General features: G+C 38.6%; 1 protein-coding gene across 3 annotated transcripts; it reads left to right on the top strand.

Annotated features, from left to right (window-relative positions):
• Nucleotides 1-13,072: 13,072 nt before the first annotated feature.
• On the top strand, nucleotides 13,073-67,832 carry BMS1 (BMS1 ribosome biogenesis factor). 3 transcript variants are annotated; one of them, XM_024561135.4, is made up of 24 exons: nucleotides 13,073-13,225; nucleotides 14,697-14,906; nucleotides 15,607-15,797; nucleotides 17,594-17,673; nucleotides 31,468-31,656; nucleotides 32,301-32,443; nucleotides 33,152-33,273; nucleotides 33,576-33,769; nucleotides 34,797-34,936; nucleotides 36,823-37,580; nucleotides 37,791-37,892; nucleotides 38,470-38,493; nucleotides 38,596-38,753; nucleotides 43,243-43,324; nucleotides 56,487-56,560; nucleotides 57,551-57,727; nucleotides 60,488-60,676; nucleotides 60,763-60,943; nucleotides 61,137-61,195; nucleotides 62,201-62,323; nucleotides 63,376-63,523; nucleotides 63,865-64,040; nucleotides 66,044-66,205; nucleotides 66,721-67,830. In XM_024561135.4, exons 2-24 carry the CDS (start codon nucleotides 14,731-14,733, stop codon nucleotides 66,949-66,951), a joined length of 3,879 nt encoding a protein of 1,292 aa, XP_024416903.2. In that variant the 5' UTR covers nucleotides 13,073-13,225; nucleotides 14,697-14,730; the 3' UTR covers nucleotides 66,952-67,830. The 3 variants fall into 3 exon arrangements, with proteins under 3 accessions (XP_024416903.2, XP_045051967.2, XP_024416904.2); XM_045196032.3 differs by lacking the exon at nucleotides 60,488-60,676 and having other exon boundaries at nucleotides 66,721-67,832; XM_024561136.4 differs by lacking the exon at nucleotides 38,470-38,493.
• Nucleotides 67,833-72,089: the final 4,257 nt, after the last annotated feature.

Raw genomic sequence — 72,089 nt, 5'->3', positions numbered from 1 at the left:
TGGGTGTTCTGCCTTCCTCTTAGAGAGCGAGTAGACCCTGCAGGCTTTGTGCACAGGGGCTAGGTGGGAGTTGTTCAGAAGCAGTGCTTCAGGTGTGGTCACCCAAAGCAGCCAGGCCGTTGATCTGGTTGCACGCAGATCCCCGGGTTTGGGTTGTGCGCCGGGCAGCCTAGCTGCTGATCCGGGTGCGCAACCACCCGAGGTTTCAGGTGTGGGTGCTCAGGGCACTGATCTGGGTTAGCGTCAACCGGGCTTCTGATGTGTGCTAGGGCTGCTTATCCCGCATTCACAGTCCACGGTCTGAGGGCGTAGGGGAGTAAGAGGCCACGGTTGCTACGGAGAGTTCTCTAAATAGCTGCTGAGTGCCTCTATTTTCTTTTTCTTTTCGAGAAATTCTTCCTATTCAAGTCCCCCTGGCCCAAAGAAGCACCTGGCCTCTCACACAGCCCAGCCTGGCTCTCTCCAAGAATCCTGCAGCAGACCCTGCACCCGGGCTGGGGCTTCAGCTGCCCTGGTCCCCACGCAGGTCCCAAGGACCTTATTGTCCTTAAGCACTCTTCTTACCGTCAGATCTTTCAATGTCCTCTATCTTTGATCTCTGATCTTCATATATGCTGGAATACCGTTGGCTGTTCGCTCTGTTCCTCAGATCAGCTAGGTGTTTCACTGGTGTTGAGGGGAAGTGGACTCTGCTCCCACCTATCTCGCCACCATCTTCCAGAGTCATACTTTCGTTTTCAAATCCATTCACTAATCAACAAATAGGTATTGAACACTTACTATATGCCAGGCATTGTTCTAGTCACTTTTGACACATCAGTGAATAAAACAGAGAAAAACTTTCCTGCTGTAAGGAAGGGGAGATAGTCAATTACATGCACATATGTTTCAAGTTAATGTTATACAATATGGCAAGGTAAGAGCACTGGGAGAGTTGGTGGTAAGGGTTGTGAGTCAAGGAAAGACTCAGATAAGAAATAGTGGAACAAAAGTTTAAAGGAGGTAAGAAAATTGGCTACATGAATATGTGGAGAAAGGAAACAATGCAAAGACAACAAAACCTGAGCATACCAACATCTTCAAGGAAGATCAAGGAGGCCAGTGACACTGAAGTCCAGTAAGCAAAGGACAGCATAATAGGAGATGAAGGAACCAAGAAGGAAGAGCCAAAATGTGTACTTTTGGGAGGTTATTGTAAGGATATTTACTATTTCCTGAAGTGAAATGGTTGTGATGGAAAGGCTTTAAGCAGAGGAATCAAATGATCTTACATGGTTTTGTTGTTTTATAAACCTTTTAAAAATTGAAATAAATATACTATCATAAATCACACAAAGTACAAGCATATAGCTTGTTAAATATTTATAAATCAGCCGTGGCTGGTGTGGCTCAGTTAGTTGGGCATTATCCTGAAAAGCAAAAGGTCCTGGGTTCCATTCCTGGCCAGGACACATGCCTGGGTTACTGGTTTGTTTGCCAGTCAGGGCATGTGCAAGAGGCAAACAATCAATGTTTCTCTCTCATATTGATGTTTCTCTCCCTCTCTATTTCCCTCCCTTCCCTCCTCTCTGGAATCAATAGAATAAAAAATTTTTAAAAATATTTACAAAGTCAATAATCCATCAAGTTGCACCAGATGAAGAAAGAGAACATCACTAACACCGCAGAAGCCGTTCATAGGGCTCCTCCCCCCAGGTTATGCATCCCCTTCTCTACAAAAGTACAATCATCTTGACTTCAATTGCCATATTATTCCTACTTCCAAACTTTTTATAAATGGAATCAAACAACATGTTCCCCTTTGTGTCTGGCTTTTTCTAAACATCATCTATGTTCTTGCTCATAGTTGTTCATTTCCATTGTTAAATATTATTGCATTTTATGAATATATTACTGTTTTATTTATGCTTTTGCTGATGGACTTTTGAAGTTTGCCCAGTTTGGACAATGCCATGAACTTCTTGTATTAATGCATGTCTTTCATTGTATATTTCTGTCAGGGGCTGGCTAATAGGGTAACTGTATACTCACTAATAATGAAAATGCTGCACCATTTTTCCAAACTGTTGATACTAATTTAAATTCCCAAGGGATAAGAAGATGGCAGTAAAGTAGGTGGGAGCCAAGCCCACTTGCTCTTGCACCCAACTTGGACACTTAGCTGATCTTCTGAAAAATAAAGTGAACAGTCAACAGAATCTTAGCTGATATGAAGTTTGGAAGCCAAAGAGTACAGAGGACATTTCAAAATGAACAGTAAGGAGGTTTTATAGGTGAAAGGGGAAAGTCCTCAGGTGCAGTGCCAGCAAACAGCTGCTGCAGCACCAGCATTTGTGGAGAGATGGGTCAGAGATAGCAGCCAAGAGGCTCCCTCCCCTCCCAGGGCAAGGAACCCCCAGACCCACCCAGGAATGACTTGTATATGACTTGTATATGTATAGGGGAGAAACAGGCTACACACAACACACAGCTAGCAGCACACCCTAGCTGTGGCAGCAGATGTGAACTGGGATAGTGCCACAGAGTGAGATATTGTCTGTACCTGGAGCTGGGGAAAGAAAGAGTGCCACAACTGACCATGACTCAGATAGACTCTTGACCTATTAGAGAGGTGGAGTTTGTGTGATGCTGGGCAGTGGCTTGGTACTGCAGTGGGAGCACCCAAAGAGACTTTTTAAAAAGGGGAGCGGAGGTGGGCAGGGGAGGGACACCACATGCACAGCTGTCCGGCCAACAAGAAGGGAAGATTGTGGGTGCGATGTGCTATCACTCAGTGCACTTGGGCCAATTATTCAAAGGGGTGAAAAGTGAGGTGGTTCCTTGGCACTAGCCCAGTGCAGCAGCACAGAGAGGAGAGTGCAGGCCACAGAGGGCTGTGAGGGCAATGTGCAGGGAACTGTGCATCTGAGATTATTGGAGGCAAGACTGGGCCCCTTTCCTTAGTGAACCTCTGGGAAGGGAAGATTGAGACCAATCCCCACCTCCTGCAAGAGTGGGGAAGATCTTCAAAATCACCTGGGCAGGTTTAACAACCTACAAGGGGCATTTCTGCAAGAGTAAGACAGCAAGACTAACACCTAAAAGGGCCCATTTTGAACTCCCCACAGGGAGACAAAGTACACTGGGTCCTAGGACACTATTTCACTGGGGCCATAAAAGCAGGAAGCTCAAAAGTGTGCAGCAAGGGGAATTCAGGGTGCCACCCGGCCTTGGCTCACACACAGAAATGCAGTCTACATCAAGCAGGAAAGAGCTGACACTCTTACAGGTTGTCCCCTCTTCCCCATGAAGTGGACAGCTATGTAATAAAAAAGATGACGTATAATTGGAAATAAACTGGGACAGACAGGAGCTGGGGGAATGCACCCACAGTTTCCCCAGAAGACTGAGCAGTGCCTCCCAGGGGAGACACAGAGGTCTCTCCCTCTCAATCTCAATAGAAGTTCTCTCTAGAGGCAGGGGAAAGAGTTACCAGTGGTCTTGCCAGAAGTTGGACAACCCATCCTGGGTCCCTTAGCTGATAAAAAACCAGAGATGCATCCAGAAAGAAGTCAGAAGGCAAACTCCAACAGCTGAGATGAATCTCACCTTGCACTTCCTCAGAACTTGCATGGTTTCTTTCTTTATTTCTTCTTTTTTTCCCTTTCATATAGCCTTGTAATATTTCTCCTTTCATTTCATGTATATTCCAACTAACTCACTACTCGATCTTTTCTTTTTTATTCTTTTTATTCTGATTAGATATAAATATATACTTATATATATTTTATTCAGATTTAAAAATATATTTTATTCAGATTATATATGTATATATAGTATATATAAATATATACTATATATATTTAATATTATTGTTATTCAAAATCCCAACTAGCACCCTTCCATGGTCTTACTCCATTTATCCATCTTCCTGACCTTTCTTATTGTTGTTGTAAACTTTATTTTCTCTGACACTATGCCATGTTCCCGTTCCTTACTCTTACTATTTCTCCATCTATCCTCACAAAAGAATTCTTCCTTCCTTAATAAGCTCACATTCTTTTTCTCCCTCTTTTAATAGTCTTATTTCCTTTCCACTTTTATACATTGTGTCTAGTTTGATGAGGATACAATGGTTATTGCTGTTCTTCTCCAATGGAACTCCTATTTGTTCAATATTTCTTTGCCCTTTGAATCCCATAGGATACTCTCCCCGTCTTACTCCATTTTGCCTTCCCACTGCCTTTCATCAGTTGAGTTAGGAATTTTATTTTACTTTTTCCCCCTTTCTTAGCTTGGGCTTTACTCTTACTAGTTTTCTCCCCTCATCCTCTGAAAATCATTTTTATTTTCTGTAGACATCTCATATTCACTTTTCTCTTTTGTAGCATATTCTTATTTTCTTTCCACTTTTAGTAATCTTCACTATGTTGTCACTGCTATTGACCCTGCTGTGTTTTTTCTGCAATTTTGTTCCTGTTGGTTCAGTACCTTTTAAAATTTTACTTTGAACCTCATAGTATACTCTTCCCTTTTCTTATTCTGTTTTTGTGATCATGCTTCCACGTTTTACTTATTTTAAATTGTGTTCTCTCCCTTTCTTTGCCTCATTTCCATTCCCTAAATTTTGATTTCTCCTCCCCTTTCCCACTCGAAATCATTTTCCATCTTTTATTCATCTCATATTTCCCTTTTCCTATCTTATAATATTCTTAATCTCTCTCCACCTTTATTAATCTTTGCTCAATTGCAGTTGATATTGCTGATGTGGTGGAGGGGGTTTCTGCTGGCATGGGTTTGGTTTTCTGGTACTATTGTTTTGTCAACCAACACCTCTACAGCAGCATACAAGGTGTGATAGGGGTTGTGACTACCAGTAAGCCAGTAGGAAGGGAGAATCCACCAATGATGAGCCAACAACAAGCACAGCCCAAACAACGAGAGGGCCCACACAAACTGAATAAAGGGTAACCCTAGAGCATTCAGATAAAGAGATCAATGAGAATTCACCACTGAGTTCCACAGAACTCCTAACATAGAAGTCCACCACACAAAGACAGGAAGGCAAAGCAGAACATCCTGATGTGCAGAAACAAACAAAAAGTGTCACTTAAAATGGGGAGAAAAAGAAAGAACCCCAAATCAAAGGTAATGGAGGAAACCCCAGAAAAAGGGATAATAAAATTCAGGCAAGAAATTTATCAGACATAGAAATTTTAAAAAATGGCTACAAGGATGCTCAAGGAACTCAGTGAGAACTACAAGGAACTGAGTGGGAACTATGACAGCATGAAAAAGGAAGTAGAAAATATAACAAAGAACTAGGAGGAGATGAAGAATACAATATCTGAAAAAAAAATACACTAGAAGGAATTAAATGCAGGTTGGATGAGGCAGAGGACCAAATCAGCCAGCTGGAAGATAAGGTAAAAGAAACACACATGCAGAGCAACAAGATGACAAAAGATTCACAAAGAATGAGGATAACATAAGGGAACTTCAGGACAATGTGAAACATAACAACATTCGCACCACAGGAATACCAGAAGGAGAAGAAAAGAAGCAAGGATAAAAAACCTGCTTGAAAAACTAATGATGGAGAACTTCCCTAACTAGGTAAAAGGAAAAGTCATGCAAGTTCAGGAAGCACACAGGGTCCCAATCAAGATGAACCCAAAGAGGACTACTCTAAGACATCATAATTAAAATGCCAAAAGTTAGTGACAAAGAGAGAGTCTTAAAGGTAGTATGGGAGAAACAGATAGCAATATACAGGGAGCTCCAATAAGGCTAGTAACTGATTTCTGAAGAGAAACACTACAAGCCAGGAGGGAATGGCAAGAAATATTCTAAGTAACAAAAAGCAAAGACCTGCAGCTAAGACTACTCAACCAAGAAAGGCTATAATTTAAAATGGAAGATGAAATAAGTAATTTCCCTGACAAAAGAAGGCTGAAACAATACACCTCCATCAAACCAGCATGCAAAACATGCTAAAGGGACTGCTTTAAGAGGTGACGGAAAAGAGTGACAGAGAGAGGAACTCAGCTATAAAGAGAAAAATGGCAATGAATAATTACCTATCAATAATAACCTTAAATGTAAATGGACTAAATTCTCCAATGAAAAGAAATAGGGTAGCTGAATGAATAAGAAAACCTGACCTACACATATGCTTTCTACAAGAGACCCACCTCAGAACAAAAGACCTACACAGACTGAAAGTGAAGGGATGTAAGAAAGTATTCCAAGCAAATGGACGGGAAAAGAAAGCCCAGGTAGCAATACTTACATAAGACAAAATAGACTCGAAAGGGAAGCTCATAAAAAGAGACAGAGAAAGTCACTTCATAATTAATACCTAATGGAGGAATCCATTTAGAAGACATAAACAGATACGAAAATCCTCAACAAAATATTGGCAAACTGCATCCAGCAATACATTAAAAAGAATATACATCATGATCAAGAGGGATTCATCTCGGGGATGCAAGGAGGGTATAATATTCACAAATCAATAAACACAATACACCACATAAACAAGAGAAAAGACAAAAATTACATGATCATATCAATAGATGCAGAAAAAACATTTGATAAAGTACAACATCTATTTACAATAAAAACACTCAGCAAAGTGGGAGCAGAGGGAGCATGCCTCAACATAATAAAGGCCGTATAAGAGAAACCTACAGCCAACATCATATTCAATGGACAAAAACTAAAAGCTTTCCCACTAAGATCAGGAAAGAGACAAGTGTGTTTGCTCTCACCACTTCTATTCAATATAGTATTGGAAGTTCTAGCAACAGTGATTAGACAAGAAAAAGAAATAAAAGGCATCCAAATTGGAAAGGAGGAAGCAAAAATGTCATTGTTTGCAGAAAACATGATACTGTACATAGAAAACCCTATAAACTCCTTGAAAAACTGCTTAACCTAATTAAGTGTCTTTGGCAAAACAGTGGATACAAAGTCAATATTCACAAATCAAAGGCATTTTGTACACAAACAATGAAATATCAGAAACAGAAATCAGGAAAACAATCCCATTTGATACAGCAACAAGAAAAATAAAGTACCTAGGAATAAACAAATGAGGTAAAAGACATGTATTCAGAAAACCACACAACACTGTAGAAAGAAATTAAGGAAGACACAAATAAAGACACATACATGGATGCATATACCATGTTCATGGACTGGAGGAATTAACATTATCAAAATACCCATAAACCAAAAGTAATTTATAGATTGAATGCAATCCGTATTAAAATACCAATGACATAATTCATAGAACAAACATTTCAAAAATTTATATGGAATCATAAGCCACCCTAAATAGCCTCAGCAATTTTGAGAAAGAAGAACAAAATAGGAGGGATCACTATACCTGACGTCAAACTATAATACAGGGCCATGATAATCAAAACATTGCAGTACTGGCAGAAGAACAGACACATAGAATAGTGGAACAGAAAGGAGAGCCCAGAAATAAACCCATGTCACTGTGGTCAATTAATATTTGACAAGGGGGCAGGAACATAAAATGGAGTAAACATAGTCTCTTCAATGAATGGTGTTGGAGATCTGGACAGCTACATGCAAAAAATGAAACTCAACCACCAAATTACACCATACACAAAAATAACTCAAGATGGATAACAGCTTTAAATATAAGTCTTGACAACATAAAAACCCTAGAGGAGAACATAGACAGGAAAATTTCAGATATTCCATGCAGCAATATTCTCACCAATACTTCCCCTAGGGCAAGAGACATAAAAGAAAGAATAAAGAAATGAAACCACATCAAATGAAAATGTTTCTTCATGGCTGGAGAAAACATCAACCAAATGAAAAGGAGACCAATTATATGGGAAAACATATGCCAATGATATCTCAGACAAGGGCTTGATCCCGAAATATATGAAGAACTCACATGACTCCACACCAGGAAGACAAATAATCCAATTAAATATTGGACAAAGGACCTAAACAGACAATTCTCCAAGGAGAACATACAGAGGGCCCAGATACACATTAAAAAATGCTCATCATCACAAGCCATCAGAGAGATGCAAATTAAAACCACAATGAGACACCATTTCACACCGGTCAGAATGGCCATCATAACCAAATCCACAAAACAACAAGTGTTGGTGAGGTGGTGGAGAAAAGGGAACCCCTGTACACTGTTGGTGGGAATGCAGACTGGTGCAGCCACTGTGGAAAATAGGAAGGAATTTCATCAAAAAACTAAAGATGGAACTCCCTTTTGATCCAGTGATCCCACAGCTGGGATTATACCCTAAGAATCCTGAAACACCAATTCAAAAGAACGTATGCACCCCAATGCTCATATTGGCATTATTTACAATAGCCAAGTGCTAGAAACAGCCTAAGTGTCCATCAGTAAATGAGTGGATCAAAAAACAGTGGTACATTTACACAATGGAATACTATGCAGCAGAAAGAAAGAAGGAGCTCCTATGCATTGAGACTGCCTGGATGGAACTGGAGAGTATTATGCTAATTGAAATAAGGCAGGCTGTGAAAGGCAAATACCATATGATGTCACCTGTAAGTGGAACCTAATGAACAAAACAAACAAAGGGGCTAAATAGAACCAGAGACACGGAACTAAGGAACAAACCACAGTGACTAGAGGGAAGGGGAGAGCGGGATAACCAGGGAAGTAAGAGAAGAGGCAAGTAAGGAACATGTATAAAGGACCCCTGAGCAGGGACCACGGGGTGGTGATTGACTGTGGGACCAAGGTTTTAGGGAATGGGTAGTGTAGGGAGAGGATATGGAAAAATTTGGGACCTCTGTAATTGAACAACAATAAAAAAAATAAAATAAATTCCCAATGGTGCGTTATTTTTTTATGAGGATTGCTCTGGCTACCACATTATGGAGTGAATGTACAAGAGGAAGGGTAGAAGCAGGAAGACAAATCAAGATGTTCTGCAGTAATCCATGTGTGATAAGATGGTGCTCAGTACAGAATGGTTAAATTGGAGATTGTACTTAGTGGTTGGATTCTGGCTATATTTTAAAGGTAAAGTCAACAGGAATTTCCTGACAGGTTGGATATAAAGAATAGAAAATGAGAGGAGATAAAGATATGCCTGAGGTGTTTGGTTGGCTTAATCAGCTTTAGGGGTAGGATGGTCATATATTAAGATAAAAACTGGGCAGTTTGTTTTAAAGGGTGGATCATGAGATTCCTCATGGTCATGCTACATTTGAGATATTTAGTAGGCATCCAAATGGATGTATCAGAGAGGAAGCTGGAGTTCGAGAGCAATGTCTGAGTCTTTGATGTAAATTTTGGAGTTGTTGGCAAATGATGTCATATTAGTCAAGGTGCAATCAGGAAATAGGAACCATACAGTAATTTGAACAGGAAAAGTTTGTATTAACAATTATTAACTACAACAGAGAATTGGAGGAACAAGGCATGGGCTACAAAAAAAGAGAACTTCAAAGAATATAATAGCAGATCTAAGGAGTAGCCACTACCCTAGGGCACAGAAAGAGGGCCCAGGAAGAGTCTCCTCTTCCCTCTACCCAGCAGGGTTCTACACCCCATTGGAGGACTATGGCCATGGCTTAATGGTGCCAGGAGTCCCTGTGGCACTGTACCACTGAAACTTACTGAAAATGTCTCTCTAGGTATTGGGAAAGGGGAGGTGTTTCAGAAGAGTCACTCCAGGACAAACCTCCATGACAAACTCTCCTGTGGCGGGGAGAATGAGTGAAGGTGTTGCTGGCCAGCAAGTATTGGAAGACTCAGTCTGGGAGAAGTCACCCACATGCAGAAAGCAGAGCAGAACCAGAAAGAAAATCTGCTTGTTCCTGTAAAGTCTCTCCATCTCCCTCTACTGACAAAACTTAACATCATGCCAGAGTGAAAGGAAAAATATTTTAAGGGCCTGACTCCATTTTTGCCTATGAGCAATCAAGAATGAATTTGTGGCAGAGATATAAAAATTGGTAACTGACACAGATGGCATACAAAAATACAAGAAGAATAACATAACCCAGGACAGGGAATAAATATAGACACAGAAGAAAAAAAGGATAAAGTCTAACTTAAATAGGTCAGGTAGGAGTGGAAGAACCAGTAAAGGCCACTGAGAGGAAAAAGTCAGGCTAGCAGGTGGTGTTCTGAGAGCAAAGTGAACCTAAGACAGTATAGGAAAGGAACCAGAGAACATATTGACAATTCTTGTGAAATTTTGTGACAAGGTAATGTAGAGAAAAGATGTAGCATCTGGTATAGGAAATGGAGTCAAGAGGAGTTTATTTGTTTTGAAGATGAAAGAAATAACTGCATGCTGTATGATGACGAGAATAGTAAAAACTGATGATATTGGGAAAAGAAGAGACTAGCTGGACTGATGCCCCGGAGATAATAGGATCCAGCACTCAAGTGCAGGATTTGTTTAGGTGGACACAGTAAGTTCATCTACAGTAATAAGCAGGGAGCAGAGGAGGGCATTAGTAAATATGGTGGCAGAAGTCAGCAGTGGTGAGAATTTCTACATCCATTTCCATAGTGAAGTAGGATGGAAGGGGGAGGTAGTGGGGTGACGTGGATCCTGGCCAGCAGGATCCGTTGTGGTAGCAGTATTCACATACACACGGACTACAGCGATCCTGTGGGGGGAAAAGGGATGGCAAGGCCACTCCCTCAAGAGGGGAGGGCCCCCGACCCTTGCCTCGACAGGCTTTTATTGTTTTTCTAGGCCCCTTACATCAAAGACGGTCCTCCTTTACTATGCAAAGGTTTGTTTTGGATGGTTATCTTTTGCAGACAAAGGAGAGGGTGTCGCTGAGTACATCAAAGGAGGACATTTGCAGTGTAAAGGGAGAAGTGATCAAAACGGCAAGGTTCCATACCTGGAAGGTCTAGCCCAGATTTTAGGAAGATAAAGATACTCAGTAAACATTTGCTTGTCTCAGGGTGAGGGAGTTTTTAGCAAGAGCAAGTCTCATAGCAGTCTAGGTACAATGCAGGCCTGATTTCCCACTGGAGAACTTATCCATGGACGTGGGTCCCGCCCGCCAACCTCACTCCCCACTGGCTTTTCCGAGTGGGGGCTGAGCCACATTTCCCACGCTTGGAACAGTTCCCCACAGTGGGGAGGACTAAAGAGAGAAGAGAGGTAAGAAATACTCATTTGGAAGAATGGCTTAGACCAAGCAAAAGTTAAAATTATTAAAGTAAGGGCATTCAGCATGATTCTGGGTTTTCCCCTAGCCAATGTTTAGTTGCACTGCTGTAGCATAGAGATGGAGAATTGGGTTTCTGCAGGGTTCTCATTTTACTAAGCAGATGTGATGAGGGAGTTGAGGGAGTTAAGAAAATATGTAGGAGACTCCTGATAATGATTGACCATGGAGTTTAAGCTAGCTTACTAGGGAGGGAGGAGAAGTCATTAAGGGAGGAAGGTAGTAAGATGTGGGTTGGAGGTACAGGTAGGGGTACAGGAGTTTTGGTTTCAAGGAGTAACCTGGAAGTTAGGAGGTGGTAGTCACAGTGGGATGTTTCAGGGTTTGCAGACCTTAGATCTAACAAGTTCTAGAGTATGATTACAAGGACAGTGACATATGTGGAGCCAAGCAGATGTTAGAAGGATTATCTGTATGCTGAAATCTCCAAGAAGTAAGATGGATAGCATTCAAGTTATAAAATTATAAGCACTTCACAGATGAGGAAAGTGTGCACCCTGTAAGGTAGCCTCTCTAGCATAGGAGAATGTATAATGACACTGAGTGGGATACCTGTGAGATACAAAGGGAGAAAAAAGGCTTACTCTAAGGGCATGAAGTAGGGGGGTGGGGGGACTCAATTACTAGAGTGCACTAGAGTTTTGTGGGGCACAAGAACTGTGCCCTGTGGGGCAGTGGTAGGATACTGAAAACCTCCAAGACAAGATGTAGATAGAAACTCTGTAGGCACAAGCTCACCCGAGAAGGGGGTTAGATGACATCCAAGGCAGTCCTTCATATGGGAATGGCCAAATTTGTGCTAGAAGAAACCTGCAAGAGGCTGCATTCTTTCATGGAAAGCCCCTTTCCCAGGAACAGAGAAAGGCGGAGGCATTTCATGTTGGGTCAGCTTGTCCCTACCCTCAGAGTCTGTTTGTCCTGGCAAAAGAGGGAATTATAGCATGAATGGAGCCAAAAAAACATCCATCTCTGTCCTCTTTAAGGCTGACCAAGCAGTCAAGCCACAGCAACTCCCAAACGAGTGATATTCCACTAGGCCAGTTTGGGGATGGGCGCGGTGACTCTCGAACGAATAGAACAAAATGTTAGTCCAGGCTTTGTCCTGCACCAAGGGACAGGTGCCAGGCTGCACTGTCATCACAGCCTCCCTGGTCACTCTGGCGTCTGTGGCACAGTATGCTGGGAATCTCAGATCAGTAGTACCACATTTTGCCGTGTAAAACGCGCTCCCGTGTATAATGCACACCCACATTTTTGGTCCAAACTTTCAGGAAAATATCTTTCATTTTAACTTTTGAATTCAATTATTTATTTATATTTTTAAAGATTTTATTTATTTTTAGAGAGAGGGGAAGGGAGGAAGAAAGGGAGAGAAACATCAATGTGTGGTTGCCTCTCACAAGCTCCCTACTGGGGACCTGGCCCACACCGCAGGCATGTGGCCTAATTGGGAAACAACCTGTGACCCTTTGCTTCACAGGTTGGCACTCAATCCACTGAGCTCCACCAACCAGGGCTAATTATTTATATTTAGATACTTATTTTTATATTATAAAGAAGTTTTAGCATTTTTAAACATTATGGTACAAGAAATCCAATGTAACAAAAAAGTATAAACACAAGAACAGATAGTAGGTAATTACCCATGTATAATGCACATCCTTATTTCATCCAAAAAATTTTGGGCAAAAAACTACTGGCCATTATACAGAGCACAATACGGTAACTGTTGTGGGGGCGGTCCCAGTGCCCCTGTTTCCGTGGGCGGTCACAATGGCTCCGGAAGTACGGAAGGACGCTGAGCGCAGACTTCCCACCAGCCCAGCCATTAGCCAATCACAAGTCTTCCTTATGGCTCTGCCTGGAAAGTCGTCCCACCACAGGTCTCTTTCTTTTGCCCTCTCCTAGTTTCCTGTCGGAGTTACAATACTCGCCTAGGGCGTCTTTCCATTTCCGTCTGTTCTCCACGTGGGCCTGAGGGAGAGAAGCAGCTGTGAACTAGGTAACTAGCCGGGCCGGGGGAAGGAGGTGGTAATGGGGTCTCTGGGGTTGGGGCGCTGGGAGGGTGGCGCGTGGAGCGCCTAAGGTCCTCCTTCAGTCTCTCGGGCAGTCTTTTCCCCACTGACTCAGACACAGCTGCAGGCTAAGTGCTCCGAAGTCGTTGGAGTGCCTCATGATTTTGTATTGAGACCCTAGACTGAAAGAGGAGATGGGAGGGAGAGTTGAGAGGTCGTTTCAAGGCGGAATAGTACTAACCGGTGACTTAGACTTGAGTCACATTTCTTAATTCCAAAATGCGCTTCCTCCCCCCTCACCTCCACCCCGCAAAAGGACCAAGTCATCAAGTACGTACAAGTTTGAAATCAGAATGTAGAGAAAAGTAATGGCCTAGAGTCACATAGCTATTTAGTTTCAAAGTGCTCCTGGAATCCAGCTCTCCTGACTCCCTAGTAGCATTTCTTGACGTTATGTGGTGTGTATCGATTTGCTAAATATTTCCGCTGTTGTATGTGGAAACCCGACAGACCTACAGTGCAACCTTCTGATGTGGACCTTAGTGCATGGCTCTGAAGACATTAGTTTGAATTTCCTCCACTGGTCAGATCATAGCCGTAGTCATCTCCTGGCACAGTGCTTAGCACATCATAGGCAGACACATACATTTTTTGAACTGAAGTTAATTCAGTACCTCAATTTGATGACGTGATCCCCCGCTCCCCTTTTTTAAAACCATGTTCTCATACTGCATGCAGCCTGATTTCCTTTAAAAACTGAATCTAGTGGTTCCCAATTTAGGGGACATGATTTATTGGGAAGTTCAGAAATCGAGGGTTTCGGCAAATCTGTGTGGTCTCTAGGCATCATCCATAACTCACCATATCTCACACAGGTAGACTACTGTTTTTTAAATGTATATAGGTGGTTATAATTTAGTAGTTATACAGAATCAAACTAAAAGTAATACTGCTATCATGTTCGAGGGTTATTAAAGTGCTTTATTTTTTTTTAAATAAAATGTCTTAAAAATGGTGTACATTTGGAGCCACTTAATTAGTCCAATTGACATTTAAGGCTGAGCTGTCCAATATAGTAACTACTGGTCACATATGACTATTTAAGTTTAGAATTGAATTAATTAAAATAAAATTTCAATTTCTCAGTTTCATGTGGTACAGCATGTGGCTAGTGGCTACTGGGTTGAAAAGTATAGTTATAGAATGTTTCCATCATTGTAGAAATGGAACAATGTTGATGTAGAAACTTAAGATGAATAGGTAGTAACCTAAGGAGAGGTAACCTAATTTATAGCATAGCAGAGCGTTGAATTTGGGCATAATATTAAGCAGTGCCTACTCATGTTGGGTGAACAAATACATTACTTTTTAAAAGAAAAAGAATGAAATTTATTGTTTTGCCCTGGGTGTTGTCTGGATTATAAAATACTTCCCCCACCCCCACCTCATTCAATGTAGGTTAGAGTTACTTGTGAATTAGTAAAAAGTCACTATGGAAACTAAGGACCAGAAGAAACACAGAAAGAAAAACAGTGGGCCCAAAGCTGGTAAGAAAAAGAAACGACATCTGCAGGATCTCCAACTTGGTGATGAAGAAGACACCCAGAAGAGAAACCCCAAAGCTTTTGCAGTCCAGTCTGCTGTACGGATGGCACGATCCTTTCACAGGTACATTTAGTTGGATTCTTATGGTTCTTTCATTTTTTTTCTTTTTAAACAGTAAGAGTTTCTTCAGATGATTTTTAGATTCATGAGTCTATTCAGCTCTGAAGGACATGGGGATGCATGCTGTATTCCTTTTACTAAAATATGGGAAATATTTCCTGTGGAAGTTGCCTTGCCACCAGCATCTGTATACTGATTGGATTTTTTTTGCCGAAGAAAAAAAGCTTAGGAGTTTTTCTTTATAGAATTTATATGTCCATAAATTTTAAAGAATTTCTATGGTAATCAGTGTGCTTGTGTTCTTTTTTTTTCATCTGGGTATGTTTTATATAATTGTAATGTGCAATATTAAATAGTTTTATTTAATGAATTCTTATTATGTGCCAAGAAGTGTACTTTAAACATGATTGAATTAGATTCTTCTAGTAGGAGAGCCAAATTTTAACTGCATAGCTTCTGTTCTTATTCATTATGATTCATTGTCTCCGTGTATGCCCTTTCTCTTTTTAAACTATTGTAATCAACTAATAAAACTATACAACATTCTACACTGTTGAAATGGTTATTTGCACTGGAGCCAGAAATTAACAAGTTAATTGTATCTATATATTGTCTGTTCTGCTCTCTTTAAAATCTTTACTTATAAGGATAATGCCTTTTATATTTTGAAAATGAATGTACTTGTTTTTTTTTTAACAAATAGGACTCAGGATTTGAAGACAAAAAAGCATCACGTTCCAGTAGTTGATCGAACTCCACTAGAGCCCCCTCCAATAGTGGTGGTGGTGATGGGGCCTCCAAAAGTTGGAAAGAGCACTTTGATTCGATGCCTCATTCGGAACTTCACTAGGCAGAAGCTGACGGAGATCAGAGGCCCTGTGACAATTGTGTCAGGTGGGAGGGTGCTACCCAAGACTGACATGGCAGGTGGTGTTGTCTGAGAAGCATGCATGTCTTTGTTGAACTTTTTTTTTAATCCTTACCTGAGGATATATTTATTGATTTGAGAGAGAGAGAGAGAGAGATGGGCAGTGGGAAGGGAAAGAGAGAGAGAGAGAGTGATATCAATGTGAGAAACATCAATCAGTTTCCTCCTGTATGTGCCCCACAAAGGGATCAAACCTACAAGCTAGGTATGTGGTATATTCCCTGACTAGAGATGGAAGCCTCAACCTTTTGGTGTATAGGACAAGGCTCCAACCAACTGACTCACACAGCCAGGGCTGTTGAACACTTTTTAACTGGTAAATGCTAAAGTAATACTGTCACTTCATACTACCTCTCTTGTAGTTTTACTAAGTTGGCTGTAGCTTCAGAGAAAGATAGATTCCTAGAGATAATAATGATGTAGATGTATACCTTATTCTGACTGCAGTGTGGATGTGCTACGTATGTTCCTCTGAAAGGCTTGGCAGTCTGGGCATGCTGGCTTGGTCATGCTGAGCACCTTCATTTAACAGATAGCAGGTACTTCCATTCTTGTGGAAGTAAGGGAGTTTTTCTATTTTTTTTCTGTGAGAATTTATCTGCTTTGGAAGATGGTACCCTACCTAAATTTGAAGGAAGATGAAAAAGATTCCCAAAATGACAGTGGGAGAATCTGAACTTTTTAAAAAAAAATTATTTATTTTTGGAGACAGGGGAAGGGAGGGAGAAAGGAGGGAGAGAAACATCAATGTGTGGTTGCCTCTTATGTGGCGCCCAATGGGGACCTGGCCTGCAACCCAGGTATGTGCCCTGACTGGGAATCGAACCGGTGAACCTTTGGTTTGCAGCCCGCGCTCAATCCATTGAGCTACACCAGCCAGGGCAGAATCTGAAATTTTATTGTAGCAATAATGTGCAGTTGACCCTTAAATTGCACAGGTCTACTTATGTGTGGATTTTTTTTTTTTTTTTATAAATGTACAGTTGGCTTTATGTATTCCTAGGTTTCACGTCTGCAAATTCAACACCATGGATCAAAAAGAGTATTTTTGATCTGTGGTTAGGAGTCTGCCTGTGGATGCCAACTGTGTACATTGTCATATGCCATTTTATGTAAGGCACTTGAGCACCTGTGGATTTTGATATCCATGGGCATTCTGGAACCAATTCCCCATGGATACCAAGGGATGACTGAAGTTTTGGGGAAGTCAAAAGTTAAATGCAGGTTTTCCACTGCTCAGAGATATTGTTCTAACCTCCTTGTTCAAGAGTCAACTGCAGTAGGACTGAGGCCTTTCTTTGTCTTTAAGACATTCTATTATGGTGATAATTTCTTTATTTTTAGTTTAGAAATAAAGATTATTCCATGAACATTCTGTTACATTAGGTTTGAGGGTTTTTTAGCTATAATGGAAACATAGGATGCTTTGATAGAGATAGAAGTGTTGGCCCACTGCAGAACAGCAGGATCAGGGACACGAAACTTACCTGTCTGCCCATTTTAGTTGGAATTTTACCTGTTTGAGCACTTTATTCATGAGAGTAGGCTTCTGGTGATGTTTTAAAATTAGAGAACATAGCAATAAAACCAAGATGGAATATATTTTATCAATTTTTGCCTATAAAAATGAACTTTTTGCCTATTCTTCCCTGTAAGTATATATGGCGTTTTACTGGATGCAGTTAAAAATGTTAATTAGAGTTAATGGATATATTTTTTCAAGATTTCTTTAAAAGGAAAATTTTCATCTTTTCACTTATAGGTAAAAAGCGTAGACTCACCATTATTGAATGTGGATGTGACATTAACATGATGATTGACCTGGCTAAAGTAGCAGATTTGGTAAGTTGGTATGGGCAGTAGAATTTTTGATGGGGACTTAGAGCAGTGTAGTCCCATATTGATTATTTATCCCATGTTGAAGGGAAGAAAGGTTTATGATTACTAGAGAAATGTATTATCAGGGATGCAACAGATGTGTTTGAATTGATGATGATGATCCTGATAATTATTTTTATAATAAAAATAGAAGGTGTACAATGAATTTTAAAATCTAAAAGCAAATCACAGGACAGAAAACCTTTAATGATCATAGCTAATAAAAGCTCACTGAGATATACATATGTGCATACATATATACATGCATACATACAAGAGTAAGTAGCATTACTTAGATTCTTACTGGGCACTGTGCTTTCTACAAATAGCTTATCGAAACCCCCAGTCTGCCTTAGATATAAATATGTATTATCTCCAGTTTACATATGATGAAATCAAGGCTCCCAGAAGTTAAATAATTTTGGGGGAGTGGGAACTCTGCTCTTGGATGGTGCCAGAACCTCCATTCTAAAAGATTATGATAAAATAAATACATGGATTGTCCTTGAGAAGTTGTGAGAGTTTGTAATAAAAAAATGTATATAGTATTCAACATATGGAAATTGTGCAGCTTCAGTTGCATTTACAGACATGATACTGTTCATCAATTTTTTAAACTAGCAAAAGTAAAGCCAAAGTGAAAAAAAAATTAAGCCATATAAAGAGTGGGGAAACATACATTTTTTTTATTGTTGTTCAGTTACAGTTTTCCGTTTTCCCTTTGCTCTTCCCTGCCCCGCCCCAGAGTCAATCCCCACCCCATTGTCCTTGCCCATGAGTCCTCTAGTCATGTTCCTTGACTTCCCCTACCCTTACTTTCCCCATTTTCCCCCTCCACCACCCCCTCTGGTCACTCACAGTTCTTTATTTCCATGTCTCTGATTCTATTTTGCTTGTTTGTTTCTTTTGTTCATTGGGCTCCTCTTATAGGTGAGATGTTATGGTGCTTGTATTTCACTGCCTAGCTTATTTTACTTAGCATAATACTCTCCATTTCCATCCATGCTGTCACTAAGGGTAGGAGTTCTTTCTTTCTGCTGCATAGTATTCCATTGTGTAAATGAACCACAGTATTTTGTACTACTCATTTACTGATGGATACTTAGGGTGTTCCCATCACTTGGCTACTGTAAATAATGCTACTGTGAACATTGGGGTACATAGGTTCTTTTGTACAGGTGACTTAGGATTCTTAGGGTATAATCCCAGCCGTGGGATCATTGGATCAAAAGGGAGTTCCATGTTTAGTTTTTTGATGAAATTCCATACTGCTTTCCACAGTGGCTGCACCAGTCTACATTCCCACCAACAGTGTACTAGGGTTCCCTTTTCTCCACAACCTCGCCAGCACTTGTTTGTTGATTTATTAATGATGGCCATTCTACCTGATGTGAAGTAGTATCTCATTGTGTTTTAATTTGCATCTTTCCAATGGCTAGTGATGTTGAGCACTTTTGCATGTATCCCTGGGCCCTCTGCATGTCCTCCTTGGAGAAGTGTCTGTTAGGGTTCTTTGCCCATTTTTAATTGGATTTTTTGTATTCCTGGAGTGAAGTCATGTGAGTTCTTCGTATATTTTGGAGATCAAACCATTGTCTGAGGTATCATTTCCAAATATGTTTTCCCATACGGTTGGTTCCCTTTGCATTTTGTTGATGTTCTCTTTAGCATTGCAGAAGTTTTTAATTTGCTCTAGTCCCATTTGTTTATTCTTTCTTGTATCCCTTGCCCTAGTGCAGGGGTATCAAACTCATTTTTACTGAGGGCCACATCAGCCTCGCGGTTGCCTTCAAAGGGCCGAAATCATTTTAGGATTGTATAAATGTAGCTACACCTTAACTGTTAAGGAGTTGAAATTACATTTGGCTCTTTGAAGGCAACTGTGAGGCTGCTGTGGCCCCTGTAAAAATGAGTTTGACACCCCTGCCCTAGAAGGATGTATTGGTGAAAATGTTGCAGCATAGGATATCTGATTTTCCTGCTTATGTTCTCCTTTAGGACTTTTATGATGTCCCTTTTTTAAAATTTATTTTATTTTTTTATTGTTGTTCAAATACAGTTTTCTGCCTTTTCCCCCCACCCCTCCCCACCACCCTATCCCTTCCCACCTCCTTTCCCTGTATCCATCCACTCCCTCCGCCTTGTTATTATCCATGTGTTCTTTATAATTGTTCCTGTAAACCCTTTGCCCCCATTATCCCCTCCCCTCTCCCCTTTGGTCACTGTCAGCCTGTTCACAATTACAGAGTATTTGGTTATATTTTGCTTGCTTGTTCATTTTTTGATTAGGTTCCAGTTAAAGGTGAGATCATATGGTGTTTGTCCCTCACCTCCTGGCTAATTTCACTTAGCATAATGCTCTCCAGTTCCATTCATGCTGTTGCAAAGGGTAGGAGCTCCTTTCTTTTTGCTGTGTAGAATTCCATTGTGTAAATGTACCCTAGTTTTTTGACCCATTCGTTTACTAAGGGGCACCTAGGTTGCTTCTGGCACTTGGTTACTGTAAATTGTGCTGATGTGAACATTGGGGTGCATAGGTTCTTTTGGATTGGTGTTTCATGGTTCTTAGGATATAATCCTAGCAGTGGAATTGACAGGTCAAAAGGAAGTTCCATTTTAAGTTTTCTGAGGAAATTCCGTACTGTTTTCCACAGTGGCCTCATCAGTCTGCAATCCTACCAACAATGTACTAGGGTTCCCTTTTCTATACAACATCTCCAACACTTGAGGTTTGTTGCTTTGTTTATGATGGCCATTCTCACCGGGGTGAAGTGGTATCTCATTGTGGTTTTAATTTGCATCTCTCTGATGGCTAGTGATGCTGAGCATCTTTTCATATGTCACTGGAACCTCCATATGTCCTACTTGGAATAGTGTCTGCTCAAGTCCTTTTCTCATTTTTTAATAGGGGTGTTTGTCTTCCTGGAGGGGAGTCGTGTGAGTTCTTTATATATTTTGGAGATCAGTCCTTTGTCCGAGGTATCATTGGCAAATATGTTTTCCCATACTGTTGGTTCTCTTTTCATTTTAATGCTGTTTTCTTTAGCCATGCAGAAGCTTTTTATTTTCATGAGATCCCATTTGTTTATTCTTTCATTTATGTCCCTAGGGGACATATTGGTGAAAATATTGCTGAATGGAATATCTGATATTTTCCTTCCTTTGTTCCCCTCTCGGACTTTAATGGTGTCATGACTTACATTTAAGTCTTTTATCCACCTTGAATTTATTTTTGTGTGTGGTATAAGTTGGTGGTCGAGTTTCATTATTTTGCATGTAGCTGTCCCGCTCTCCCAACACCATTTGTTGAAGAGGCTATTTTTGCTCCATTTTATGCTGCTGCTCCCTTTGTCAAATATTAATTGACCATAGAGACTTGGGCTTTTTTCTGGGCGCTCTATTCTGTTCCATTGGTCCATGTGTCAGTTCTGATGCCAGTACCAGGCTATTTTGATTACAGTGGCCTTGTAATTCTGTTTGATATCAGGTATTGTGATCCCTCCTACTTTGCTCTTCTTTCTCAAAATGGCTGCACCTATTCGGGGTCGTTTATGGATCCATAAAAGTTTTTAAAGTATTCTATATCTGTGAAATATTCCATTGGTACTTTAATAGGTGTTGCATTGAATCTATAAATTCCTTTGGGTAATATGGCCATTTTGATGATTTTAATTCTTCCAATCCATGAACATGGTGTATGTTTCCATTTGTTTGTGTCTTCCTTAATTTCTTTCTTCAGTGTTGTGTAGTTTTCTGAGTACAGGTCTTTTACCTCCTTGTTTGGTTTTATTCCTAGGTATTTTATTTTTCTTGATCGTATATCAGATGAGATGTTTTTCTTCATTTCTGTTTCTGATTGCTGGTGTACAAACATGCCTTTGATTTCTGAATATTGACTTTGTATCCCGCTGTTTTGCCAAATTCAATTCTTAGGTCAAACATTTTTTTGGTAGAGTCTAAGGGTTTTCTATGTATACTATCATGTCATCTGCAAACAATGACAGATTTGTTTCCTCCTTTCCCATTTGAATGCCTTTTATTTCTTTTTCTTGTCTGATTGCTGTGGCTAAGACTTCCAATGCTATGTTGAATAGGGGTGTTGAGAGTGGACATCCTTCACTTCTTCCTGATCTTAGTGGGAAAGCTTTTAGTTTTTGCCCACTGAGTATGATGTTGGCTGTAGGTCTCTCATATATGGCCTTTACTATGTTGAGGAATTCTCCCTCTACTCCCACTTTGCTGAGTGTTTTTATCATAAATGGGTGCTGTACCTTATGAAATGCTTTTTCCTCACCTATTGATATGATCATGTAATTTTTGTTTCCTTTTGTTATGTGATGTATTACGTTTATTGATTTGCGAATGTTGTACCATCCTTGCATCCCTGGGATGAATCCCACTTGCTCATGGTGTATGGTCTTTTTAATGTGTTGCTGGATGCGGTTTGCCAATATTTTGTTGAGGATTTTAGCGTCTGTGTTTATCAGTGATATTGGCCTGAAGTTTTCTTTCTTTGTTGCATCTTTATCTGGTTCTGGGATGAGGGTGATGCTGACTTCATAAAAAGAATTTATGAGTTTTCCATCTTGAATTTTTTGGAATAATCTGTGAAGAATAGGGGTTAGCTCTTCCTTATATGTTTTATAGAATCTTCTGTGAAACTGTGTGGTCCAGGGATTTTGTGTGCTGGGAGTTTTTTTTATTACTGCTTTAATTTTGTCAGCTGTTACTGGCCTGTTCAGGCTTTCTGCTGCTTCTTCATTCAGTTTTGGGAGATTATATTTTTCTAGAAAGTTGTCCATTTCACCTAGGTTTTCAAATTTCTTGGCATGTAGTTCTTTTCAGTAATTTCTTACGATCCTTTGTATTTCTGTGGTATCCGTTGTAATCTTTTCTGTTTCATTTCTGATTGTGTTTATTAGGGTCCTCTCTCTTTTTTTGTTGATGAGTGTGCTTAAAGGCTTGTCGATTTTGTTTATCTTTTCAAAGAACGAGCTTCTGGATTTATTGATCCTTAGAATTGTGCTTTTAAAGTCTATGTCATTTAATTCTCCTCTGATCTTGGTTATTTCCTTCCTTCTACTTGCTCTGGGCTGTCTTTGTTGTTGTTCCTTGAGTTCTTGTAGGTGTGGGATTAGGGTGTTTGTGTGAAATGTCTCAATTTTTTTTAATAGGTCTGTATCGCTATGAATTTCCGTCCCAGGACTGTCTTCATTGTGTCCCATAAATTTTGGGTTGTTGTGAGTTCATGTTCATTTGTTTCCAGAAACTTTTGATTTTTTCCTTGATCTCGTTCTTGACCCATTCATTGTTTATTAGCATGTTATTCAATCTCCCTGAGTTTGAGGGTTTTTGAGTTTTTTCCTTGAGGTTGGTTTCTAGTTTCAGTCCCTTGTGGTGACAGAAAATACTTGATATGATTTCATTTTTCTTGAATTTGTTGAGGCTTGTTTTGTGTCCTATCATGTGGTCTATCTTTGAAAATGTTCCGTGTGCATTTGAAATGAATGTGTATTTTGCTTCTTTGGGATGAAAGCCTCTCTATATATATCCATTAAGTCCATTTGATCTAGGACATTGTTCAGTGCTGCAATATCGTGGTTGATATTTTGTTTGCAAGATGTATCCATTTTTGACAGTGTGGTGTTGAAATCCCCTACTATAATTGTGTTGCTGTCAATAACTTTTTTGAAGTTCTCCAAGATTTTCTTTATGTTTTTGGGTGCTCCTAAGTTTGGTGCATATCTATTTACAATGTTTATGTTTTCTTGATGGATTTTTCTCTTGAGTATTATCAGGTGACCTTCTGGGTCTCTTTTTATGGCCCTTTTTATGAAGTCTGTTTTGTCTCATGTGAGTATTGCTACCCCGGCTTTTTATCCATATCCGTTTGCTTGGAATATTTGTTTCCAGCCCTTCACTTTCAGTCTGTGTAGATCTTTCATTCTGGTGGGTCTCTTGTAGGCGGCATATGTGTGGGTCATGTTTTCTTATCCATTCAGCTATTCTATGTCTTTTGATTGGAGCATTTAATCCATTTATATTTAAGGTTATTATTGATAGGTAATTATTCATTGCCGTTTTTTTGTACCTGTGTTATTCTCCCTCACTCTTTTCCTTCCTTTTTTTAAAGCAGTCCCGTTAGCATCTCTTACATAGCTGGTTTGGTGGAGGTGTATTCTTTCAGACTTCTTTTGTCTGGGAACCCCTTATTTGGCTTTCCATTTTTATTGAGAGCTTTGTTGGATGACGTTGTCTTGGTTGCAGGCTTCTGGTTTTCAGTACTTATAATACTTCTTGCCATTCTCTTCTGGCTTGGAGGGTTTCCATTGAGAATTCAGCTGCTAGCCTTATCGGAGCTCCCTTGTATGTTACTTCCTGTTTCTCCCTTGCTGCTTTTAAGGTCTCTCTTTGTCTTGGAATTATGGCATTTTAATTATGATGTGTCTTGAAGTGGCCCTCTTTGGGTTCCTCTCGATTGGGACTCTCTGTGTTTCCTGGGTTTGTGTGACTTTTTCTCTCATCCATTTAGGGAAGTTTTCCCTCATTACTTTTTCTAACAGGTTTTCTATCCCTTGCTCTTCTTCTGGTATCCCTAGTATACGGATATTATTACATTTCATGTTGTCGTGCAGTTCCCGTAATACCTCTTCGTTCTAACACCTTTTCTTGCTCTATCTGGGTGTTTTTTTCTATCTTGTCCTTCAGCTTGCTGATTCAATCCTATGCTTCATCCAGCCTGCTTGTAAGTCCTTCTGATGTGTTTTTTATTCCCAAGATTTTATTGTTCATGTCTTCCTGGTTTTTATATATAGTTTCTGTTTCCTTTTTCATGCTGATTTAGTTCTCACTCAGTTCCCTGCAGTTGTCTGTGAGTTCCTTGAACGTCCTCATAACCATTCTTTTGATTTCTATATCTGATAGTTTGGTTCTTTGCTTTCATTAAGCTCTTTTAGTGGGGAGTCTTCCATTCCTTTTGATTGCATGGTCTTTTTTTGTCTCCCCATTTTAGGTGACTCTTTTTGTTTGTTTCTGCACATCCTGATGTTTCACTTTGGTAGCTATCTTTGTAGGGTGAACTTCTATGGTAGGAATTCTGTGAGGTTCAGTGGTGTATTCTCTTTGATCTCTTTGTCAGGACTCTCTAGCTTTGCCCTTCCGTTTGTGTGGGCTCTTTTGTTGTCATTGGGGTTTTACCTTTTGCTGGTTCCTTTGTTGGTGGTTTTTCTCCTCCAGCTGTTATACTGATGTTCACAGCTCCCACCAATTCTTGTATTTGATCAATGGCAGGGGGTAGGCAGAATGGATTAAGACAGCGGGAGCGTATCTTATTGGATGTATAATAGCAGCAAGTAGAGAAGAAATAGGAGATTCTTTGGATAAGTGAAGAGTTAACTGTTGTATTTCACCCAACTAGCCACTTTTTATAAAAGGTGAAAGAGAGGTAAGACTCTTGTTAGAGAGGAGGATGATTGTGAGCTGAATCCAGAAAACAGTGCTTGTACAAAGTTAGATGATCAGATATAGTGAGATTAAAGGATAGAAAGTAGGCGTAGTGTGAGAGATAATAGAGTTAACCACAATAATGATAATGCTCAGGAATAAAGTGAAGTGAGCCAAGATCATGGAGGGTTGCTGTGTAGTGTGTACAATTGTATGGAACAACAATTATTTACAATAGTACTGTAACAACAATAATATGACAAGAAATATATGATTTGGATGACCAGGGTAGAAAGTACCCGATCAACAGTTGTGTGTTATTGGAACACGAGTGAAATGAAAGAAGGGAAATTAAAATACAATAAAGAAAGAATAAGGAAAACCAGTCAAACAATGCAATTAAACAGAGAAATAGTACAAGGAAAACTAAACATAAGGAAGAGAAATAAAGAAAATACTATTAAAATAAAAGTAAAAATAATGAAAAAAAAAATAATACGCATGAACAATAAAATGCCAGCTCTCTGGAATAGCAAAGTGACATTTATCTCAGTTTCTCAGTTTTTGGGGTTAGCCTTATGCTCCCTCTTTTGATCTGTCTGTGGACCCTTTGTAACTCCATGTCTTATTGTCTCAGTTGGGGGAAACAAAAAAAGGGAAAAAAGAGAGAGGAACCAAAAAGAAAAAAAAAATAATAAGCATCTTGCTGACTTTAAAACTGTTCAGCAAGTTCTGCTGGTCTTCCTAGATGCCACAGGAAGAGGTGGGCTGGGCTTCGCTCTTCTCCCTTCCTATGGTTTTGAGTGGATGGGTACCAGGTATGGGCCACAATATTCACAGTTTTCCAGCCTCTGGCACATGTCCTCCATGAGCTGCCAGGCTTAAATCAGCCATTTAGCTGCTCACAGCGTGAGACAAGGCAAGCGGGGTAGTTCCACGCTAGGCCACTTAGTCTCTGGGAATGGGCAACTGAAATCACCCTCGGGGGGAACCAGTCATTGCTGGAGAGTTCCTTACAAAGCTGCTGCCTGCCATTCTCAACAAGCGCAAGGCTTTCCACACAGCCCAACTTTCCAACCAGTCTAGAGACTATCTGAGTCAGGGTCCGACATGGCCCAACTCCTCCCTTCTCCAGGTGTTGCCTGGCACCCCAATTTCTCTGATGCTGGCGTCCACGGTCCCAGCGGATGTGTACCGCCTGTGTGTGTCTCCCACTCCGTCTCTATTACCCCCAGCAACTTCCAGCATCCAGGTCCCTCCTGGTGCTGGGGTGTCCTCCCTGCTCTGGTAGGTGAGGCAGCTGGTGATCTAACTTTCCTCCCCATATCCTGAGGCAGGTGCCAGGCTAGAGGCCACAGCAGCCCTGGTCCCCTGCACAGATCTAAGGGACCTTACTGTCCCAGCACAGTCTCTTCACTGTCTGTTTTTCAATGTCCTCTACAATTTTTGGCCTCCAAACTTCATATAAACTGGGATTCCGTTGGCTGTTCACTCTGTTCCTCAGATGATCGGCTATGTGTTCCAGCTGGACACAGGGAGAACTGGGCTCTGCTCCCATCTCCCTGCCATCTTCTCCTGGTGTCACTTCTTATATTTAAGTCTTTTATCCGTCTTGTGTTCATTTTGGTGGATGGTATAAGTTGGTAGTATAGTTTCATGTTTTTGTGTGTACTTGTCCCAATCTCCCAACAACATTTATTGAAGAGGCTATATTCACTCCATTTTATGCTCCTGCCCACTTTGTTGAATATTAACTGACTCTATTGACATAGGTTTATTTCTGGGCTCTCTATTCTGTTCCATTGATTTATGTGTCTGTTCTTGTGCCAGTACCACACTGTTTTGATTATAGTGGCCTTGTAATTTAGTTTGATACCAGGTATTATGATCCCACCTACTTTTTTCTTGTTTCTCAAAATTACTGAGGCTATTCAGGGTCATTTATGGTTCTGTAGGTATTTTTAAAATATTTGTTGTATATTGGTGAAGTATTGTCATTGGTATTTTGATAGGGATTGTATTGATTCTATAGATTTCTTTGGGTAGTATGGACAGACATTTTAATGTTGTTAAGTCTTCTAATCCATGAACACGGTATATGTTTCCATTATTTTTGTCTTTCTTAATTTCTTTCTTCAGTGTTGTGTAGTTTTCTGAGTACAGGTCTTTTATCTCCTTGGTTAAGTTCATTCCTAAGTATTTTATTTTTTCTTGTTGCTATAGTAAACGTTTTTTTTTTTTTCTTGAATTTTGTTTTTGATATTTCATTGCTGGTGTAGAAAAATGCCTTTGGTTTGTGAATTTTGACTCTATATCCCGCAGTTTTACAAAATTTATTTATGAGGTGGAGTACTTTTTTGGGGTAGTCTGTAGGTTTTTCTGTATACATTATCATGTCATCTGCAAACAATGATAGCGTTGCTTCCTCCTTTTCAATTTGCATGCCATTTATCTCATTTTATTTTCTTTAATATATTTTATTGATTATGCTATTAACAGTTGTCTCATTTTTACCCCCTTTATTCATCGCTGCTCTGCACTGCTCCCTCCCACCCACATTCCCCGTTTAGTTCATGTCTATGGGTTGTACATATAATTTCTTTGGCCCCAACATTTATGTTTTTTTTAATTAAAAAGAATTTATTTATTTGTTTTTAGAGAGAGGGGAAGCGAGGGAGACAGAGAGGGAGAGAAACATCAATATGTGTTTGCCTTTCGCATGCTGCCTACTAAGGGTCTGGCCCGCAACCCAGGCATGTGCCCTGACTGGGAATCAAACCAGTGACCCTTTGGTTCACAGGCAGGCCCTCTATCCACTGAGCTATACCAGCCAGGTGGCTTCTACATTTCTTATACTATTTTTAACCTCCCTGTCTATTTTGTACCTACTACTTGTGCTACTTATTCCTGTGCCTTTTCCCTCTTTCCTCCCTGCACCCTCCCTTCTGATAACGTAAGGGGCAGAGCCTTAGGTGTTTGCTGGGGTGGGGCAACCCATGTCACTGTGTTTTGGTGCTGTATGTGTGAGTGGGGTCCCAGATGGGATAGTGTGGCCTGGTCAGCTCTCTGCTGGCTTCCAGTCCCCTCTGCTGCTACCCACGAGCAAATTGGGCCGTTCTGATTCTGATTCCCAGGTGGGTGGGTTTGTGTACATTCTAGGACCCTCTGGGTCTCTCCAACGAACTCTCCTGTGAGGCTGGGAGTTTCTCTTGCTGCTTCAACCCCCACAAGATTTTTCAGCAGAGTCTTTGAGGCTCTATTTCCCCACACTAGATCTGTGGGTTACGTGATCTGTCTCGCTGCCCAGTTGTTCCTTCTGGTTTATCTGAACACAAATGTGGGACTTTCAGGTCCCCCAGCCTCTGCCTCGCCCACTCTGGTCCTCTACCCTGCCTCCTTGCTGGAAGTCCTGTCTGCCCAGCCACCTGTCTCTGCCCCTCCTACCTGTCTGGTTGAATGTTTCTTTGTTAACTCCTTGGTTGTCAGACTTCCCATACAGCTTTATTTTCTGTCAGTTCTGGTTGTTTTTTGTTTTTAAATTTTTGTTGTCCTTCTTTTGGTTGTAAGAGGAGGCAAAGGTACCCACCTATACCTCCAGCTTGGCTGGAAGTCAGCTTATACTTTCTTTTTTTTATATATATATTTATTGATTATGCTATTACAGTTGTCCCATTTCCCCCCCTTCACTACACTCCATCCTGCCCACCTCCTCCCTCCCACATTCCCCGCCTATAGTTCATGTCCATGGGTCATACTTATAAGTTCTTTGGCTTCTACATTTCCTACACTATTCTTACCCTCCCCCTATTTTCTACCTACCATTTATGCTACTTATTCTCTGTACCTTTTCCCCCTCGCTCCCCCTCCCACTCCCCTGTTGATAACCCTCCATGTGATCTCCAGTTCTGTGGTTCCATTCCTGTTCTTACTGTTTACTTAGTTTGCTTTTGTTTTGGTTTTAGGTGTGGTTGTTAATAACTGTGAGTCTGCTGTCATTTTTACTGTTCATATTTTTTATCTTCTTTTTCTTAGATAAATCCCTTTAACATTTCATATAATAAGGACTTGGTGGTGATGATGAACTCCTTTAACTTGACCTTATCTGAGAAGCACTTTATCTGCCCTTCCATTCTAAGTGAAAGCTTTGCTGGATAGAGCAATTTTGGATGTAGGCCCTTGCCTTTCATGACTTTGAATACTTCTTTCCAGCCCCTTCTTGCCTGTAAGGTCTCTTTGGAGAAATCAGCTGACAGTCTAATGGGAAGTCCTTTGTAGGTAACTGTATCCTTTTCTCTTGCTGCTTCTAAGATTCTCTCCTTCTGTTTCATCTTGGCTAATGAAATTATGATGTGCCTTGGTGTGTTCCTCCTTGGGTCCAGCTTCTTTGGGGTTCTCTGAGCTTCCTGGACTTCCTGGAAGTCTATTTCCTTTGCCAGATGAGGGAAGTTCTCCTTCATTATTTGTTCAAATAAGTTTTCAATTTTTTGTTCTTCCTCTTCTCTTTCTGGCACCCCTATAATTCAGATGTTGGAACATTTAAAGATGTCCTGGAGGTTCCTAAGCCTCACCTCATTTTTTTGAATTCTTGTTTCTTCATTCTTTTCTGGTTGGATATTTCTTTCTTCCTTCTGGTCCACACCGTTGATTTGAGTCCCAGCTTCCTTCACATCACTATTGGTTCCCTGTACATTTTCCTTTGTCTCTCTTAGCATAGCCTTCATTTTTTCATCTAGTTTTCGACCAAATTCAACCAATTCTGTGAGCATCCTAATTACCAGTGTTTTGAACTGTGCATCCGATAGGTTGGCCATCTCTTCCTCGCTCAGTTGTATTATTTCTGGAGTTTTGATCTGTTCTTTCATTTGGGCCTTTTTTTTTTTTTTTTTGTCTTTGTGCCTGTTACACAAAGGGGCGGAGCCTTAGGTGTCCACGGGGGTGGGGTAACGCTGGTTGCTGCGCTGTGACGCTGTACGGGGGAGGGGCTGACGGGGAGCAATGGTGCTTGCTCCACTCTTTGGCTGATTTTAGTCACTCCCTCCGCTACCCACAATCAAATTGGCCCCCTCTGGTACTGATTCCCGAGTGGGTGGATGGGCTTGTGCACGCTCTAGGCCCCTGTGGGTCTCTCCAACGAACTCTCCTGTGAGGCTGGGAGTTTCTCCCACTGCCGCCTCAATCCCATCAGGTGTTTTCAATAAGAGGTTTGAGGCTTTATTTCCCCAAGCTGGAGCCCTGGGTTGCGCGGTCTGCTTCGCTCCCCCACCGTTCCTCCTGGTTTATGTATGTGTGAATGTGGGGCCGTGGGGTCTGCTAACTATTGCACTGCCTGCCCAGTTCCACAATTCACCACCTTGCTGAGTCCGCCAGCCGCCCGCCTTATCGCGAGTCCTCTCCCCCCGGCTGCCCAGCTCCGCCCCTCCTACTGGTCTGGATGAATGTTTCCTCTTTATTTCCTTGGTTGTTGGACTTCATGCAATTCGATTTTCTGTCAGTTCTGGTTGTTTTTTGTTTTTAAATTTTTGTTGTCCTTTTGGTTGTGCGAGGTGGTGCAGTGTGTCTACCTAGGCCTCCATCTTCGCTGGTGCTTATACTTTCTTACAGATTACCATTTATAGCTATACTGTCCTCTGACTCAATTCTAAACTGATAGCCTTCTTTTTTCTTAGTTTCTGAGCAATTGCATGTTACAGATTAATATCTAAGATAGAGCTTTTCTACTACACACTTCCTTGCAAAAAATTTTATTTTCTGTATGAGAAGATCAAAACAAAAATACTTGGTTTTCTCTACATTTTTTATATTTTTCATTTATTACCACCATCTACCATTTTTGGATGTCAAAGATCTGGTTTTTTGTTTCGTTGTAGAGATGTTACTTAGCTTAACAACACCTTGCAAAACGCTTTTTTCTTAAAGTAAGAACTTTTCAGGTATGGGCTAAATTAGACCCAGCCTTTTCTGAGTTATTTCTCATACAGTGAAATGCTTGAAATAGAAGGGTGATTTTTTTCTCTATCATGGTTACCCCTAACTAATCATTTGATTTAGGCTAGAGCAGGAGTTAGCACTTTTTTCTGTAAAGGGCCAGATAGTAAATATTTTAGTTTTTATGGATCATAATTTTTGTTGCAACTACTTAACTTTGTAGTTGTAGTATAAAAGCAGATGTAGACAATACGTAAATGAATTAACATGGCTGTGTCCCAGTAAAACTTTAGTTATGAAACAGGTGAAGAGTCAGATTTGGCCCACAGGCCATAGTTTGCTGATGATCTGTTTTGGTAGTTTCCTTGAGAAACTGTCTTCTGTTTTTAGGTTCTGATGCTTATAGATGCCAGCTTCGGGTTTGAAATGGAAACATTTGAGTTTCTAAACATCTGTCAAGTACATGGCTTTCCTAAAATTATGGGCGTTCTCACTCACCTAGATTCCTTCAAGTATAATAAGCAGCTGAAGAAGACAAAGAAGAGATTAAAGCACAGATTCTGGACAGAAGTCTACCCGGTATGAAAATAATTAAATTATTGAATGCTAACACTGTAATCCTTTAAAAATAGACTGGTTGAGTATGAGAGATTAATAATATCTCTATAGATTCACCTCCTGAGTTTTCTTTATATATCTGTTGATAGTCACTCGCATATTTCCTCAATATAGTCTTCAGTACGGATCTTTTTTGGCGTTTTATTTGTCTCTCTCCCCAGCACCAGGCAGTGTCTGGCTCTAAGTGTTTTAGATTTGTGAGTTAATAGAGTTTGCCCAAAGTTTCTCATATTGTAGTTACAGAACCAAGAACTGTAGTGTACTCATACTGCTACTCCTTCTTCCCTTCCACACTGATATGGCCCATTGGTTACAGGATGTTTTCTGTGCCCAGGAATCCCACTGCAGTACTCCAGACAGATGCCACTGCTTGACTGGAGAACAGTTTTGAAACTAAATGTATTTACAGTTTTGCCCTTAGAAGGCCCTGATAGGATGGTTCCTGAAAGAGGCCAGAGAGGTTCTGGAAGCATTGGCATAGTGGTTTCCTAGAAATCTTCCTTTCTTAGGATTGCTTCTTATTTAGAGGCCTTTTATTTAGTGCAGTTGTTGACAAGAAGTTAGTTGAAATTTAATTTTTTTGTTTGTTTGTTTTTAACGTTTAGGGTGCCAAGCTCTTCTATCTTTCTGGATTGGTGCATGGAGAATATCAAAACCAAGAAATTCACAATCTGGGTCGTTTTATTACAGTGATGAAGTTTAGGCCTCTTACATGGCAAACCTCTCATCCTTATATCCTGGCAGACAGGTAAAAAGTTAATGTACATCTTTTTCTTCCTTCCCAGATATTTCAAAGCTAAGGAGGTTAGAAAAAGAACAGTATTAGAGCGTATTTTGTGCTTTTTTTGAATAGTGGGGGGAGAAATGTAGTTGGTAGAAAATACCTACTTTTTTCTATCGTTATTTAAAGATGCTGTGACTCTGGGAATAAAGTATGAAATATTTAGAAAAATGTGAGGATTTTGAAGCATTTAGGGCTATAGGATGTGGCTTCATCCATGGTGCTCTACTCATTCAGATGTGTATTGTGTTTTCCTTCCTTTATGCTTTCTTTTCATACTGTTTTCTCAGCCTATAATACTCTTTTCCACCTGCCAGAACCCAAGCCACACTAAAAAACAAAACAAAACAAAAACCCAGAACAAAGCTTAATCCTCTGTCCTAAAAGTTTTTTCAGGGTAGGTTCTGTACTCTTTTTCTGACCCCAGGGAATACATTTCCCATTTCTGCAGTCATACTTATGGAACATATATTATGTAGAGCCTTAAAAAGGTCCAATCGTGTGTTTGCTTCTTTTTCTCTGATAGATGGAGAACTGTGCTTGCTTATTTCTGTATTTTCTATAATTTTCTAACATGTTTCATGAACTAGTAAATGTGATGAATTATTGACACGAAGGGAGGTAGAAGAACTCTGACATTCATGTCTGCCATGTGATTGGGTTTTATTTTTCTAGGATGGAAGATTTGACAAAGCCAGAAGATATCCGAACAAATATCAAATGTGACCGAAAGTTGTCTCTTTATGGTTATTTAAGAGGAGCACACTTGAAAAATAAAAGCCACATTCACATGCCAGGTATTGTTTCACTAGTAATTGTAGAACTTTTGAGATGACTTCATTTCTCAGGTAAACTGAAAAATGGCCAAACAAGATAAAGCTCCCTTGCTGGAGGTTTTGAGAGTAACTCAGCTCCGCACTGGCCAACAGACACTGAGTTGACCAGATCTCCTCTGCTTTGATGGTGGTGTTTAGCTAGAGAGGCACAATGCCAGTATCAAATGGTGCCATTGTCCTGATTGAAGCTTTCTGACTGGGGTCCGTTTTTGCTGACAGTTGATAGATTTGTCAGCTGAAGCTACTTCCTGTCTTTCTTCCAGGTGTAGGGGATTTTGCTGTGAGTGACATCAGTTTCCTACCAGACCCCTGTGCCCTTCCTGAACAACAGAAGAAGCGCTGTTTAAATGAAAAGGAGAAGTTGGTTTATGCACCTCTCTCTGGAGTTGGTGGTGTGCTGTATGACAAAGATGCTGTCTATGTCGACCTTGGCGGCAGCCATGGCTTTCAGGAATCGGTGAGAGGAAAGTCACAGGAAGTAGTATAGTTACCTTTCATTTACTCAAGCTTTTAAGTCTGTATTCATATTTATGATAATGCCTGTTGTAAATTGCAGAATACTTAACTCTACCAAGCAGAAAGTAGAAGTCTGTCCTTTGTGCCTCCCTGCTGCAAGATCCACAGGAGATCTCACATCTATCTCCCAACATGAGCATTGCAAGCAGTTTGGTGCCTTGTACTTCCATCTCTCTTTATAGAAAATCAATGTCTTCTAGCTGTCTTTGGTCTTTCTCTCTTTTTTCTTCTCTTCAAACATATACACATTTATTTAGATTATTACATGTTATACGTAAATACTATAATGTGGTATCATGTGTTTGTGTGTGTGTGAGAAAGAGATAAGTCATATTTGTTATATGAGATCCAGCTTTAAATGCTTGTACAAGTTTTGGGGGCACATAATATGTGATTCCCTTGTTTCCTGTTAGTATTTGTAGAGCTGCTTCTGTCTCTATACAGTTTTGTACTATTTCATTGTAGAAATAAACCTCATTTACCGTAGCAATCTTTGAAGTGCTGAGGGGCTCACCCCATATCCCCTGGTTTAAACAGTGATGTAGTAAGACCTTGCACATGTAGCTTTGCTCACTGGGAGGGATCTTTCTATGCAGTAAATTCCTCGAAGTGAAATTTTTGAATCAAAAGGTAGCAAATTTATTTAATGGACTCCAGATTTTTATCTCTTTTACTCTTCAGAAACGATATTTTGTTGGGCTAAAATGAGTGCGTTCTGCAGTATGAGCACTGAAGGTTTTTCTAGCTAGGTATTTAGGTTATCAAGTTGTATACTCTGTGAACTTTGGACAAGTTTAATAAAGAAAGAAATCAGATTTAGACTTTGTTGTAAGAATTTTCTTTTGGGGGGCAGTAAGAAGGGTGTTTTAGAACTGTGTTTTGGGCAATTTTGAAAAAGTAATTGAAACCAGTGTCTCTTCAGAATCCTTATGCATTCCTGACTTTCACTTTCTTGGTTACCTTGATAGGACGAGGCTAGACCCACCCATGAACTGGTCCAGAGTCTCATTTCCACCCATTCTACTATTGATGCCAAGATAGCTTCAAGTAGAATGACACTTTTTTCTGACTCCAAACCACTGGGATCAGAGGATATAGATAATCAATGGTAAGTTTGTTATTTTCTTAGAAAAAATTATGCTACAGAAGATTATGTCACCCATAACTGCCATCATAACACATTTTGGTGGGATTCATTTGGGATGTTTTGCTTTGCTTTGTATGTGCATTTGTTTCTGAGGGTTCTTCACTTAGGTGACATTACATGACACTTTTTTTTACATGGCATTTTTTGAATGAATATGGAGAATTCCATTTTTGACAAACCCAGAATATTCCTCTACTTTCACAAAATCTTTTTTATAGATTTCTCTTTAGGAGATCTGGTGCTGCTTGGATTTCTTTTAGTGGTCAAAATAGTGGAACAGGCAGAGTCAGGGAGCTGGCTCACAAGGCTGTCCAGAAGTCACATATCTTGTCTCTAAAAGTTTTACTTATGTTGCGTTGTAGTGTCTCCTGTGGGTCAGTTTCCACCAATGTGTGGCCGAATGTGAGTTGTTTTCATTCTTGGTTGGGAATTTGTATACCTTAAGCATAATAGGTGTTTTGTTTTATTGTAGTGATTTATGACTACCAATAAAAATCAGTCTGAAAATGATTGAGATTATCTAGTTTATAACATACTATAAATATATACAAATGAAGAAATAGTCATCTGCTGCCATTTAACTAGCAGACAGTGTAGCATGGTAGTTGAGTGCAGTAGGCCTGCTCTTTTGGGAAATTGTCTCTCTGAGTATTAATTTTATATCTTATAGTAGTTGTGATGATTGAATGCAGTAATGTACACATAAACTATTTGGCATGATGCAGATAACAAGTATTCCTTGTCTACACGGATACTCTTTCTAACAAAGTTACAGTCATAATTTATGTAAAAGTTCTATGCTTATATTGTGAGCATTTCTTCTTTTCTATACAGTCTTCATATATAGTCATCATTTTGTTACTATTGGTGTATAGTAGCCTGTCTTTTAGCACAGGCTCTTTTAGTACACTTTTTAGTATTTTCCTGATTGGTTTAAGCTACATTAACTGGCTTCATGATTTTTAATTTCATCCTGTGGTTTTAGTATTTTGATGATTCTTTATCAAGTATTGTATTGGTGATTTTAAATGGCAATATTGTTAATGTTCTTCCGTGTACATTGTTAGCTAGCGTTCTTTAACAAGGAGCTTTCACTCTCAGTATCACTGTTGACTAATGGACTTTTTTGTTTATTCCATTTGTTATTCTGTTATTTATGATGCCTTAAATTATTATGTTGTCCTTTTGGTCTGTCTCGTGTCCTTTTGGCATGTTTGTTTTGCTCTTTGAGCACTTCCAGGCTTACTTTGTACCTTTCCCTGCCTTGAACCTGGAGTCAGCCACTTGTGTGGATCATCTGTTTCAAGCTTGGAAATGATGTTTTCTAAAAGATCTATTAAACAGTTGTTTCCATTTTAGAAGTTTTTCCCTAAAATTAGTCTATTTTTTAAAGATTTTATTTATTTATTTATTTTCTAGAGAGAGGGGAAGGGAGGGAGAAAGAGAGGGAGAGAAACATCAGTGTATGGTTGTCTCTTGTGCACCCCTTACTGGAAACCTGGCCTGCAAACCAGGCATGTGCTCTGACTGGGAATTGAACTGGTGACCTTTGGTTTGCAGGCTGGCACTCAATCCACTAAGCCACACCAGCCAGGGCTAGTCTATTCTGTTAAGGTTATGTCTTTATTCTCTCTATAAGTCTATTGGAAGAATTTTATTAGGGAACTGTGCATGAGTTTGCTTATTGACTATTCTAATGTTTATCAGATAAATCCTTTCTGTGCAATGTTATTTAAAACTATTCCTTGACATTATTTTCTACTTCTTTGCGTAGTTATTGACTTGCCATTTCTAGATTAGCAGATTGTTATACAAATTGAATTATTTTGCTTTACTTGGTAATCTAGGCTGCGGATACCAAAAGAAGAAAAGCAGATGGATTTGAAAACTGGTCGAGTACGTCGGAAAGCCATTTTTGGAGGTGATGAGGATGTGTCTGGAGTTAGTGATATTGAAGATGATGAAGAAATGTCTGAAGGTGACAGGTTAAAAAATAGCTCTAGTGATGAAACAGAAGAGGAAGAAGATGCTGAAATGACTGGTAAAGTGTATATTGCTGATAAGATTGTCAAATGGCCAAGACTTGAGGAGACGGAAGAAGACATTGAAAAAGATTTACTGGCATTTGCTGACAGTGATGATGACCTTGAGAGGAGCTCAGAGGATGAAGGAGAAGTAGAGGAAGCTGATGAAAGCAGTGAAGAAGAGGGTTCTTCTGTAGAAGGAGAGAAGGATATTTTAGAACCTAAGTCTACAGAAAAAGGCAGTAAAACAGGTCTTTTACAAAGTGATGGTTTGATTGACAGTTTGAACCTGGAGAAGACAATGAAAAAAGTAACTCTTGCTATTTCAGATTCAGATCATTGCAGAACTGAAGAGGCATTTGCATCTGAAGACGAATCTGAAGAAAGCTCCTCTTTCAGTACAGAGGAAAAGGATACAGAAAATGAAGAGGTTATTAGAAAAAAGTTTCCAAAGCATTCTCAGGTGGTCAGTGGTCAGAAACTATGGTCAGAGAATTTAATTGATGAGACCAGTGATGTAGATTTCCTCAAAGAGGAAGAAGATTACAAGGAAGAAAATGTATATTCCACAGAAACTTCAGGTATGCAAATTTAATTTAACTGTGATTATAAATGGCACTAAAATCTTCTACAAATAGAGTGTCTACACTCGGGGGTCTGCTGTTTTAGATATTTTGTTAACTGTTCAAATATTCTACCTCATAAAAGGATTTCCAGGTGAATGAACAGTGAGCTTGAAGCAGAGATGACAGATAAACAGATTTAATCGATGTTGGTGTTGGTCTATTCAGGTGCCCTCAAGTGGAAGGAAGACCTTTCCAGGAAGGCAGCTGAGGCCTTTCTGAGGAAGCAACAAGCAACTCCCAATCTTCAAAAGCTTATTTATGGGACAGGTAAAAGACCTCCAGTTCAGATCTAGACACATAGATTCTTAGACTGTTTTCTGAAAAGGCAATGAGGAAATTGGTTGGAGGTTTGAGTGGTACTTATGACAGCCATAAGATATTTCTGGCTGTCATAGTTGTATTTGGCAGATGTTTTTAATCATCACTTTATGAGAACCACAAATTGGTCATATGAAATAGATTTATGGGTTTGTCATAAAACTTTTGATGAGAATATTCTCATATGTCAATTTGTATCCTCGATACAAAGTCCTTTGTGATAATTTTTTTGTAGAATTTAGTGACAAGAAAATATAAAGTGGTGAAGTTTATATTTCAGTCCCCAGTTATTACGTGATTAGAACAAGGCCAAAAGAGTATGTGTGAGCTAGGAGCATCGAATTAGGAGGTTGGTGTGTACTCGTGTCCATTCAGCTTTTGCTTAAGTGCTCTTAGTGACTAAGGACTCAACATTCTTCCAGAGAACCTTTTTATGATAATTGAAAGTTCTGCCTGTAAATTTCCCTTCCCTCCCCCAACCCCTATTTTCTCCCTCCTCAATGGACTCTTTGCTGCTGCGTTGCAGGAAGGCAGAAGTCTCCCAGACATGGTAAGCAGTAGTTGCCTGACTTCTCTGACTGATATGCTCAGGGACACGTCAAAGAGGGACCCTCAGTCCCAAGTCCTCTCTTCCATCATGTGGTCTCTTTAGTGACAGAGGATGATGAAGAAGAAGAAGGTGATACCAGGGAAGAGCTTGGAGGCTTGTTTCGTGTTACCCAGCCTATCAGAGAGTATAAGCACAAGGCTGAGGCTTTGGACTGCTCCAAATTTCACTTGGAGGTGCCCCATGATTGGGATTTAGAGGAGGTAAGGCTGAATATGAATAGTATGTTTAATTTTTGAGAGAATTAGAGAATTGTTCTAAAAGGAGATCATGTGATTTTAATACTGCCTACCTGTTACTTTATAACAGGATATTTTCCCAGATGTTGGAGTGCATCCTAAGCAATAACATGTTCTGAGTTTAGTCAAACCCCGTGCATGTGTTATGGAGAAAATTGGAAAATGTTCAACTTTTAGCATGGGTAGTACTTGAAGCATTGCACATAAATTTTATACATTTAAAATATTTTGTCTTATTATTAGAATAAATCCAGTGTCCCTAAGTTAATATTTATAATTTATGCTATTTGTAGACAAATATATGACACTGGTAGTAAATTTGCTTTGCTCACCACTGTGTAGTCACACTGGAATTCTTTCAGTGCTCAAATTTACCAGGCTTAATCCCATCTTACACCTCTTGCCTCTCTTTCTTCTAGAATGTTCAGATCTTCCCGTGCTGGCTTCTTTTGATCAATTCAGTTTAGCTTAAATGTCACTCCTCAGAGAGGTCCAGTCATTATCTTACTAGCTATTTTAATTTACAGAACAGCACATAGGTACCTTATGAGATTCTATGCAACCATTTTTATGGTAAAATTTAATATAGATTTTAGAAGGCCACATGAAACAGTAGTTTAATTTAATGGATTACTAGGTGAAGCACCCTTGTAAGCACTCTCTCCATCCTAGTCACAGTCCTTTCTGTCCCTGCAGAAGGAACCATGACTCTCTGGTAATCAATTTTTTCTTTATTGAGTAATTTCATCCTCCCAAGTTTGCATCATTAAACAGCATAGTTTACTTTTACTGGTTTTTTGGGGGTTTGTTTTTCACTGTGCCTTTTAATCTTTAAATATACATTTTTTTTTCACTGCCCATCTTTCCCCTACCACCTTTACACTTAATATATTTAAAGAACCAAGTATATGGTGTGTAGTTTCTCATATTCTGGACTTCGTGGATACCACTGCAGTCCTATGTGCAGTTCTTCAGGCATCTCTGTCCTCTGTATTTCTTCCTATAAATTGATACAGAGAAATAGCACTAGAACTCTGTGATGATGGAAATAATCTATATATGAACTGTCCAATGTGCTTGTGGCTGTTGAGCACTTTTAGTGTCTAATGAGACAGAAGAACTAAATTTTTAATTTTAAGTTTTATTTAATCTTAATTAGAATTTAAATAACCATGTGGTTGTAGCTGCCTTGAAGACAGCACATCTAGAAGTTTGATTGGATTTAGGTTTGATTTTTATTTTCAGCAAGACTGCTTCCTGGGTGGTGGTGTTTTTTCATTAGGAGGTACATAAAGTTATCTATTTTAAAAGCTGTTGATCCTCAGTACCTCGATCCATTAATTTATAAGGATATAAAATGGTGATATTTTGTTCAAATTTCTCTCTAATGTTTATTAGCTAGTATACTTCTATAAAGAGAAACTTCCCCGCATCTACCGTTTGGTTGCCCAGTTCCATATAAGCAGAAGAAATGCTTGATTCCTCTTACCAGTTTTCAGAATGATTCTCCAAAGATGCCTTTTTTTTAAAGTATCATTTTGAATTCACAAATTTAAATATAGTTGAGCGTTTCCTTCCACTGCACTTGTTATACTTATTGATTCTCAGGTTTATTTCATCTGTTGCCAATGAGAGTCTTCACGTTGGTCCCTCCCTGTGTTCTTTTGACATGATCCTACTACTGGTCCTTGAGCACTTTGTTGCTGTCTGAATGATAAGGTGTTCCAGTGTCACATTGTCATGTTGCTGATGCTACACATGAAGCAGCCATGAAATGAACTGATTTCTTTCAGTGCAAAATGGTATTTCAGCATCACAATCTAGACATGGGAATATTCATTGCTACAGGTTTGGTCATTGTTTCTAGGCCATTTCAGTGATCAAATTTAGGAGGATTTATACAGATATTTCCAATTCAGATTCAGAACTACAGGGTTTTTATTTAACCTCTTCTATCTGATATTTGTAACTCTGTTTTTCCACTGAAGAAACTATTCCCTGTTTGGTGAAATTAGAAAACTGTATAATTACTCATTTGCTTTATTTGACACATTATACATAAAATAGTGTTAGCATAACATTACACATTACTATTAATATGATTATTAAAACAAAGTTTTTCTCCTCTCATGTTCTCCTATTTCTCTTTTCAAAAGTGGCTTCTGATTTTTCTATGTCCTAACTGTTATTATCTGTATTATTATTATTGTTATTATTATTATTACCTGACAGGTGTGAGTGGTATCTTAGGGTGGTTCTGATTTCCCTTTCTTTGATGGCTGATGATGTCAGGCAACTTCTCATCTGTGCTTGTTGGCCATTTCTGTATATTATTTGAAGAAATGTCTGTATCATTTGCCCATTTAAAAAATTTATCATTTATCTTTTTATCACTGAGTTGTAAAAGTAGTTTATATATTCAGGATAGAAGTTCTTTATCCAATATATGATTTACAGATATCTTCTCCCAGTCCGTAGCTTCTCTTGTCTGTGCCTTTGAAGCACGAAGTTTTAAATTTTAATGAAGTCCCAGTCTATCAATACTTTCCGTGTTTGTGTGTTTGGTATCATTTAAGAAACCATTGCCAAGTTCAAGATTATGAAGATTTACTCCTAAGAGTTTTATAATTTAACTCTTATATTAAGATCTTCTGTTCATTTTGAGTTAATTTTTGTATTTGGTGTGAGATGAACCCAACTTTATTCTTTTGCATGTGGAGATCCAGTTGTTCTAGCACCATTTATTGAAAAGACTGTTCCTTCCCCGCTGCCTTGTCTTAGCACCCTGGGCAAAAAATCACTTGAGCCTAGATATATGGGTTTATCTGTGGTCTTGTAAGTGTACTTCGTCAACCTATGTCTTTATGCCAGCACAGGCCTGTTTTGATTACCATTGTTTCATAGTAAGTTTTGAAATCACAAATGGTGAATCTTCCAACTTGGTTGTTCTTTTTCAAGATTTTTTCGTCTATTCTGGATCTGTTGGGTTTTCCATATCTTAGGATCAGCTTTTCCATTTCTACAATACAGCCAGCTGGGATTCTAATAGGGGTTGTATTGAATCTATAGATCACTTTGTATAGTATTGCTATCTTAATGATATTAAGTGTTCTAATCCATTAACATGGGATGCTTTTCTGTTTATTTGGATCTGAAATGTCTTTGAAGAATGTTTTATAGTTATCAGAGTGTAAGCTTTGTATTTTCGTTGATTTGTATCTTACTCTTTTGATGCTATTATAAAAGGAACTGTTTTCTCATTTTCATCTTTAGATTGTTCATTGACAATGTATAGAAATAAGTTTTATTATTCTATATTAATCTAGTATTTTACAACCTTGATGAACTCATTATTAGTTCTGATAGTTTTTCAATGGATTCCTTAGGATTTTCTGTTTACCAGATTATATTATCTGTGAATAGAAACAGTATTTCTTTCTAAACTGGATGTCTTTAATTTCATTTTCTTGTCTAATTGCCCTGCCTAGAATATACAGTTCAATGTTAAATAGAAGTGAGAGCAGGCATCCTTGTCATGATCCTGATCTTAGAGAGAAAGTTCTCAGTCCTTCACTATTGAATATGATGCTAGCTGTGAGTTTTTAAATGGATGCCCTTTATCACTTTGAGGACGTTTTCTTCTATTCCTAGCTTATTGAGAGCTTTTAATAGAGGTTCTTTATTTTTTATTTTTTAATTTGTTTCGTCTAATTTGGTTTCCATAAGTCAATTACTAATCTTAATGAAATAAAGATTATCTGGGAACAGTTTCCCTACAGAGTTTCTTAGCATAGAATAGATATGTTCAGTGAATGCTTAGTGAGTGATTGTAGGCATAAAGGAATGAGTAAATGAACAAGTTTGTTTTTTCATTCATTGGAATCATGCTAGCCTCAAGGGTACTCTTTGAAAGTGAGGTTGTGTGTGAAAAACATGATTCATAACCAAAATATAATTCAGGTGAAAGTTCAGACCTATGTAAGATTTACATAAGTGTGGTTTTGAGGACTTGTCAGTGAATGATGTGGACTGTTTTATGTCAGGTTCCCCAGGAAACAGACTCTGAAATGGAGAGTTTGTATAAGACTTTATTCTGTATTTGAGAGGTGCACCAAGCATCTACTACCTGTGTATGTATACTAGATGATCTGGCATATCGGAGACTTGGAACCTCATCAGTACTCTACATTGTTATGCTCATACAAGACATTCTGTTTTTGTCAGGATATTATCATTGGTCAAAGGAATTAAGTTTTCAAACAGCCACAATATGTCTGGAGTAGTAAATAGTAACATCAAATTTATAAAAATGCTGTTTAACTGCATTGCCTTAAGAACAGTAAAAGACTTTGAAAATCAGTGGAATTACTTAATACCTGTTTACTTATGAGGTCATTGGGCTAATAGGACATCCTCCATCCACTTTAATTAAGTGCTGATGTTTCTGTATAAGGTTATGAACAGTATCAGAGATTGTTTCGTGACTGGGAAGTGGGAAGAGGATAAAGATGCAGCCAAGATCTTAGCAGAAGATGGTAAGTGAAGGGATATTCTTCAGAGAAGACTGCCTTCTCTTTATTTTCTTCCATATGTTTAATGGATAAAGAAAATAATTGTGAAATGTTTTGGAAACACTGACAAGTGTTATGGATAATACTTTAGTTTTTTCTTGTATGGTAACCTTATTTTCCCCCCCCTGGTTAAATGACTTATTAGATATGGACAGTGAAGAAAAGTGGAAAATGTTTCATAAATTTTACTATATATTTGTTAAAAATTATTTGTGTGTGTGTGAAAAATGTACTCAAATAACGTACTTTTTTTTAATGATAAGGTAGTATATATTATAAACCACTAGAATAAAAACATAATATCATACCATAATCTCTATCACCTGTAAAGAAACCTTTTGTTAACTTTCCAAGTCATTTACAAATCTTATAGAGATATATATGTGTATATAAATATAAATTTTTCTAGTTTTCATATTTCATATAGTCAGATTTTTTTGAAGATTGTGTATTTATGATTTAAGTATTATAATTTAATTCATAGTTGTATTGTTTGACATATAAACAATTTACTTTGCCCATATTATAAATAACGCTACACTGGGCCACCTTGATATAACTCTTGAATCACAATTTTTATTTTCATAAGACAGATTTATTAATGTGAATTATGATATAGACATCCTTCTTTGTCACATTATTTGGAGCAACCTCTTTTTAATGTCTGTATGTTCTATTGATGTGCTGTCACTTAACTATCATTCAATTTTTGTTCAGTTTTTTATTCTTATACATAAAATCACAGTGAACATCCTTAATAATTTGTGGCAATATCCCGTAGAGCAGATATTTAGAAATGGATTTACTCTTCCAATCAAGATGGCAGCGTAGGTAAACATGACTCGCCTCCTTGCACAACCCTCACAATAACAACTAACATGTAGAACAACCATTACCCAGATTAGATATAGAGTTGAATGGAAGTCTGAAAACTACGGAATTAAAGAAACCACATCCACGCAGACTAGTAGGACGGGCGGAGACGCAGAATGGGCTGATCATACACCTATGTATGATGGATAAAACTTTGGGAGGGATATCTCGGGAGCTAGGAGTCCCAGCCCCACACTAGGACCCCCAGTCCAGGGTTCTAGTGCCAGGAAGATAAGTCCCCATAAGTCTTGGTTGCAAACACCAGCAAGGATTGAGTCAGTGGAAGAAACTTCTGCTTCTGGAGTCCCAAGCAGTTCCTCTTAAAGAATCCACACATGGACTTACACAGGCTCATTCCCTCTGAGCTCCAGCACTGGGGAGTAGCTTGAAAGGCACCAGAAACATACAGGGAAGACCTGAAGTGTCTGGCATCAAGGCAAGAGCTGGGGCACAGCTTTCTCCGAGACAGAGGCCATTGTCCCCCTTCTTGGGGGACCCACCCCCTACAGCCACAGAGCCAGCAGGCTGGTACCATATCTGAGACTCCATCAGCTTTGCTAACACTGTTTGCCCTGCCCTGAAGATCTCCAGACTCCCTCCCACCCAAATTACCTGCACACATGAACTGTTAAAGTGACTTTTTCACATGAATCCCTGGTCTTGGTTCTTGCTTCAGAACACCACAAATCCTCTCAGACAAGCAACAACCAGCCTCAGTGAGCCTCCAGCCCCTTGTACCTCTCACTAAGTGGCCCCAGGCCTGGCACTACAGCAGGCAGCCTAGATTCACAGCTTAGCCTCACCTGGGAATCTCCAAGCCCAGCACAAGTAGCAACCTTCTCAGATTGCTTCATAGCTCATGCAGAGTGGGCCTGGGCAGAACACAGGTAGGGGCTGACCTTGGCCTGCACTGCCCAGGAAACTCCAGAACCTGCACAACCAGTGGACAGCTGCAGACCACGCTGGTGCACCACCGTGCTGGCCCTGCACAGCTGATCCTCCATGGAGGGTGGAGGTTGGTGGTGAGTGGTCACAGTCAGTCCTTGTAGCTGAGTGGCCTGGGTAAGCCCCTCCCATTGACCTGCCAACAACAGTGAAGACTAGAAGGGCTTGGCAAGAAACATACAAAGTCATGAAAAGCAGGGACCTACAGCTGAGATTGCTCTACCCAGCAAAGATATCATTTATTTTGAAATTCAGATAAAAAACTTCCCAGACAAACAAAAACTAAAGGAGTTCATCACCACTAAACCATTATATAAAGTGTCAAAGGGAGTTATTAAAGAAAAAGAAGATGAAAACTATGAACTATATAATAGCAATAAATACATAACTATCAGCAATTGAATCTAAGAAACAAAGTTAGCAAACCAGAACAATAGAGACAGAATCATCGATACGGAGAGTTTTGATGGAAGGGGTGTAGAGGAATGAATGAAGAGGTGAGGAGATTAAGAAGTACAAATAGGTAGTACAGAATACCCATGGGGATGTAAAGTATAGGAAATGGAGTAGCCAAAGAACTTACAAGCATGACACATGGACTTGAACGATAGTGGGGGAATTGCCTAAGGGAGTGTGAAAGCTGGGTGGAGGGGGGCAAAGGTGGGAAAATTGGGACAATTGTAGTAGCATAATCAAAATATAATTTTAAAAAAGAAATGGAATTAACTTTGTCAAAAAGTATATGCATTTTAATTCTGAACTTAAGTTGCCCTAGACAAATGTCCTGTATTTCATATTCCTACTTGCCAGTTCATAGTTAGCAGTGGTCTAAATTAATTTTACAAACCATTTTGGTAAATAAGGTGCATTATGTTTTTTAATTGGTATTACAGTAAACTGAAAATTGATTTAGGAATAATTGGAACTTTCATACAGTATTCAGTTCTCTCCAGGAACACATTCTGCCTCTCCTATCTCAAATTACAGTTTTGTGCATCACGAAATACTTTTTATAGTTATTTCCAGCAATTTGATATTTCTGATGAATTTCTAATGCCTTTTTGTCATTTCTTAAGTTAATGTGTTTTTTTCCTTTTTAGATTCGTTGATGTGATTGATATATTATACTAATAGACCTCTCACTCAAAATTTGGTTTGAATATTGAGAGATGACAGCTCACATGCATCAAGAGGTTATGGACTCACATAATGAGGCCTTCTGGGGAGAGCAGGAGATACTTCGCTAGTTCAAATACAGCTTGAAAGAGGAGGCAGGGAAAGGAGGCTAGCTTTGGAGCTGTTAACGGTGGTTAGGTGTGGAGCTATACAGGGTGGGGCAAAAGTAAGTTTACAGTTGTTCATATGGAAAATAATACAGTAAATAATACAAGAGTAAACTTTATTTTGTATTCTCAAAACTGTAAACTTATACTTGCCCTACCCTGTATTTCCTTGATGGCTAATGATGATAACATTTTTTATGTGCTTATTTTGTATGTATTCTTTGTTAAAATGTCTATGGATGTGTTTTGCCCTTTTTCTAATTGGATAATATTTTTTTACTGTTGAACATTGGGAGTTTCTTATATATTCCATTGTTGGATATGTGGTTTGCTGATATTTTCTCCCATAGTTTGTCTTTTCATTTTATTAATAGGGCATTTCACAGAGCAAAAGCTTTTAATTTGGATGAGGTCCAATTTATCACTTCTTTTTTTTTAAGGATAGTGCAGTTGGTGTCAGGTCTAGGAACAATTTCCTATTCTTAGACCCTGAAAATTTTCTTCTATGTTTTCTAAAAGTTTTACAGCTTTTTTTTTTTCTGTATGTGATCTGTTTTGATTTTTTTTTTTTCTTGTAAGATGTGAGATTTAGGTCAAGGTTTATATTTTTGCTTGTGGGTGTATGATTCCTCCAGCACTTTTCTTTCCATTGAATGACTTTTGCACCTTTGTCAAAGATTAGTTGAGCATCTTTGAGTCTATTGCTGGGTTCTTTCTTTTTCATTCATTCATGTGTCAGTTCCTCCAGCAATACCAACTATCTTAGTTACTTGTAGATATATAGTCAACATAATATTAGGTAGAGTGATTGCTCTCACTACATTCATTTTTTTAAACATTGGTTTATCTATCCTAAGGTTTGTGACTTTGCATATAAATTTTACAATAAGCTTGTCTATGTCTACAAAGAACTTTGCTCTATTTTGATAGGAGTCACATTAAACCTATAGATCAATTTGGGGAGAATCTTGACTATTTTGATTATTATAATCCAGGAAGACAGTGTGTCTGTTCATTTGTCTTCAATTTCTTTCATCAGCACTTCGTAATTTTCAGCACACTGATGGTGAATATATTTTGATAAGCTTATATTTATTTCACTGTGATTGATTTTTGTATTTTTTATTTTGCTGACCTCACTAGTTCTAGCAGTGTTTTTGTTGTTTTTGTTTTCTTTTTTGTAGATAGCTTGGGATTTTTCTACATAGACAGTCATGTTATCTGCAAACAGGGACAGTATTATTTCTTCCTTTTTGAGCTGTGTGTTGTTTATTTCTACATACTTTAAATATTTTTACTTATTGTAATGGCTAGCACTAAAGCTTAGAATGGAAATCCTGTCTTGTCTCTAATGTTTTTCACTGTTATGTATGATGTTAGTTTGCTTTTTCTATAGGTGCTTTTTATCTGCTCTGTTCCCTCTTTATTCTTAGTGTACTTAGAAGAGGTTTTTTTTGTTTGTTTTTTAACCATGAATAGGTGTTGAATTTTGTCAGATGACTTTCAGTGTCAACTGATAAGATCATATAAATTTTATTCTTTACACTTTTGGTATAGTGGATTACAGTGATTAATTATTGAATATTAAACCAGCATTGCATACCTGGAATAAATCCCACTTGGTCATGTCATATAATTCTTTATATGTTGCTGAATTTTATTTGAAGTATTTTTGTTGAAGAATTTTGCATCTAAGTTCATGAGAGATACTAGTCTGTGTGTTGTTGGTTTGTTTTTGTTTTGTTTTGTCTGTACTGTCTTCTTCTGGTTTTAGTATCAGGGTAATACTGGCCTCATAAAATGAGTTGCAAAGTGTTCCAGTTTTTTCTGTTTTCTGGAAAAGATTCTTTAGAATTGGGATGAATTCCTTAAATGTTTGATATAATTCTCCAGTGAAACTTTCCTTTTTGGAAGCTTATAATTATAAATTTTATTTTTTTATTGGTTATAGGGCTTTAGGTTATCTATTCCATCTGGCCTGAATTTTGGTAGGAATGGTTTTCCAAGAATTTCAGGACCTACTGGGAAAATTTTATTAAGTGCTTTCTCTGAGAGGCCAGCTTGTTGGGTATTCTGAGTGTAATATTCATAGTGTTTTATTAGTACCCTTTGAATTGTTGCAGGGTCAGTTTTGATAATATGCTGTTTCTTTCTTGATATTTGTGATTTGTGTCTTCTCTCTTTTTATCTTTGTCAGAAGGTTTATTGACTTCCCCCCATCCCAAGTAACCAGCTTTGTTTTCTTTGATTTTCAGTTTCCTAAATTTGTTTCTTTTGTGTGTGTGTACAGATTTATTTGTTACTCATTCCTTCAATACCCAGCAGTGTTTTTATTGTTAAGGCTAGGAATGTATATTTCTAGGTTAAGAAATTAATTAGTACTCAGGAATATGATACCAATAGCTAGAACAGTACATAATACATGGATGTTTGGTAAATAGGGGAGAAAAAAGAAGTAAGGGGAAGGATAAAAGCAAGGGGAAAAAAAGGAAATCAACATCATGGAGGATTTTCTAATTCATTTCTGTCTCTACAAATGAACTATTAACTTCTAATGGACAAAAAGTGTGCTGTTTTCACCAATACATTCCCATTTCCTGGTATATTACCTAGAACATTTGGTGAGTAAATATAAAGGATCAGCAAACTTCTTCCATAAAGGGACAATGTAATACTTTGGTGAATATTTTATGCTTTGGTAAATAGTAGATATTTTATGCTTTGTGGACCACTTATTCCTTGTAGCAACTACTCAACCCAACTCTGCCATGATAGCACAAAGTGGCCACAAACAATATGTAAACAAATGGGCCTGGCTGTGTTACAGTATAACTGTTCACAAAAACAGAGGGCTAGGTGTATTTTACCACAACTTTAAAAAAACAACACGTAAAAAAAACAAAAACAAAGGGTAGACCGTAGTTTATCAACCTCTGAGATGAATAAATGAAGTCAGATGCACAGATGTAAGGATTTTCTAAACAAAGGGAGGGAGGGGAAAAAAGAAGGGGAGAAGAAAGAAAAGAGGGAAATAAGGAAAGATGAATGCTATCTCTGCCATAGGAATAGAAGAAGAAAAATAACAGCAGCTGTACTTGGTAAAGGAAAGATAATGAAATGCTCATTTTCCTCCAAATAACTAAAACATAGTATTTTTTCAACTCAAAAGATGTGATCTCTAAGCATTCTTTTGCTTGTTTCAAGCCAGCCTCTGGTCAGGTATCAATGTAGGTTCATCTCTCACAGTGGCATTTTCTGATTAGTCCATCTCTGGTGAATTTTGTTTATTAGATTGATCATTCAGCATTCTTCATTCTTTATCAAGATCTAGGTGTCACCAGGTTGGAGTCTAATGAGAGTTCCCCCCTTGAATTGTAGACAGTCACCTCACCTGGCCTTTTCTTGGTGCATGCAATTTTCTAATTTTCAATTTTGTTGATTGCTGCTCTTTATTATTTCTGGGTTTTGCTTGTTTTAGATTATTTTCCACTTTTAAATTATCTTAGGTTATTGGTTAGAGAACTTGTCTAACTCCTACTCTAATTCCTAGGTTTTAAACATTTTTTTCTTGTTCTGATTGGTGTTTTCTGCTTCCTTATGTTTCAAATTATTGATTTGATTCTCACCTTTATCCACTCTACTGTTGTTTCCCTTAAATTGTTCTTTGTTTCAATTAATGTATCCTTTGTTTCTGACTGGCTCTTTTGTATTTTCCTGTTTCCACTAATTTTATTTCTCATGGCATTTTTTTATTGTTGTTTAAGTACAGCCGTCTCCATTGTCTCCTCACCACTCCCCCTTGCCACCTCCATCCCTACTTCACACCCTCAATGTTACCACCCTTTGGCTTTGTCCATGATCCTTTATGCATGTTCCTTTATACATACATCCTTTATACACTGTCATGTCATCTGCAAAAAATTACAGTTTTGCTTCCTCCTTTACAGTTTGGAAGCCTTTTATTTCTTTTTCTTGTCTGATTGCTGTGGCTAGGACTTCCAATACTATGTTGAATAGGAGTGGTGAGAGAGGGCATCCTTGTCTAGTTCCTGATCTTAGTGGGAAAGCTCTAAGTTTTTGTCCATTGAGTATGATGTTGGCTGTAGGTCTCTCATATATGGCCTTTATTATGTTGGGGAATGCTCCCTCTATTCCCACTTTGCTGAGTGTTTTTATCAGAAATGGGTGCTGTACCTCATCAAATGCTTTTTCCGCATTTATTGATATGATCATGTGTTTTTTGTCTTTGCTTTTGTTTATGTGATATATTAACGTTTATTGATTTGTGAATATTGTACCATCCTTGCATCCCTGGGAAGAATTCCACTTGATCTTTGTGTATGATCTTTTTAATGTATTGCTGGATGCGGTTTGCCAATATTTTGTTGAGGATTTTAGCATCAATGTTCATCAATATTGGCCTGAAGTTTTCTTTCTTTGTTATGTCTTTATCTGGTTTTTGGATTAGGATGATGCTGGCATCATGAAAAGAGTTTGGGAGTCTTCCATCTTCTTGGATTTTTTGGAGTAGTCTATGAAGGATAGAGGTTAGCTCTTCCTTAAATGTCTTGTAAAATTCTCCTGTGAAACCATCCAGGCCAGGCTTTTGTGTGCCTGGAGTTTTTTGATGACTGCTACAACTTCGTCAGCTCTTATTGGTATGTTCAGACTTTCTGATTCTTCATTCAGTTTTGGAAGATTATATTTTTCTAGAAATTTGTTCATTTCACCTAGGTTTTCAAATTTCTTGGCATATAGTTCTTCGTAGTAATTTCTTACAATCCTTTGTATTTCTGTGGTATCAGTTGTAATCTCTCCTTTTTCATTTCTGATTGTGTTTATTTGGGTCCTCTCTCTTTTTTCCTCAATGAGTCTGCTTAAAGATTTGTCGATTTTATTTATCTTTTCAAAGAACCAGCTTCTGGATTTATTGATCCTTAGAATTGTGCTTTTAGTCTCTATGTTGTTTAATTCTGCTCTGATCTTGCTATTTCCTTCCTTCTACTTGCTCTGGGCTGTCTTTGTTGTTGTTTCTCCAGTTCTTGAGGTGTATGGTTAGGTAGTTTATTTGAAATGTTTCTATCTTTTTTAGGTAGGCCTGTATCGCTATGAACTTCCCTCTCAGGACTACCTTTGCCGTATCCCATACGTTTTGGACTCTTCTTTGTTTTCATTTGTTCAGGAGCTTTTTAAAAGATTTCATGCTTGATCTCATTATTAACCCACTCATTATTTAATAAAATGCTATTGAATCTCCATGGGTTTGATTGGTTTTGAGTTTTTTCCTTGAGGTTGGTTTCTACTTTCAGGTCTTTGTGGTCTGAGAAAAATGCTGGGTATGATTTCAGTCTTCTTGAATTTATTGAGGCTTGTTTTGTGTCCTATCATGTGGTCTATCTTTGAAAATGTTTCTTGTCCATTTGAAAAGAATGTGTATTCTGCTTCTTTGGGATGAATGTTTCTATATATATATATCAGTTAAGTCCATTTGATCGGGCATTGTTCAATGCCACAATATCATTGTTGATATTTTGTTAGGCAGATCTATCCATTTTTGACAGTGGGGTGTTAAATTCCCCTCATAATGGCTCTTTTTTATGCTGTTGATGTTCTCACTAAGTTCCGTGAGTATCCTTATAACCAGTATTTTGAATTCTGCTTATGTCCCTTTTATTTCGTTCTTTTTCTGAAATTTTGATCTATTCTTTCATTTGGATCATGTTTCTTTGTCTCCTCATTTTGACAGCCTCCCTGTTTGTTTCTATGTATTAGGTGGAGATGCTGTGACTCCCTGTCTTGGTAGTATGGCTTAATGTAGTAGGTGTCTTATAGGGTCCAGGGGCACAACCTCTCCTGTCAACCAAGTTGGGTATTCAGGCTGTGCCTTTTGTGTGGGCTGAGTACACCCTCCTTTTGTAGTTGAGCTTTCATTGTTCTTGGCAACTCAATAAGGACGTACTTTCCCAGGCCACTCAGCTACAAGGACTGACTGTGACCACTCACCACCAACCTCCACCCTCCATGGAGGATCAGCTGTGCAGGGCCAGCACGGTGGTGCACCAGCGTGGTCTGCAGCTGTCCACTGGTTGTGCAGGTTCTGGAGTTTTCAGGGCAGTGCAGGCCAAGGTCAGCCCCTACCTGTGTTCTGCCCAGGCCCACTCTGCATGAGCTATGAAGCAATCTGAGAAGGTTGCTACTTGTGCTGGGCTTGGAGATTCCCAGGTGAGGCTAAGCTGTGAATCTAGGCTGCCTGCTGTAGTGCCAGGCCTGGGGCCACTTAGTGAGAGGTACAAGGGGCTGGGGGCTCACTGAGGCTGGTTGTTGCTTGTCTGAGAGGATTTGTGGTGTTCTGAAGCAAGAACCAAGACCAGGGATTCATGTGAAAAAGTCACTTTAACAGTTCATGTGTGCAGGTAATTTGGGTGGGAGGGAGTCTGGAGATCTTCAGGGCAGGGCAAACAGTGTTAGCAAAGCTGATGGAGTCTCAGATATGGTACCAGCCTGCTGGCTCTGTGGCTGTAGGGGGTGGGTCCCCCAAGAAGGGGGACAATGGCCTCTGTCTCGGAGAAAGCTGTGCCCCAGCTCTTGCCTTGATGCCAGACACTTCAGGTCTTCCCTGTATGTTTCTGGTGCCTTTCAAGCTACTCCCCAGTGCTGGAGCTCAGAGGGAATGAGTCTGTGTAAGTCCATGTGTGGATTCTTTAAGAGGAACTGGTTAGAACTGCAGAAGTTTTTCCACTGACTTAATTCCTACTGCTTTCTTCATCCAAGCACTAGAACCCTAGTCTTGGGGTCCTGATGTGAGGCTGGGACTCCTCACTTCTGAGATAGCCCTTCCGAATTTTTATCTAGCACATATGGATGTGGGACCAGCCTATTACATGTCTCTGCCCCTCATAACAGTCTGGGTGGATGTGTTTTTATTAATTCTGCAGTTGTCTGAGTTTCATTCAACTTGATTTCTGATGGTTCTGCGTGTTGGTTCTATACTTTAGTTGTGATTTTGAAATGGTTATGCAAGGAGCTAATCTGTGTCTACCTATACCACCATCTTGACCTGAAGTTCCTAACACCATACTCATGATTTCAAACTATTTAAGTTTGTTCTGATTTGTTTTATTACCCACATATGCCTTATGTTTGTAAATGTGAGGTGGATGTATTCTGCTATTGTTGGGTATAGTGTACTGTATATGTCAGTTTGATTCTGATGGGTTGACTGTGTTCAGATCTTCTGTATCTTTGCTGATTTTCTGTCTAGTTTTATCAGTTGCTGAAAAGAGGATGTTGAAGTCACCAGGTGGAACTGTAGATTTACCTACCTCTTCTTTCAACTCTATCATTTTTTGCTTCAGTTATTTGAGGCATTGTTTGGTGAATACACATTTAGGATTGTTAGATCTTACTGGTAGATTGATCCTTTTGCCATTATATATTGTGGTCCCTTCCTATTCATTCATTTGTGAGGCAGGGATTCCAGCCCTAGTGGTATGGGAATGCTTGAACAGCCAACACCTGACACTAGACAGATGAGGACAGCTGCGGTTTATTAGTTATGCACACTTACAGCCAGAGGGAAAAAGACACCATGATGCCATGCAGGGATTGTATTTGGAAAGCAGGCTTTATACTTAAAAGAGCACAGGATAACCATTGTTTCTTCTTTTGGAAGATGGATTAGCTTTTTTCAATAAATTCATGGTCTTTTAGCTTGATGACTAGATGAGATGCCACTGGTTCAACTGGTAAAGGAACTAGCAGGGTGGGGATACTTTTTCATAGGTTAGGAGCATATCTGTCAGGGACTCTATGAGGCTCAAAGATACCACGGTAGCACATGAAATTTTAAGTCTCTCTCTGGTAATTTTCTTTGCTCTGAAGTTACTTTATAAGATATCAATAGAGCACGTCACTTTTTTACAAGTTGACTTTGCATGGTGTATCTTTCTTCGTCCTTTTACTTTCAACCTTCTTACGTATTCAATTTGAAGTGAGTCTCTTGTGAACTGTGTGTAGTAGGGTTATGTGTTTTTATGTGGCATGTGTATGCCATTTACATTTAAGATATTTATGGGTATGTATCTTAAGTCTGATATTTTATTTCCTCTAATTCTAATTCTTGTTTTTTCTTTTTCCTTTTTTTCCTATTTTGATTTGTTTACAGTGTTTTTTAGTGTGTAATATTTTAAAAAACTCATGAGGATAGTTTAATATATCCATACTGTTTATCTTTTTTTGCTTTATCTTTTTTCCTGGTGGTCCTAGATTTTTCCTTTTATAATTTCCCTCCTGCCTAAGAACATTTTTTGTCCATTTTAAAGGGTAGCTATGCCAATGACATTCCTGCAGTTTTCCTTTGTCTAAGAATGTCTTTATTTCCCAAAGATATAGCCTCACCAGATACAGAATTTATTGTAGATGACAGTTCTTTTTGTTTAGCACTTGAAAAATGTGCTACTTTGTGGCCTCCATAATTTCAGAGGAGAAGATATGCTGTTATGGGAATTGGTGTGCCTCTACAAGTAATCTGTCATTTCTTTCTGGCTGATTTGAAGAATTTTTTTTGTCTTTAGTTTTTAGAAGTTTGATTGATGTAGAGTTCATTGGATTTATTGTTTGAGATTTGCTCAGTAAGTTTATGTCTTTGACCAGATTCAAGGATCTTGAGTCATTATCTCTTTCAACCTCAGTCTCCTTGTAAGACTTTAATAATATATTTGTTTCTATCCCACAGGTCCATGAGGCTCTGATCTTTTTTTTTTTTTCCTCTGTGTTGTTCAGACTGGGTAACTTCTATTGATTGGGCCTCAAGGTCGCTGATTCTATCCTCTGTCACCTCTCTTTACTATAGAGTCATCTAGCTAGGTTTTTTCTTTCTTCTGTTAATTGTATTTTTTAGTTCTGTAATTTCCATTTGGTTCTTCAGTTTTTTTCCTGAGGGTTTCAATTGGTTTTGCTCTTTTATTATTTTGGGAGTTGATGGTTATGTACATACCTGGGAGGAACAAAGAAAACATGTATACACCATGTTTTCCAGACCAGAATTTTGGTGGTTATTTTTATTGTAACTGTTAAGGGAGAATTGGCATCTTAATAATAATTGAGTCTTCATTTCCAAACACAAGGTAATCTTCATTTGTTCAGTAGGTAATAATAATAATACCTCCTTCACTGAGTCATGTTGAAAAATGTAGTTAAGACATGTAAAGTGCTTTGAGTAGAACCTGGTATGTAAAACATGTAAAAATGTTAGCTAATGTTATTCTGTGTGTCCTTTGGTAGCTTATTAAAGCTTTTATAATATGGAGTTAAAGATTAGCACATTTCTTGTTTATTTCTAAATATCTTATTTTTATTTCAATGGAATCTTCCATCTTTTACATTTCCTTTGGCTCTTTGGTTCTTTCACTCTTTCTTAATAGGAAAATGTTTTAATACCCTTCTAAAGTTGCCTCCCAGAGGACTTTTATTTGTCTTATTTCTTTTAAGGGTAAGAATCATAACTAAATTTAGAGCTTCAAAAGTGACTGTATGAATAAATGAGCTCTCCCTTTGGGCTCAACACTGTTTAAGGTACTATTCTTTTGTAATTTAAGGTTTTCCCCTAGGTATGTCACATAGTTTTGTCGTGTTGAGCTTACTGGTGAGACTTCTTTTTCACATGTGCGGTTATCTAAGCCATGGCTTTTCAAGTCGCTCTTTGAACTTTTGGTTTTGGGGGTCTCACCTGCAGGGCCGTGCATACCACTCACTGTGCGCCTCTGCTATGGTGTCTATTACCTATACTGGAAAAATAGCACTTGGCTATGTGGGATGTTGAAGTAAAATAGGGAAATCTAGATTGGGTTGTAACAAGAAAAAGAAGCCTATGTAAGGGCAGGACTTTTTCTGGGTTGTATAGCAATAGGAATAGTAAAAATGTAGCTTGGGGTGCAGAACACACTCTCCATCTGGTTCTGAGTGGTACTAGAGTGTCACATGCAGACCCTGTTCACAGAGGAGTTATTTGGTTGTTCTTTTCCCAGAGGAGCTCTATGGAGACTTTGAAGACCTGGAAAGAGGGGATGTACACAAGGGAAAATCAGGCCTGGATACTCAGGTATGAATTTGCTATGGCCAGTGTCGGCCAGTGTCAGCCACTGGCCCTTGATCTGTGGTCAGTATATTCCAAGAGAGACCTATTTTAAGAAATCCTAATCTTATTATCTGTGTAGATTAGAGACTGGATGGATTCCTTCTTGAAAACATGGAGGTTGGGGTCAGATCAAATGTTACTGGTTTATTTGTTATTCTTGATATTTGGGCTAATACCTATGACCCCTTCTTATCATTATGATTGAAAGTTTTAGCTCTTGGGTCACCTTGTTTGTCTCCACCATTCCTTTTGCCATCATTCTCTTCTTAAATCATATGTGGAATCTAATGAACAAAATAAACTAGCAAAATAGAAATAGACTCATAGAGAACACACTGACAGGGGGCAGGGGATTGTAGCCCTGGGAGAAAAGGATAAAGGGATTGAGCAAAAAAAAAAAAACCCTCATGGACACAGATAATAAATGGTTTGGTGATTATAGGAGGGAAAGTATGTTGGGGGCATGCAGAAGAGGGTGTGGGGGATAAATGGTGATGAAAGGAGAGTTGGTGTAGTAAACATACAATACGGTATAAAGAGACGATGAATTATAGAATTGTGCGCTTGAAACCTATATAATTTCCTTAACCAGTGTCACCCCCGATAAATTCAATTTTTAAAAAATGGAACAAACTACTCATACCTAAAGAAAAAAAAATTTTTAATGCCATTTAGAAAAACAAATTCCCTCTTCTCCCTAAGATTTCTTTAGAATGGTATCTGGGCACATCTGGGCTTGGGACATTTGCTATTATTTTTTCCATAATTGGCATTCCCAGGCAGATTAAGGAATGGCAATACATGTTATTTACAGCCCAAGGCTGTGTTTTGTTTTCATGATGATCATAACTTAGATTTTTGTAGCTCAATAGAAGTTTTTAAATCTGTTTTAAGTCTAAAAAAGAAAAAAGATCTTCAAAACTTTTACACTATTTTCTTTTCTGGAAATTTAAGATTCATGATGTAGAGAAAGAAGTTAAAGAAGAAGTTGAACCCAGTGCACAGGAAAGTGCCAAGAAGAAGCATTTGGATAAGAAGAGAAAATTGAAGGAGATGTTTGATGCAGAATATGATGAAGGAGAAAACACGTACTTTGATGATCTTAAAGGAGAAATGCAGAAACAAACACAGGTAAGAAAACTAAGATCCTGTCAGCCTCACTTGAAGGCTATAATACAGTGTTGTGAATACTTAACTTTCTCTAGCTCTCTGCTCCCTGACCTATTTCTCTGCTTCTCAATTGGACTCTAAGATCAAGGTGCAGATGAGTGTGTTTATTCATTCAGTCATCTGTTTCTTTCAGAAATTCACCAGAAAGATATCAGTGCCTATTTTGCACCAAGCATTAAGTGCTGAGGAAACAGAAATGGTTAAAACACTACTGCTACTTTTGAGGGTCTCACAGTATAGTTATTTGAGGCAGTGAGTTTATTTAAATGCCAGCATTGCGTTAGCATTCATATTACTACTTCCTCCAACCATAATTAAATCATCTGAATAAGGAGGTGATTCTTGGCCTACGTGGCTTATGCACACACCAGTGTTCTTAAGGAAGAGTTTTCTGAAAACTTAACTTGGTTGGAGTTCAGAGGATGTTTTGAGTTAAGGTCAGATGTGGAGATAAAGGGGGCATGTAAAATGCTGAAAGGGAGATAGTTCAGCCCTGTTTCCTGGGGATGTTGAACTCACTCTGAAAGGCACACAAAGATGTGTATGGAGTCAATGTGAGTGCTTTGACAAGTGCGGTTACCAAGAATCTCTGTAAGCTGGAATATACCTTAATATACCTTCTGCAAGTTAAGTGTATAATTTGTGAAAATGTGATCAATAGGTTTTACTCAACCTAGGCCTTCATCTAGTCAAAGTATCCTTACTGACTGGTCATTAACATGGTGGTTCCAGGTCTATACTGACTGGACAGAAGTGACTAAGAAATGTAAGGCTAGTTCTGAAGTCTTTGCTTTAGGCATTTACAATTTAAAATCACCTAGAACCTTGTGAGCCATTGTAAAGGACTGACCTTTTAATTCTAAGTGAAATAGGGGCCCTTTGATCAGAGGAGAAATATGTATGATCTAATTACCTCTGAAAGGATTACTCTGGCCAGAGTTCAGTAAGATGAAAGTAAGGTAACTCACACTGGGGGATGGCGAGGTGTGTGGCAGTGGAAGTGAAAGAAAGTATCAAATCTGGGTTTATGCTTTATTTTAAAAGTACATCAGTAGGATTTCCTGGTGGATTGAATGTGGGGTGTGGGAGAGAGAAAATAAGGATGACTTACTGGAAGAATTGGGTTTTCCTAAGTAAGACAGAAAAACTTCTAGTTGGTATAGGTTTGGGAAGATGAAGTTTAGATCTGTTAGGTTTGGGTTATCTTTTAGACAGTAAAGTGGCAAGCAGTGAGTGGGGAATTTTGGAGAGAAGTTAGAGCCAGGGACCTAGATCATAGATGCTGCTTAAAGCCATGAGAAGGATGGGATGACATGGAAAGTAAATATAGAAACAGGAAAGGAGAGGACCAGTACTGACACTGGGTAGGTACTCCATTATAAGATTCTGGGAAGAGAGGAAGAGTCATCAATGGGTATTGAGCAGTGTCAGGAGACATCAGAAATCTAAGAGTATATATGGTGTGCTGGAAGGAAGCGATGGTAGAAGGAAGTGATAAATTACTTCAAATCTCCTTGATATGTTAACTATAATTAAGACAAAAATGACCACTGGATTAGGAATGTTGAGGCCTTTAAGTGACTCTGTCAAGCATTTTTATGGAGTGTGGATTACAGTCCAATTTTAGGGAATTTAAGAAAATGGGAGCTGAGGAAATAGAGTCTGCAACTACAGAAAACTTGTAGTATTTTTCTTCAGAAAGAAGCAGAAAAATGGGGAACTTCTGAAGGAAGTGGAGTCAAAAGAAGGTTTTAAGATGAGGGAAATAACAGGCAAGATTTGTTGGAATAAAGTCCAAGAGTAGATGATATCTAGTGTGCAAATAAAGTTTGATATTAAATGGATTGATAAGTTATGTGTAACAGCCCCCCAGTAGAACTTCCTGTGATGAGGGAAGTCTGTGTTTGAGCTGCACTGAGTTGCAGCCACTAGCCACAGATGATACTGATCACTTGAAATGTGACCAAGTAACTGAATTTTTAAGTTTCTATTTAATTTTAATTAATTTCAATTAGAAAAGCCGTGTGTGGCTACCATATTGAACAGTGTAGAACTATAATAAAAGGCTAGATTTGGGTGTAAACACTGGTAAAGCAGTTGGCCGTTGAAGATCTTTTAGATTGCTTAGCTTTTGAGTAAATTAGGAAAAGTAGCTAAGAATGAACATGTCCCTGGCTGGTGTGGCTCAGTGGATTGAGCACTGGCCTGCAAACCAAATGGTCTGGTTCGATTCCCAATCAGGGCACATGCCTGGGTTGCAGGCCAAGTCCCCAGTAGGGGGCACGTGAGAAAGGCAACCACACGTTGATGGTTCTCTCACTCTCTTTCTCCCTCCCTTCCCCTCTCTCTAAAAATAAATGAATAAAATGTTTAAATAAAAAAAGAATGAGGATGAAGAGGTTGATTTTGGGTGTTTGAAGAAAGGAGAAAAAGTGTGAAATAAACTGGGGAAGTTGAGAGTGTTTGCTGACCAGCATTAAGGGATCCTTTCTGAGTTGCTCACATTTGCTACACATTGAAACAACAGAGAAGAAAATTGTTTGGAAATATCCTAAACAAACTGTAAAGATAGAATATATATTATTTTTAATTAGGGTAAAGCCTAAACCTGTTCATGGTTCCTTTATTTTGAGATTGTTCATATATTAATCTTATATTTATTAAAGATAGCATTGTGGATTTTTTTTTTAATTTTTAAAAAATTTTTCCTCTCATACATAGCTTAACCGGGCAGAATTTGAAGATCAAGATGATGAAGCCAGAGTTCAATATGAGGGTTTTCGACCTGGGATGTATGTTCGAATTGAGATAGAGAATGTCCCCTGTGAATTCGTGCTTAACTTTGACCCCCATTACCCAATTATTTTGGGTGGTTTGGGCAATAGTGAGGGCAGTCTTGGATATGTACAGGTAGGTACCCTTTGCTGTGTGGTTGACAGTTGACGTTTTTTGGACATACTTTCACTGAATAATCTCATTGAAATCTCTTCTCTCAGATGCGTCTGAAGAAACATCGTTGGTATAAGAAAATCCTCAAGTCCCGAGATCCAGTCATTTTTTCTGTAGGGTGGAGGAGGTTTCAGACCATCCCACTCTATTATATCCAAGACCATAATGGAAGACAAAGGCTTTTAAAATACACCCCACAGCACATGCATTGTGGAGCAACCTTTTGGGGTAAAATGTGATGAAGAATAATTTGCTTATAGGTTAATTTAAACCTTTTAGGCTTTTATCATTATAGTTTTGCTGTTTTCCTTTTATAAAATCTCAATTCATAATATTTTTCTTTTATTTTGGATTGAAGTATGTATGTAAAACAGATCCCAAATTTTGTGGTTCACTATATATTTTTTTCATTTTATTTAAGGTCCTATTACTCCACAGGGAACTGGAGTGTTGGCAGTACAGTTTGTCAGTGGCATAATGGTAAATATCTTGGATGTTTTATTTTACATACTGTGTTTGAGTTATATCTTGAATATGGAATATGTACATGAAACTGTAAGTTGAAAATTACTCATTTTTGGTGTGAATAGTAAATTTCTCTTTGTTTTTAATTTTCCTATGTTTTAAGTGCGTTGTGGGAGTGGAGAAGAGGTAGTTAGAAGAATTGTAATGGTACTGTTGACATTTTATATTTTTACTCACTTTTGGGGCTTATTTTTTTAAAAATGTTTAAGCAGTGGTTACCATGTGCTAAATGCTGTACTAGGTTCAGGGGATATATCAGATACTAGCTAGATATGAGATCACTTCCCTGTAATTTTTCTTTTAAGATTTTATTTATTTATTTTTAGAGGGGGAATGAGGGAGAAAGTGAGGGAGAAAGATATCAATGTGTGTTTGCCTCTCTCACATCCCCCCACTGGGGACCCGGCCCACAACCCAGGCATGTACCCCAACTGGGAATCGACCAGCAACCCCTGCTTCATAAGCTGGCACTCAATCCACTGAGCCACACCAGCCGGGGCAAGACCACCTCCCTGTAATGTTGGTTTAGCAAAGTATGTTCACACAGTCTTCATTTGATCAATCAGAGCAGGTTTTATTGGCATCATTTAACAGAAAAGAAAACAGAATAATGAGCAGATGGAACCCAACCTGAAGGTCCAAAATTTACTTTCTTAAACATTGTAACCAAATTTTCATATTTCTTTTTACTCCAAGTACATCATTGTTGTGAAATTATGTTACTATGAAATCACGGTCAGGAAAATATTGAAGACATCATCATTAATTTGACTTATGTGTGTTTTATAGTTTCAGATGGCTTTTGTTAAAGTACTGTTTTGCATGTTCAGGTATTCTTATTTTTCCTTAGCAGATTGTAAATGAAATAATACTTCATTAATTTATTGTATTACAGAGAATTGTCATTTTTCTCTTGCTGATAGTATTCCTGAATTCAAATTTTGGGGGTTTCCTTTTTAGCCTGATTTCCGGATTGCTGCCACAGGAATTGTTCTTGATCTGGATAAATCCATAAAACTTGTGAAAAAATTAAAGCTAACTGGTTTTCCATATAAAATTTTCAAGAATACTTCATTTATTAAGGTCTGTATATCTGTATATTCACATACATATAAATGTAAATACAGGGTGGACAAAAGTAGGCTTACAGTTGCAAATATGCAAAACACTTTATTGTATTGCGATTTATTAATTATTGTATTTATTTGTATTATGACTATAAACCTACTTTGCCCACCCCTATATTGTTAAAGGAGGAATGAAATGCTTCTAAAGTATAGGTCTGATGTTTTCAGGACAGGATTTTAAATCTTTTATAAACTTGATCTTTGATGTTTTTAGTTTACTTCTTTCTGTTGGTCTCTGTGTTACTTAAGTATTCTCAGAAATCTTAAGGTGAAGTAAAATAGAGATATTTAGTAAATGAGACTATTAACTTACTACTTCCATATGAGACTGTCATTGAGTGTTGAAATGTGTAATCATTCACTGGGCTTTGTTTCCTACCTTTTTGATTTGCCTTAAGAAAAGAATCATAGGTTTGTCGAACAGATCAGTAGAAAGTTAGACAAAGCAGTTCTCCAAAGACTTCTTGGCAAGCGTACAGAGAAATGGACACTTATGTAACATAACATAGGAGGGTAGTTTGAGCGACTTTCATTGAAAATTTCATTAGAAGAGGTGTTTCCATTAACACAGAGTTAAGGTGGTATTAAAATGTTCTTTTATGTAGCATTTATCTAGGTCTTTTTTATTTTCTGATTGTGTGCACCTTAAGTAATGCTAAATGAGTTATGGTCTAGCCCTGTGAGATTACTACAGCAAAGGCTCTCTAGTCCAGTTCAGTCCAATACATATCTTAGGATCATTCAGCAATGATATCAGTGATGAGCATGTTAATGAGCCCACAATAGAGTCTTAATTAATATTATTTAGGGGGCGATAAAATAGAGTTGTATTCTTCTTGACTCATTAATTCCACTTTTATGGGGGAAATACATTTTTATTATTATCTTTATCACCCTTTAGTGTGTTGTTTTATGTTTTATAACCAAGGATGTATTTATGAACTAAGTAGTATCTGATTTTGTGTGTATGTATTTTTATATATATATGTGTATATATATATACTCTAGGGAATGTTTAATTCTGCCTTAGAAGTGGCCAAATTTGAAGGTGCTGTGGTTCGAACGGTCAGTGGAATAAGGGGACAGATCAAGAAAGCACTCCGAGCTCCAGAAGGAGCTTTCCGGGCCAGCTTTGAAGATAAGTTGCTGATGAGTGGTAAATATCTTTTGTGGTCTGTTCACGATAGCATGTTATCATGCGCTGTTGATTCCTAGCTAGTGTGGATTAGAGGTCGTAGTTTAGGTTTTTAGAAAGCTGGAATGAGCTTGAGGTCTCTCCGGTTTGGAGCATCTGGCACAGTGTGCCAAGTCACACTGTATCTGGAGCCATGCAGTTCACACTCAATAAAAGTTTTATGATATTCAAGGGTAGTTCACTTGGTAAAATCTGTCTTCAAATACTGTGCAACTAGCTAGAAGTTTGGGGTGAACATTTTGTTCTTTTGTTTGACAGATGGATATAAATCTTCTGAAAATGTTAAATTTCTCTCTTTCCAGATATTGTCTTCATGAGAACTTGGTATCCTGTCTCCATTCCAGCCTTCTATAACCCAGTAACATCTTTGCTGAAACCAGTTGGTGAAAAAGATACCTGGTCAGGAATGCGGACAACTGGTCAACTCCGGCTCACCTATCATGTCAGACTAAAGCCCAACAAGGATTCTCTGTATAAGGTACCATCACTCATGTGCTCTGTAGATGGCTCATCTAGATGCTTTGTGTGTAATATTTTCTGTGATTTGAATTTTTAAGTAGAAAGTCTATCATTAAATTTGAATGAATATGTTGTATATTCATAGACTATTATAGAAGAAACACAGGACAGGAGTAATGGTAGTTTTCTGTGGTTTGGAAAAGAGACCTCATTGTCTATGCTCTTGGTCTATTTTTTTTAAGTCATATACATTTATTTTAAAACCAATGTGCTAATTCTTATTGAAGCAGTGTAGGCTTAGGGGAAAGTTTTAATAAACATTTTTATTAAAGTATAACATACATACAGAAAAGTACACAAATCAGAAGTGTACAACTCAAGGAACTTTAACGCAACCATATTGCCACCACCTGGATGAAGCAGTAGAATTACTAGCACAACAGAAGCCCCCAATGTGACCTCTCCCAGTCACTAACCTTCTCAACTCCTGATAAGTAAACTAGTTTAGCCTGTTTTTGAGTTATAAAATACAACATATATTTTGGCTGGCTTCTTTCAATAGTATTATGAAATTCATTCATGTTCTTGTATATAGCAGATACTCAGTTGTTGTTATTGTTGAGTAGAATTCTGTTATATGAAGAGGTCAATTTATCTATTGATGGACTTCAATTCCAATACTTGGTCATTTTAAATGCTGCCCTGAACACATGTGTGACTTATTGGGTGTGCGTGAGCACATATTTCTGTTGCATAGATCCCCAAGAATGGAATTTCCAGGTAACAGAGTATGCATGTGTTAAACTTCAGTATATGATGCCTGTAGTATTTTAAAGTCACACCAGGTTAGACTCCCACTAACAGCTTATTGGAGTTCTGGTTTTTTCATATCCTTGCCAGTAATTGACCTCATCAGTTTTTTTTTATTTTAAGTTCTTGGTGCCTTTCTAGATTATATTTTCATTTAGATTTTGGTGTTAGAACTTTCATTATTTTTTTCACAGGTTAAGAATATATTTGAAAATGGTTGTTTGTTTTAATGCAGGATATTTAATTGTTTTGTAATAAGATGGTAGTTCAGGATAGTAGTCTGCCATTCTGCTTGAGACAGAACTTTCCCCAGCATTACTTTTTCAATAAAATAGTTAATAATAAAATTTTGAATCATGTTACATGAGTGTCTTAAAATATACTACACTTCAGGACATGGTACCTCTTGCCTAGTCTGAAGTACTTACTCTTCTTGAGAAGGTGATTTCTCTGATTTCTTTCATTCTAAAGCATTTTAGTTTTTTAAAACAGAATATTGAACATTATTGTAGATGATGTTTTCAATAATTAATTTAGGGGCATAACAGAAATATTCTTAGTTGATATTGACCTTGGTAAAGGCCTGGGGCAGAACTCTACTTATTAATGAGTTCTGAGGCATCTCAATTTAAGAATTTAGATTACTTAAAAAAATTGAACGTAGAGAGTGTCTTGCCTTCATTTGTTGTTTAAATCTCAATTTTGTCAGCTGGTTTTCTATTAGAAACAGAATAAAGTTAAACTTCTCAATGAGAATCAAGGATGGGGATATTGGCTCTGATTAGAGGAACAACTATATCCTTAAATCAAGAGAGGTTGATAGTCAAGATGAACAGCCAGATTATTCTTGTTAGGCTAGAAAAAAAAACACCTCAGTGCCACAAAGATAAGGACAGAATTTTCCATTACAAGAAATTTTGTGTGTATTCAGCTGTTATAGTGAGATTCCCATAGTTCATACTGTAGAAATGAGGACAGTTGAATTGAATGAATTGTAAATACATTTTATATATTTCTCTGTCTTGCCTAGAACTGTGCATGTCTATTGAGACAATCCATATTTGATATATTATTAAATCTCATTTCTGATGGTCAGCATATTCTGGTGTTACTGATCTGGTGGAAAGTTAATCCATTGAGAACATTTTATGCAAGTTTTAAATGCTCACATATCATAATTTAAATATGTCACAGTCTTTTTTTTCTTTTCAGCTGATTGTGAGGCAGAAGAAACATTTTAATTCACTGCACATTCCAAAAGCCTTGCAAAAGGCCCTGCCCTTTAAGAACAAGCCTAAGACCCAGGCAAAAGCAGGCAAGACTCCTAGGGACAGGCTGAGACCCACCGTCATTCGGGAGCCTCACGAAAGGAAGGTAATGTCAAAATGGCTTCCTGTGTGCTGCATTTAGATGTGAAAATAATGCTGTCAGTAGCACATTTGGCATTTCTACTGTTTTCTCATTTTTCATCAGGAAGGGATAAGGGCTAGACTTATTCAAGGCACTAAAACTGGCAGTTAGAGGAAAGGCTAGTCTTTTCTCTTTTGTTTAGCTATACTCTGCCTCATGCATTTTAATGGAAGATAATAGGCACACAGCTTGTAAATCACTCTGTCTTAATTGGTTGTACATAGTATTCAAAGGTAGTTTTGTGGTGGAGACAATTACTAAAGTATTTTGCTAAGTAAATAGGCTCCAACTTACATCTTTATTCAAATTATAACTTCCTAGTTCAGGCTAAATTTTCACTTGGTTAACATTCATTTGTATCATGAATTGATTCTAGTTTTGATAGTTAGCTGAGGTGTATAGGTCCCATTAAACTTCAAAGGAAGGCATGCTGTCACTGGTGGAGCAGTCTGATGTTCACTGGGTTTTGTCCTTGTCAGATCCTGGCTCTGCTGGATGCACTGAGTACAGTGCATGGCCACAAGATGAAGAAGGCCAAGGAGCAACGGCATCTGCACAACAAAGAACACTTCAGACTGAAGCAGAAGGAGGAAGAAGAGAAACTGAAGCGACAGAAGGATATCAGGAAGAAGCTCTTTCGAATTCAGGGTCAAAAAGAAAGACGAAATCAGAAGTCTAGTCTGAAGGGGGCTGAGGAGCAAATGAAGTGAGCTCCAGACAGATAGGCTATCATTTGGGCCAGAGCCCTGGAGCCCCGGAAAGATCTCTTTGTTGGATTTATCACCCAGACTGTGCCTTGGAGAAGAGAAATGGAAATCTGCTGATAGGATACCTGTTTATTCTCAACACCTTAGTTATGTCAAGATTTAAAGCAATGTAATTTATGGTTTTGTAGATTCTCTTATATTTCTCTTACCTGTCTCAGTTTTTTTTGTGTGTGTGTGTGCTATAAAAAATGATTAAAATATTTCCCCCTTAATTTTGGCTTAGTAGTTTTCTTAGGGATGAACGCTTGATGATTGTGGATAAATACTTATTCTACCCTTCATGGCGAGTCTTCCAGAAAGGAGGAAAATGTTAACTTGAAACCTCAGCTTGAAAGAAAAATTTTAGAGAAGGATGTATGTACAGTGCACAGCCAAGTTTCCTATAGGATACATGTTGTGCAATAATGCAGCAACTTAACTGCAGATAGGAGAAACCAGCTTCTTCCATATGCCAGACTTAAAGAGACTTGCAAAAATGTAAAACAGTGCTACTTTCCTACAAATTGTTTTTGCCTTGGAAGATATTTTTCACAAGAACATGCTATTCATGTTATCATAAAATAGCCTTTTTTTGATTCTTTTAAAACTAATTATTATTTTTTTTCTTAGCTCTAATTTCTGATATAGTAAAAGTTGATTGCTACAATCCACATGAAGAAAAACTTTAAGGACCTTGATCATTTGTAAGAGTGTAAAAATCTTAAGGTCCAAATGTTTGGGAACCACTACCCTGAACTATTCCCTGCTCACCACCATGCACCTTGAACCTAATTATTGGTGTCAGGTACCTCATATGTGTGCAATAAATGGGTGAATTAATTAAATATCTGTTGTATCACTGACTGTGCTTTAATTTTTCCTTACCTGTGAAGATACTGTCGCCTGGCAGCAAGTGGACAGGAAAACAGGAGCTACTACTAAGCTTTCTAACTCCTCCCTGTGACACCCTGAGCACACCTCACCTGCCCTACATCCCAGGCTGGCTTGCCAGTCTCAGGGTTGAAGGAAGGACATCAGTGTGATAATATGCTTTAAAAACCATAAGTTTTGGCACTTAATAACATGGTGAAACCTTAGTAGGGAAGTTGCTCTCTAAGTAGAGCTATTTCATCATATTCTTAAATTTTCATTTCTCTCAAGGAATCCTGACTGAAGAGAGGGAAGAGAAGACTGGCTCCAGTACACATAGCTGGCTTCACTCAAGGAGACAGCCCAGCCACATTACCACTGCCTTGTGTTGAGGGGATGGCCAGAACCTCTGCCACAGGGCCTGCGTGATCAGGCTTTCCCTCCACCTGACAGAGATACAGTGCCTACCACATTAACGAAAGGGAAAAGAGAATAGGTGAAATGAATTTTAATATTTTTATTTTTTAAGCCAATATATCTAAATATTGCAACATATAATCAATATAAAAACCATTAGTGAGATATTCTACATTCCTATTTTTTGTCAACTCTTTGAATTTGGTGTGTATTTTACAGCACCTCTCAATTTAGATGCTACATTTTGTGGAGGATAATTGATTTATATTTAGATTTCATAAAATTTTCAATTGAAAAAGTAAAATTTACATTAATCCTAGCTATTTCAAATGTAACTGAAACCGGTACCAGTTTTTGAATTGAAATGGAAACTAATTAAAATTAAACAAAATTAAATCTTCAGTTCCTTAGCAGCAGTTGCACATTGCAATTTCTTGATGGCCGTGTGGCTAGTTGTTATGTTGATAGTGTGGCTGTATACATAGTGTAGGTCAGGGAAGGCTTTCTTAAAGGAAGCAAGTGACCTTTGACCCATGATCTGAAGAAGCAAATTAACTTGGCAAAAGGTGGGATTTGGGGAGGGGGAAAGTATGTAGTATGTCAGGCAGCAGGAATAGGAATGTCTGTGCGAAGATCCTGTGGCACACGCCAGTGTGGATAGAGCCAGGTCAGAGACACAGCATTGCAGGCAGCTGGAGAAGGAAATGGAGAGGCAGGTAGAAAGATGGGTTATGAGGCTAAATTAAGGTGCTATTGTTATCTCAAGATACTGGGAAGCCCTTGGAAGACACTTAGCTGGGACAACATGGTGAACTTTGCATTTTTGAAAAATTCCCTTTCTCTACTGTGGGGTAGAGAATAGTTTGGAAAGGAGTCTGGACATAAGTCCTGGAAGGAAGCTAACATAGGAGTGCTGGAAGGTGGTGCAGAGTGGCAGAAGTGGAGGATACTAGGGTTTTAGCCAGTAACTTCGAAAGTATGAGTATATTGGATATGGGGGTTGTAAGAAACCAGGGATTTTCAGGGAAGACCCCAGGACTTCCAGGTGTTTAACCTGAACTGGGGACTAAACTAGCCGAGATGCAGGGTAGAATGATGAGCTCATTTTTTAGAGCATGTACCTGTTGGGATGGCCATATAGAGATCAGTGGAGATAGAAATACAATTTAAGCTCATGTTCATATACTATCTGGGATTAAAATATACTTTCTGACACACATCAGTACCTACCTGGAAGTGGGTGAAATCATCTGAGGGGTCAAGATTGAACACAATAGTTCTCAGTCCAGCATTCTTTCCATTAGCTCAATATCTTCACATAAAAAATTCAAGCCCTGTATGTAGACCAGTGCCCAAGAAGCCCACGTGATCCTCCTGAGGATCATCTAAACAACACTGTGCACAGAAGCCAGATGTGTGACATCAGCAGGAATGAAAGCCTGTCTTTCCAATGTCTTAAGACTACTTAGTAACCACACAGTTGACTATCCCAGTGTAGAGATGCATTGAGGGTCTGGTTAGGGGGCTACAGGCTGTGCCACTCACTAGGATGTGACTATGGCCACGTTCCTGAGTAGCTCTTGAGTTTCAAGTTTCAAGTCTGTAAGATGGAAATAGTAAGCCAGTTTTACAGGCTGTAAGGATTTAATGAGACTGTGTACAGAACAGATTAAAAAAATTTTAATTGTATCATTTTAAAGAGGTATATAGGTCTATGAATTTTAACACGTATGTAGATTCAAGTAACCACCACCACAATTAAGATATTAAGTAATTCCATCTTTGAAGCACTCCCTCATTCTACATAGCCAAATCATCTGTCACCTCTGCTCCCTGCTAATTGTTGATGTGTTTTTCATCATAACAGCTTTGTCATTTTGAGAATGTCACATAGTGGAAACATACAGTATGTAATCCTTTTTTAAAAAGTATATTTTATTGATTACAGTTGACCCAATTTTTTTCTCCCTTTTATGCCCCTTCTGCTCTGTACCCCTGTACCCTCCAGCATCCCCACCTCCCTTAGTTCATGTCCATGGGTCGTACATATAAGTTCTTGGGCTTCTCCACTTACTATACTATTCTTAACCTCCCCCTGTCTATTTTATGCCTGCCATTATGCTTCTTATTCCCTGTACCTTTCCCCACCTTTTCTCCCCCTCCCCCTCCATGTTATCTGATAACCCTCCATGTTATCTCCATTTCTATGGTTCTGTTCCTATTCTAGTTGTTTCCTTAGTTTTTGTTTTTTAGGTTCAGTTGTTGATAGTTGTGAGTTTGCTGTCTTTTTACTGTTCATAATTTTTGATCTTCTATTTCTTAGATCCCTGTAACATTTCATATAATAAGGGCTTGGTAATGAACTCCTTTAACTTGACTTTATCTGGGAAGCACTTTATCTGCCCTTCCATTCTAAATGAAAGCTTTGCTGGATAGAGTAATCTAGGATGTAGCTCCTTGCCTTTCATGACTTTAAATACTTCTTTCCAGCCTCTTCTTGCCTGTATAGTTTCCTTTGAGAAATCAGCTGATTGTTTTATGGGCACTCTTTTGTAGGAAACTGTCTACTTTTCTCTTACTGCTCTTAAGATTCTCCCCTTCTCTTTAATCTTGGGTAATGTAATTATGATGTGCCTTGGTGTGTTATTCCATGGGTCCAACTTGTTTGGGACTCTCTGATCTTCCTGGAGGTCTATTTCCTTTGCCAGATTAGGGAAGTTCTCCTTCATTATTTGTTCAAATAAGTTTCCAATTTGTTGCTCTTCCTCTTCTCTTCCTGGCACCCCCATGATTTTGATGTTGGGATGTTTAAAGTTGTCCCAGAAGTTCCTAAGCCTCTCTTTTTAAAAAATTCTTGTTTCTTCATTCTGTTCTGGTTAAATGTTTATTTCTTCTTTCTGCTCCAAATCATTGTTTGAGTCCTGATTTCCTTCCCTTCACTGTTGGTTTCCTGTATATTTTTATTTCAGTTTGCATAGTATTTCACTTTTTCCTTTATTTTGCAACCATACTCAACCACTTCTGTGAGCATCCTGATTACCAGTGTTTTGAACTCTGCATCTGGCAGGTTGTCTATCTCATCATCACTTAGTTGTTTTTCTGGAGTTTTGATCTGTTCTTTCATTTCAGCCATATTTCGTTGTCTTGGCATGCCTGTTACATTGTAAGGGGTGGAGCCTTAGGTATTTGCCAGGGTGGGGCAATCTGCATTGCTGCATTGTGGTGCTGTATGTGGGGTAAGGGTCAGAGAGGGAACAATGCTGCTCGCTTGGCTCTCAGCAGGCTTTTGGTCACTTCCCCCAATACCCACAAGCAAATTGGGCCCTTCTGGCACTGATTCCTAGGTGGGTGGGTGGGTTTGTGTATATTCTTGGACCCAGTAGGCCCCTCCAACGAACTCTCCTGTGAGGCTGAGAGTTTCTCTTGCCTCCTCAACCCCCACAGGATTTTTACAGCCAGAAGTTTTAAGGCTTTCTTTTCGGGCACTGGAACCCTGGGTTGCATGGTCTGTCTTGCTACCCAGTTGTTCCTCCCAGTGTATCCGCATGCAAATGTGGGACCACCAGCTGCTGTCTTACCCTCCTGGTCCTCCAACTGTCACCTCGCCACAAGTCCTCTCTGCCCTGGCTTCCTGTCTCTGTCCCTGTTACCAATCTGAATGAATGTTTCTTCTTTAACTCCTTGGCTGCCGGACTTCTATACAGTTCGATTTTCTGGCAGTTCTGGTGTTTCTTTGTTTTTAAATTTGTTGTTCTTTTTGTTTTGGGAGGAGGCAAAATTTATCTACCTACGCCTCCATCTTGTCCAGAAGTCAA

This window comes from Desmodus rotundus, chromosome 4 (assembly GCF_022682495.2).
Source record: "Desmodus rotundus isolate HL8 chromosome 4, HLdesRot8A.1, whole genome shotgun sequence".
Taxonomy (NCBI): Eukaryota; Metazoa; Chordata; class Mammalia; order Chiroptera; family Phyllostomidae; genus Desmodus; species Desmodus rotundus.
The sequence above is the reverse complement of the archived record's forward strand: the minus strand, read 5'-3'. Positions and strand labels throughout refer to the sequence as shown.

What these genes read in the sequence shown, in the direction of transcription:
- BMS1 (XM_024561135.4), top strand. Translation starts at nt 14,731, where the DNA reads ATGGAAACTAAGGACCAGAAGAAACACAGAAAGAAAAACAGTGGGCCC. An exon ending in TCTGGACAGAAGTCTACCCG is followed by an intron (nt 31,657 to 32,300) that starts GTATGAAAATAA and finishes TTTAACGTTTAG; the next exon opens with GGTGCCAAGCTCTTCTATCT. An exon ending in GCCATGGCTTTCAGGAATCG is followed by an intron (nt 33,770 to 34,796) that starts GTGAGAGGAAAG and finishes TTACCTTGATAG; the next exon opens with GACGAGGCTAGACCCACCCA.